At 32.7% G+C, this 72,089-nt stretch overlaps 5 protein-coding genes across 5 annotated transcripts; all 5 read left to right on the top strand.

The window, feature by feature from the left end:
• The first annotated feature begins 23,444 nt into the window (after positions 1-23,444).
• Positions 23,445-25,350, top strand: LOC131614373 (uncharacterized). Its single transcript, XM_058885966.1, has 3 exons — positions 23,445-24,357; positions 24,500-24,840; positions 24,967-25,350. The coding sequence occupies exons 1-3, from the start codon at positions 23,445-23,447 to the stop codon at positions 25,348-25,350; spliced, it is 1,638 nt and encodes a 545-aa protein (XP_058741949.1).
• Positions 25,351-45,706: 20,356 nt separating this feature from the next.
• On the top strand, positions 45,707-48,046 carry LOC131612110 (F-box/kelch-repeat protein At3g23880-like). Its single transcript, XM_058883929.1, has 2 exons — positions 45,707-46,962; positions 47,615-48,046. The coding sequence occupies exons 1-2, from the start codon at positions 45,716-45,718 to the stop codon at positions 47,637-47,639; spliced, it is 1,272 nt and encodes a 423-aa protein (XP_058739912.1). The 5' UTR covers positions 45,707-45,715; the 3' UTR covers positions 47,640-48,046.
• A 1,895-nt stretch (positions 48,047-49,941) lies between these two features.
• LOC131614371 (F-box/kelch-repeat protein At3g23880-like) lies at positions 49,942-58,002 on the top strand. The gene is made up of 3 exons (XM_058885965.1): positions 49,942-50,167; positions 56,122-57,370; positions 57,789-58,002. Exons 1-2 carry the CDS (start codon positions 49,942-49,944, stop codon positions 57,366-57,368), a joined length of 1,473 nt encoding a protein of 490 aa, XP_058741948.1. The 3' UTR covers positions 57,369-57,370; positions 57,789-58,002.
• Positions 58,003-61,813: 3,811 nt separating this feature from the next.
• LOC131609639 (F-box/kelch-repeat protein At3g23880-like) lies at positions 61,814-70,312 on the top strand. Its single transcript, XM_058881397.1, has 2 exons — positions 61,814-63,128; positions 70,087-70,312. Exons 1-2 carry the CDS (start codon positions 61,815-61,817, stop codon positions 70,090-70,092), a joined length of 1,320 nt encoding a protein of 439 aa, XP_058737380.1. The 5' UTR covers position 61,814; the 3' UTR covers positions 70,093-70,312.
• On the top strand, positions 63,999-65,190 carry LOC131609640 (protochlorophyllide-dependent translocon component 52, chloroplastic-like). Its single transcript, XM_058881398.1, has 2 exons — positions 63,999-64,656; positions 65,032-65,190. The coding sequence occupies exons 1-2, from the start codon at positions 64,135-64,137 to the stop codon at positions 65,173-65,175; spliced, it is 666 nt and encodes a 221-aa protein (XP_058737381.1). The 5' UTR covers positions 63,999-64,134; the 3' UTR covers positions 65,176-65,190.
• Positions 70,313-72,089: the final 1,777 nt, after the last annotated feature.

The following is a 72,089-nucleotide window of genomic DNA, read 5'->3' as shown; positions in this document are numbered from 1 at the left end:
GTTAAAACAAAATGAGTATATATATCTAAAGTATTTAAGAAAACACTTAAAAACATACTATTTTAAACCTAATAAAAATGCATGAAATAAATGATATTTTTTATGATTTTTTTTATTATTCACAAAATAGATATATTAAATAATAAGTGTGTGAAAAATGAAGTGAAAATAACTTAATTTGATAGGTGAATTAATTGTGTGAAGTTTGTGAGAAAAATGAAAGAAAATGAGTGTTAAAAAAATAGTTTGGCCCTTGGAGGATTTGAACCCACGCCCTCTAGGTCACACACTCAAAACAAACACCACTGAGCCAACGCGCGTGTGGTGATAGTAAGCTGGTTTCAATGCAATTCATATAGTGTTCAAGTGTATAGAAGCAAAAAAAGAAAATAAAATCAAAAGGTCTGGGGCGAGGGGGATTCGAACCTCAGACCTTGGGCATGAGGAGACTAAGAGCGCATGTGTGACCACTGGGGCAAGTTATTCATTCGTTTATGAAACACATATCATTAAATATAAAATAAACTCTGTTCAGAGATTTGAAAAATGGCGCCACCCTCCATCTTCGTCTTCAACCTCAAGCTCCAACATTTTTTGAAATTCTGATTCTCTCAAATCTCAACCAATGGCCCAGGTGTAAACATGAAACTTGTTCTAAACTCACTCACGACTCTAAATATGTAACTAACACAAATTTATATTAACTACATCTAACTAATTTACTAAAAAACGTGAAGAACCCTAAAATTTGAAAATCAAATTAAATGACTATACTGAAAGATAAATGAATGATGATAGAGGGTTTTCAATCCTCTGATGATGCTGAACAAGATAGAATCGAGCTTTATTACAAAGAGTGCTTAAATTAAAGAGATGGAGTTCAGAAACTTACCTCTGAAAATGGAGGTCGTGAGGATGATAGAGAGCACCTGGGCTTGTATGAATGATCCCAAAAGCTTCCTTGGGACTCAGTGATGCTAACTGGATGCTTGTTGTGTCCTCAAACCTTCTGAATTGCTCTACTCGACTCCTTCGATTCGAGCTTCAAGTGAACATGGAGGATGATGAATCTGGAGTTACAGATGAGCTGCAGCCATCTGAACAGCTTCACTATGATCTGAGGAACGTGCCTGGATGCCTAACCTTGCTTGGAACCTCCTGAATTGTTCTATGGTCCTCCAACTGCAAGTGCTCCAAATGAGAGGTGAAGATGATGATTCTCCACGCCCAGAAGTGTTCCAGAGGTTTGGATCAACTCTAAATGCCTCCCTCAATGTGTTTGAATACTTATTTTCAAAGAGAGAGCTTTGGTTTGAAGAATCCGAGTCTTCTTGCCAAAGGACCTTTGAAAAAACTAAGTATGAAGAAAGAAAAGAGAAAGCAAGAATTCTGTTGCTTTGGTGTGTTTTTCTACTGAGGTATGCTCTCCTATTTATAGGAAAATGGTTCAGTATAGTTGCAGAGGAGTGAGCTTGCTTAGTGAGGTTGATTTGGTTTTCTTGGCCATGAAGGAAGTTTGCAAATATCTCTTATGCAATGACGAGAATTTTGATTCCATTTGATCAATCCCCTATCCCTCAATTTTGCTTGATCTTAGGGGACAATTCTGAGACAGAAATGAGCTCTAATTGGTTGGTGAGAAGATTCCTTGGGTGATTCATCAATTTGCCATAAATTCCCAAATGTAATCATTACATAATCACATGTTCTTGTTTTGGGAATCTTCCTCAATTCTTATGCTATGGTGAAAATGAATGCATGGCATGTTTTCAGATGTGGTATGGGTCGTGTAGCATCCATAAATGAGGTCATGTGCACAAAATTTCAAAGTTCAAAAATGAGGCATGACCTATAATTTCACTTCATGAGGCCAACTTTGAACAAGCATAACTCTTAGCTCAAAATGAATTTGGAGAAGGTTGAACACAATTTGGAAAGCCCTAAACATCTACTTCAAATCATTAGTTTATGGTTCCTTCATAATCATTTGGGAAATTTGTGAAAAATGAGCCCAAAGTTGGATGAAAACTAGGTTAAAAACACTTAGAAAAATTTCTAAGTTTTTATAACCTAAAGCTTCAAAATTCCAAAACTCTTAAATGGTTGATCTTTTGAAAAAAGTTCCTATGTAAGATGTTGTTTTATTTTGCAAGATATACAACTTTCATGTTGGAAGTTTTTTGAGTTGTGTAGGTGAAATTTTGAGTTCCCACAATGCCCTCAAAAACCCTAATTCCCGACTTTTTGCTCCTTGGTGAATCTCTTTGAATTTCTTTGGTCAAATGACTTTAATATCCATATATTGATGATATTGATCTTTGAAAGTCATGGTTTGACCAAAAATCTTAAAAGTCAAAGGTGAACCCTTACAGTTGACTTTTTCCTGATAAAGTGAAAATTTGGACTTTTGTGTAGAATCAAGATCTTCTCCTCAAATGAGTGATGTAAATGGGTTATATTGAGGTAGTAGAGGTTCTTGAATCATGTCTTGAGTTTTGGATCCATGCCTCTGATTAAAAGTCAACTATCCTGGTGAATTAGGTCAAAAACCCTAATTGTCGACCATATGAAAATAATGAGTGTAGACTTTGAATTGAGGTGTGATGTCCAGTGGATCTTGTCATATGAGCTATTTGAAGATGATTGATGTCTTTGAATGATCCCCTGGGGCTTTTTAGGGTTTCCCAAAGGTGATCCCTGATTTTAGTCCTTGATAGGCTCAAAAACCCTAGTCTGGTGACCTGAGTAAATCTGTACTCAGAGGACTGGGTGTCTAATCAATCATAGGTGAAAAAAAAATGAAGCTCTTGAGTCCTATGATTATGTTAGAGACTAATCCTTCTACTGATTGATCCTTTGCCTGAGTTTTCTTGTCTTTGAACATCCTCGATTAAATGCCAGATGAAGAAGTGACTGCTCTGGGTACTTGCTTTGACCTGATGAAAATCCTGAAGATATGTCATCTCAGGGGGGTCAAAAATTAGGGTATGACACTATGATTTTATCAAGCTTCTGATAAATTTCTATTGAATTTAAATCCGAGTACATCCTTCATCCACCATCGATCTTCATTACTAACTTTGATAACATACTTGACAAGTTTCAAGATGGTTATCTTTAACATCTAACAATTGACTTTAATTTCCGCACTTTATTATATTGCTCTTTATATTTCTCGCTTTATCGCTTTATTTTATCATTTCATCATATTTACATTCCGCTATTTTCTCTTTGTCCCTTTGGACACTATGTTTATGTTTCCGCCATTTTCTTTTATCCACTTGGACCATAGCTCTCCAACAGAGTTTACATCTTCAACACGGCCGACTCCCCGACACTTCGCTCTTCTCCAACATGGTTTATTAATATCTTTATCCCCAATCAGGGTACATCAAGTTATTGATCATTCCCAAACAGAAACCATAAGTCCCCAGCTGAGCATCTTTAAGACAAGATCAGACAACAAAATTACAGGGACATGGAGATTTAGTTTCTCAATCAAGATAACATAAATCATATTCATACATCATAAATCATAAACATATTCATACATCGCATACCTACTGAACTCACGCATAACATACAAAGCTTCTCATTTATTTTGAGGGACTCATTACATAACACATACATCATGACATTTGCATAAAATATATTTCTATTGCAGAATACAGGTACAGACAAATGAACGAAATCTCCAACTTTCCAGGATCTAATTCAGCCACTACGAACGGTACTGACACGGTCAAAGATCTAATTCCATCATCACGAACGGTGTGGACACGATCAATTACCCCCTAAAGTCTAATTCAGTTACTACGAACGGTGCTGACACGACAAGAGATCTAATTCTATCACCACAAACAGTATAGACACGGTCATCTTCTCGAGATCTAATTCAGGTATTACGAACGGTACTGACACGATCAAATCTCAAAGATCTAATTCCATCATCACGAACGGTATGGACACGATCAACTACTTCCAAAGTCTAATTCAGTTACTACGAACGGTGCTGACACGACAAGAGATCTAATTCTATCATCACGAACGATGTTAGACACGATTATCTCCCCAAGATCTAATTCATTTACCACGAACGGTAATGACACGGTCGTTTTCAAAGATCTAATTCAGTTACTACGAACGGTACTGACACGGTCAACTCTCAGAGATCTAATTCTATCATCACAAACGGTGTAGACACGATCACTAACCTTCCCAGTCTAATTCAGTTACTACGAACAGTGCTGACACGACAAGAGAATCTAATTCTATCATCACGAACGATGTAGACACGATCATCTCTCCGAGATCTAATTCAGGTATTACAAACGGTACTGACACGATCAAATCTCAGAGATCTAATTCCATCATCACGAACGGTGTGGACACGATCAATTGCTTCTAAAAGTCTAATTCGGTTACTACGAACGGTGATGACACGACAAGATTTCTAATTCTATCATCACGAACGATGTAGACACGATCATCTTTCTGAGATCTAATTCAAGTATTACGAATGGTACTGACACGATCAACTCTCAAAGATCTAATTCATTTACTACGAACAGTAATGACCCGATCAACACTCAAACAACTACTTCTCAAACACTCCAAACATGATCGAATGCATGATTTACTGGATGGCATCTTCAATCCCATCCCCGTCATACACCTGGATGGCATCTTCAAGCCCATCTCCGACAAAGGTCCCTACTTCAGCAAAGGCATATTTCTTGATATTCTAGTGTTCAATCATCTTCCACCTTCAGATACCGACTGGCATACAAACCACTCTACATATTCAAGTTTAAGGTAATTGAACAGGGGCAGCTGTCATACCCCAAAATTTTCCCATACAATTTCTCTTATACAAATTCAAATCAATACACAAAGCTCCAAGACACACTCTCTTATGCAAAGCTCAGAAAGTAGGGTTTGGTTTACCCAAAGGAAAATCAGTGAATCAATGGCCCCAAGGCATCTCATATGGCTCAATATATCTCATATCATCCCTATGACAAGTATCAAGTCTCAGTTCAAAGGATTGGTCACTCAATTGTTCAGAAAGTCAACAGTCGACTAAGTTAACCTAAAAAGTCGACTGTGGTCAAAGTAAAGTCAAAACCCTTGATTTTTTGTCAAGATCCTCATATTGAAGTATCATTCACTATTTGATCAAGAATTGATCATGGTTCATCAAGGAAAGATCAAAAATCTACAAATCAAAAAGTTTCTAAATTAGGGTTTTGTATAGGAAAAGTCAACTGAACTTTGACCAGCCATAACTTTCACATGGAACATCCAAAATTTTCCATCCAAAGCTCATCTTCAAGAAAATTTGAGTCTCTACAAATTTGTGTCTCACATGTCAAGTCTAAAAATGCACCATTTGAGAGATATGGACCAAAACATTACAGGTCCTTTTCAAAAGTCAACGAAAAGTCATTTTTTTCAAAAGGATACACAAAGAGCATGAAAATTAATTTTGATATGAGACCAAAGACACTGGTTAAAGGACTCTCTAAGGTTTCCAAAAAGTCCATAAGCTTGAAAAAATATTGAGATATGAAGAAATGGCATGGTGTACAAGTTCATCTATTTTCCAAGGGTATACAAGAGAAAAAAGGCCTAAAACTCAAAATATTCCTAAATGGGCTTATATTCTTTTTGTTCTACCCTCATTATAGGCCCACCCACGTGATAAAAACAAAGAACTTTTTATTTTTATAATTTTTATGAATTATTTATGATTTTAATTTATTTAAATCATGATTTAATTATATAAAATATGAAAATAATGAAAGATTAGATTTTCCTTCAATTTCAATCATCATTAATCATCAAAATATCCCCTTATTCATTACAAATTCGTGCAAGCCAAGTTAGTGAAGAAAAAGATTGAATTTGGGCAAATATAGAAAGCTTTCATGAGAAATTTCAATCAAATCTCCATAACATACAAATCAAAGATTAAAGAGGATTTGATTCAGTTTTGTTGCCCTAAACATTCCTCTATAAGTACATGACTGATTCAGAGTGCAAGGGTTCACGAATTAGCAGCCATAGAGTCCAAAACCCGAGTTCAAAATTCACAAAAACTCAAACTCCAATTTTGGTGTTACAAGGAAATTCAAGGTGCGCAATCGATCCCAACACGTTCCTGGGGAATCACTAGAACTAACTGAATCATTCTCCTCAAGCGAAGGCCTCAGAATCATCACCAATGAGCTTCGGTTTGTAGCTTTCTAATTTTGTTCGATCTTGCCAATTTATGCATCCATATTCATATCCAATTGCATAATTATGTTTGCCTTGATGTGATGACTGTTTCTGGACAATTAATTGCGTTTCTATGCATGTTTGCTACCGATTGCAATTGTTAGGGTTTTTTAGTTTGGATTAGGGCTTTTGCATACAGGTGAAATTAGGTCAAATAAAGGCCGTGGTTGAACTCGTGAGACCTGGACGAAGCTATCTATGGTCTCGCGAAGAATTTTTGTTCGTGTTTGCCTGTATTCGTAACTTGCAGGTTGTAGCAACGGATTTTGTCCGTAGGTAGAAGTCGAACCAGACCTAAGGCGACAGAAGAGAGGAAGAAGACGATGACGCGTCAGCCCCTGGTTGGTCATTCGTGCGCGCGCGTTTTTTGAATCTTCCCCCAGATCTGGTGCGTTACGGAACATGCGCTATCATGCTCCCTCGTCATCCCTGCCGTTCATCTATTTCTTCAATCAATCCAACGGATCTCAGCCTGCAGGCGTATGGTGGACTGCACACGCGTGCCACACTGGATCACCCAGTTAAGTTTTCAATTTTTTTTATTTTCAATTATATAATTCTTTTATTTATTCCTTTTCATTAATATATATATGTATTTGGTTTTATTTGGTTTTTTCTTTTACTAATATAATTAGTTTTCTAAAATCTTTTTTTATATATAATTAATAATACTTATTATATTTACTATATTTATTTTATTTACTAATATTTATTTATTTACTCACATTTATCTTATTTTATTTATATTTATTTATCCTATTTATTTTATTTATAGACTTATTGTATTAATATTATTTATTTTATCTTTTTTTTATTTTATTATTAATTATTATAATAAATTATTTTATTTATTTAAATATCTTTAATAAAATCATATTAATTTTATTTGACGCCCGAATCAGGGTTTGCAAGAACACCGCCCTACACTAAAATATTATTTCTTTATGTATTTCCTTTTCAGGGTTGGCTTTTCAGGTGCCTTCCGACTACGCGCCACACCCTTGACAAAGCTAAGTATTTAATTTATTTATTTTTAAAAGTCTATTTTGTTTCCTTTTAATTAGGATTTACCCTTTTAACCTTTTTTGAACTGTGCATACATTCACCTATTATCTGCCTTTGCCATTTTTAGGGTTACCTCCGAGGCTTCCTCCGACTGCCAACCATACCAGATCAAATTCGAAGCTAAGTACTCGTTTACCTATCTTATTATTTTTAATTTCTTTTTACCTTCTTATTTTAGGGTTAACTATGATTGCCTCCGAACCATAAGGCACTCACCCATCTTTTGTTTGCTGTTTTTCCCGCCTTTTCAGGGTTTGTCAATTGCCAAAGCGTCGAGTATCAGTAACCCTAAACCCTAAATCTCGATTATATTATTACTTGTTTCAAACCCATTTGTGTTATCCCGCTGGTTTCAATTCCCCTCTCCTCCGCTGGTTTCAATTTCCCTTCCCCATTATTACTGTTTATATTAAACTGCGTGGTTAGTAATCCTACGGAGTGCAAGCCTCTAATGAATTTAGATAATTAATTGTAAGATAATTTTCTGAATATAATCACATGATTGGTGCACACACGCACACTTTTGGGTAAACCTCTCTGTTGCCTGTTGCCTGTTGCCTGTTGTCATACCCCAATTTTTGACCCTAAGATCACACATCATTTGCATACCAATCATCAATCAAGAAGTTTTAACTTAGAACCCTACTTGTGATGTTATGCTCAATTCATCTGCAAGGGAATCATCAAGCACCCATGTTTAGTCTTGTATATATTGTTTTACTAACCAAAATACCAAAAATATTGCCTTGTGCTTTTGTGTGTTTGTGTTTTGTAGGTACCAATTCATAACATCCATCAAAAGGAGCATTTTTCAACATTTTCACTATGCAAATCGATTTGCATAAGGTGTAAATCGATTTACACAACTGTTTCTGCACCAGATTTGCTTCTGCCATCAGTGAAAATCGATTTCCATAAGACAACAATCAATTTGCATAACTGTTTTTGCCCTAGATTTTGCCTTTCTCAGCTATGTAAATAGATTTTCATAAGGTGCAAATCGATTGCACCAGTGCGAATTTGGAAAAATGAAGGCAAATTTCAGCTTTTGAAAGTGTTGACATCATTTTCAAGACCATTGGATCTCTTTTTTGGCTCCAAAACCTTTTCCCAAGCCTAATTCTATTTTCCAATCCTAACTCCAAGCCACAAAATTTCCCAAGCCTAAGTGCTATAAATTGAGGCATTCCCCTCCTCATTTTTCAAGCTTTGATAGCCAAGAAAACTCTTGCTCTTTCTCTCCTCACCTCTTCCCCTCACTCAAAGCTCTTTTCTTCTTCCATAAAATTAGTGAGTCACATCTTGAACCTCACTAATTTAGAGCTAAACCTCAACATAAACACTACTTTTTCTTCATCAATTGTGAGAGATCAAGGCTTGTGGTTGTGTGTTCTTGAAGAAGATTCAAAGTTTGTGAAAGATTTGGTAAAATTCTAGATCCATTCCATAATTCAAGATGTGATCCATTGTTGTTTATGTTTGATGCACCTTTGGTGCTACATTGATAAGTTTTGCTTGCTTACTTGATACATTTTCGTGCACAAATTGATCCAAGATCACAAGGTGTTTGGTTTTATGTTTAAACAAGTTTTCTTCTCTTGATTTGCTGTTTTTTTGAAAACTGTGTTGTGCAAATCGATTTACACGACTGAAAAACTGCGCAGATTTGAAAACAGAGTTATGCAAATCGATTTACACTCTGTGCAAATCGATTTACATCTGGGCAGAATGCTTGTTTTTGTGGTTTTTGACTTGTTTTTGGTTCTAACTCATCTTCTACTCCTTTCTTTTGATATTTTCTTTGAATCACAAGTTAGAGGCCTAATTTCTCTCTAATTTCAATGGACTTAGGGCGTCGATAGGATGAGAATCCAAATCCGCAATATTAAGTGATTGAAATTATGGATGAAAGGAGCTTTTAATGTGGTTCCATCTTTTGTTTCTCTTTATTTTGATCGATGAAAGTCTTAATACCTTGAAAATTCTTATGGATTCTTGGTAAAGACGAGATCACTCCCTATTTTTCTTTTCGTGCGGTATTGCTTTCGGAAAGCGATCTACATATCGTTCTTCTCGCATGCATTAGCACATAAAGTTTTGACCGGCCTCGTTGTAGGGTGATTTCTGCATAAATCACTTGGCGATCTGCTTAACATAGCGCAATATTTCGTGTCCCGAATCAAAAAGATCAAATATGAAAGAGAATTGTATGCGGTTGATTTAAGACTTATGGAGGTTTATCGTGTAGTCGCTATGATTTTATCAAGCTTCTGATAAATTTCTATTGAATTTAAATCCGAGTACATCCTTCACTCACCATCGATCTTCATTACTAACTTTGATAACATACTTGACAAGTTTCAAGATGGTTATCTTTAACATCTAACAATTGACTTTAATTTCCGCACTTTATTATATTGCTCTTTATATTTCTCGCTTTATCGCTTTATTTTATCATTTCATCATATTTACATTCCGCTATTTTCTCTTTGTCCATTTGGACGCTATGTTTATACTTCCGCTATTTTTGTTTTGTCCACTTGGACCATACTTTAATTTTATGCTAAAACACTAATAAATAACAAAATCTAAAAAAAACACCTAAGGCTCTCTTTTGGACTATTGGTTACTATCCCTAGCATTTTGGAGATTCGGACTTATGGATTTAGTGCCTCTGGACCCTTATTCTGTTGTTACTCTGCTGTTATTCTGTCTGTCTGGCATTGGATTGTTGTTTGTTTGTATGTGCAGGTATTTCCTTGAAAGCCCTTGATGGTTAATTCCAAGGCATTGATATAAGGATTTTACCCGAAAACAGCCGTTACTCTGCCCGATTTTCGTGAGAATTTTAATGTGCTTAATGCGAAATGGTGCTAAGATAATAAATTCATCTGGATCCCCAAGTGGTAATGTGATGGTTTAGTATTGATATTCCAAAAGATGGGAAATCTACCTTGACTCATAATGTCAAGTGTTGGCTTCTTATTTCGGTTAGACCGTTTCTTTCCTTAGCTTTTATTTTACGCAATAGGATAGCCTCTTCATCTCCTCCCATTCTTAAATTTTCAAAATCTTCTCCCTTTTTCCAAAATATTCTTATGTTTGCAATCTTTTTAAAAACATTTTCTTTAAAAATATCTTTTGCCCTTAGTGGCTTTTTCTTCAAAAGTTTAGACACTGTTAATTGTCGGAACGAGTGGTTATACCCCACGATTTTGAAATTGATTGATATAATGAGATCTTTTCCGCGTGAGAGAGCTAGTGGCATACTCGTCGATTTTATCCGAGTTGGAGCCCTTCTTTCATTTGCGAAGCAAAGAACTCGTTTGTTCTCATGCTCAAGATCAATGGCTGAGTATTTCTCTCCGACGATGATAAAGTGTTTATTCGTTTTAAAAATGTTTTCCCTTTTAAGTGGAACTACATTAGCTCTGACTTCTCCATTGCACCGATGAGGTATGTAGGCACAAGGCTTAATGTCTTGCCGAGCTTATTTTAAAAATAAAACAAACCCCTTTTTAGCACACACGACACAGATTTTCAAAAAGGTTCCTGTGGAGTACCACAGATATGAGGGGTGCTTTAAACCTTCCCCTCATATAATCAACACCCGTACCTGAGATCTCTTTCTTGTTTTAAAAACAAAACTTTGGGTTTTACATTCTTTTCCCTTTTCCTTTGAAAAAATAAAGCGCGGTGGTGATTTCAAACGAAATATTGATTCAAGTCAATCCTATGGCTTCGATATCAGATTTTCCCTGCTACACCTGTTGCCTTGTTGCCTTATGTTTTTTTTGGAGAATAGCCAGTCCCTCGAATACGAGGATACCTCAGCCATGTTGCCTCGATTAAGATCATGGTCCCTAATGATGTTGCCTTCGATATACATGATCTCGACCCTCGGAAGTTTCCTACGAAAAGGCTGAGGTATCCTCTGGTTGCCTACGAAAAAGGCTATTCTGATCCTTCCCCTTAGACTACCTACCTCTCTATGGCATGGGTCAGTCTTATGGTGAACGATAATGCGATGACCCGTTTACATCCAAACGAAAGGCTTCCTGCCCTCTCATGGCATGGATAAACCCTTTCATCCTGAAAGGCTAAAAGAAACCTATCATCTTAGCTTAAGGTAATTGCCCCTAATTGCTTTGCCTTGCTCTAAAATTTTTATATTCTTTCTCATAATCCTTCAAAAGGGCTACGCTCATTTACGAGCTAAAGTCCCTATTCTTTTTCTTCTACATTTCTTTTCAACCAAAGAGCAAAGCAATTAAGAGCCCATGGAAAACCATGGATGCAAAGGGTGCCTTACACCTTCCCTTTGCATAATTACCCCCCGAACCCTATTTTATTTAAAAGGTTTTTCCTGTTTCTTTTAGCCTTTCTAACTTGTTTGGATAAAATAAAAGTCGGTGGCGACTCTTGCTATCCGCGACATTTCGATAAAGTCAGTTCACCGTATTACAGATACCTTAGACGGTTCCTTAATGATCTACCTCAGATCTAAGTCGATACCTTAGACGGTTCCTTAATGATCTACTTCAGATCTAAGTCGATACCTTAGACGGTTCCTTAATGATCTACCTCAGATCTAAGTCGATACCTTAGACGGTTCCTTAATGATCTACCTCAGATCTAAGTCGATACCTTAGACGGTTCCTTAATGATCTACCTCAGATCTAAGTCGATACCTTAGACGGTTCCTTAATGATCTACCTCAGATTTAATTTGATACCTTAGACGGTTCCTTAATGATCTACCTCAGATTTAAGTCGATACCTTAGACGGTTCCTTAATGATCTACCTCAGATTTAAGTCGATACCTCAGACGGTTCCTTAAATAATCAACCTTCAAATTTAAGTCGATACCTCAAACGGTTCCTTAAATAATCAACGTTCAAAATGAAGTCGATACCTCAGACGGTTCCTTAAATAATCAACATTCAAAATGAAGTCGATACCTCAGACGGTTCCTTAAATAATCAACGTCCAAAGTCTAAAAGCGGAAACCTCAGACGGTTCCGTAACAATCAACACTCCAACAACTACTGGATGGCATCTTCAAGCCCACCTCCGACAAAAGTCCCTACTTCAGCTAGGGCAAATTTCTTGGTATTCTAGTGTTCAATCACCTTCCACCTTCAGATACCGACTGGCATACAAACCACTCTACATCTTCATGTTTAAGATAATTGAACAGGGGCAGTTGTGATACCCCAAAATTTGCCCATACTATTTCTCTTATACAAATTCAAATCAATACCTAAAGCTCCTAGACACAGTTTCCTATACCAGGCTCTGAAACTAGGGTGTGGCTTATTCAAAGGAAAATCAGTGAATCAATGGCTCCAAGGCATCCCATATGGCTCAATACATCTCACATCATCTCCATGACAAATATCAAGTCTCATCTCAAAAGATTGGTCACTTAATTGTTCAGAAAGACAACAGTCGACTAGGTTAACCTAAAAGTCAACTGTGGTCAAAGTAAAGTCAAAACTCCTGATTTTTTGTCAAGATCCTCATATTGAAGTATCATTCACCATTTGATCAAGAATTGATCATGGTTCATCAAGGAAAGATAAAAAATCAACAAATCAAAAAAGTTTCTAAATTAGGGTTTTGTATAGGAAAAGTCAACTAAACTTTGACCAGCCATAACTTTCACATGGAAAATCCAAAATTTTCCATCCAAAGCTCATCTTGAAGGAAATTTGATTCTCTACAACTTTGTCTCTCACATGCCAAGACTAAAAATGCTTCATTTGAGAGATATGGACCAAAACATTACAGGTCCTTTTCAAAAGTCAACAAAAAGTCACTTTTTTCAAAAGGACACACAAGGAGCATGGAAAATAATTTTGATATGATACCAAAGACACTGGTTAGAGGACTCTCTAAGGTTTCTAAAAAGTCTTAGAACACTTCCATACCTCAAAAAATGAGAGAGATAGGCCATGTCAAAGTTGGACTATTTTGGAGGGAAAAATGTGAAAGAATTTGGATTTTTTGCAAATGGGCCCAAGATCTCTTGATTCAATCTTGATCCACAAGTTATCCAAGACCTAGAAACCAATCCCCACGAAAATAGTTGATTTATTTAATTTATTATGATTTTTTATTCAATTAAAAAAGAATTAAAATCAAATAAGTTAAAACAAAATCAAATATTTGATTTAAAAATATATGGGACTCAATTCCAATCTCCATTTAAACCATATATTCATCATAATTTCGTGCAAGAGAGATTGATTGAAGAAAAATCAAATATTGGTCAATTTTAGAAAGCATACAAAATCAAATTTCCAAAAATTGCAATCAAAGATTTAAGAAGATTTGATCAAGTTTTATTGCCCTAATTTCACCTCTATAAGTATGTGAACAAGGCCAGACACAAGTTTTCACGAATTCTGCAGCCAAGAACTATAAACCCGAGTTTTAAAATTCAAGAAAAACTCAAGTTTCAATTCTGGACTACAAGGCTATTCAGGGGCATTCATCGATTGCAGTACATTCCTGGACCTCCAAGGAAGCTTTTCCAATCGATAGCAAGGCTTAGGACCTCAAGAACACGCACGTACACCCAACGGTTTGTCAATTTCTATTTTATATCCATTTGCATCGTACAAGCATCAATACTCAAAATTAATGGCATATTCATGTTTAGAATGTTATAATTGTTGTTTCTGGAAAATTTGGTGTGTTGTGATGCATTTATGAACATAATACCATTATTAGGGTTTCGGCTTCGAATTAGGGTTCTCCGTTCCAGGTAAAATTAGGTCACGAGTTGGTCATGGTTGAGTTCGCATGAACCAGACGATCGTGTTGGTACGGGTGCTTTGTGTTTTGGTCGTGTTCGTTGTTTTGTACAGGTGTAAAAAACAAGCTTTTTACAACGCTCCTGCAAAAGGCGGTGTAAAAGAACTTGTTGCAGGTTTTGGTGGAGAAGACGACGACGTGTCGTCGCGTGAGTGGCCAGTTTGAAACGATTTTGGCGCGCTCCCCTCTTTCCACAAAATTGGTTCCGGTGCTTTAAGACGCACCCACTACCATGCGCCTTCGTTTCCCAGCCGTCTGATCATTATCCAGACAGATCCAACGATTCTGGAATTTGCAGGCACACCATAGACACGCGCGCGCTGCCACATGCGATCATAGCTAAGTTTTTTTATTTTTTTTTTACTTTTAATTACACAGACTCATTTTTTATTTTATTTATATATATATATATACATATTTATTTCTTTTATAATAAAACCTTCTCTCTTTTTTTTTACATAATATATTTATATTAATTAATATTTATATTTATTTATATTAATTTATTTTCTTAATTAGATATTATATATTATATATTCATATATTTATTTAATTATATTTATTTTCTTTTTCTTATTCTAATTTATATTTAATTATGCATATTGTTTCAAAAATTCATATTTATTTTATTTTAATTCCAAAAAATTCCTAAAAATTATTTTTACACTCGATTTAATCTTTTTGTCCCGATTTAATTAATTAGGTCGCGAGACCAATAATTAATTAAATCAACTTACCATTATATTCAATTTGAGTCCTAATTACGATTTGCGAGAATTAACCTTACACTGAATATCCGTTTTTTCTGTACCTTTTCAGGGTTACTTTTCAAATACATTCCGACTCCGCGCCACGTCAAATACGAAGTTAAGTATTCAATTTTATTTTAAAATCTATTTTGTTTCCTTTTATTTTAAGGTTTGCCTTCTGAACTCTGCATACCCTCACATCTATTTTTCTGTCTTTGCCTTGCCACTTTTCAGGGTTAACCTTGAGGCTTCCTTCGACCGCCAATCACATCAGATCAAATTAAAAGTTAAGTATTCTTTCCTTTCTTTTTAGTTATTTATGTAATGTTATTTTTATTAAATTAGGGTTAGCCGTGTTTGCCTCCGAATCAATTATGCACTCACCCTGTTTTTTTTTGTTTGCCATTTTTCCCGCCTTGCAGGGTTTGCCAAACACCAAAGCTTTGCATAGTCGGTAACCCTAAACCCTAATTATTACTTATGTTAGACTTATTTGTTTATTATTCCGTTGGTTTCAATTCCCCTCTCCCTCCGCTGGTTTCAATTTCCCTCTCCCGTTATTGCTTTGATTATTAATTGTTGTGGTTAGTAATTTTAGGGAGTGATAACTTTGAATTGAATCTAGAATCACTTAACTATAAGATAAATATCTGAAACTGATCACGTGATTGGTGCACACACGCACACTTCTGGGGTAACCTCTATGTTGCTTGTTGCCTGTTGCCTTGTTTTTTGCAGAATAGCCAGTCCCTCGAATACGAGGATACCTCAGCCATGTTGCCTCGATTAAAGATCATGGTCCCTAATGATGCTGCCTTCGGTACACATGATCTCGACCCTCGAAAGTTGCCTACGAAAAGGCTGAGGTATCCTCTGGCTGCCTACGAAAAGGCTATTCTGGTTCTTCCCTTAGACTACCTGCCTCCCTATGGCATGGGACAGTCTTATGGCGAACGAACTCTCGATGACCCTTCAACCTCCAAATGAAAGGCTTCCTGCCCCATTATGGCAAGGATAGACCCTTTCACCCTGAAAGGCTAAAAGAACTCCTTTTTCAAACTATAAGGTAATTGCCCTTAATTACTTTGCCTTGCTCTAAAAATATTTTTCATATTCTTCTTAATAAATCTTCAAAAGGGCTACGCTCATTTACGAGCTAAAGTCCCTATTCTTTTTCTTCTACATTTCTGAAAACAAAGAGCAAAGCAATTAAGAGCCCATGGAAAACCATGGATGCAAAGGGTGCCTTACACCTTCCCTTTGCATAATTACCCCCCGAACCCTATTTTATTTAAAAGGTTTTCCCTGTTCTTTTAGCCTTTCTAATTAATTTGGATAAAATAAAAGTCGGTGGCGACTCATGCTATCCGCGACATTTCGATATAAAAGTCAGTTCACCGTATTACAATTAGCATTTACTCACTTTCACTATTTTTTCATTTTAGAGCATAACTTGTAGAATTCCTTAATGAATTTACAACAACTATCTCTAATACGGTGAACCTAACAGGTTACTTGCAAGGGTAACACTCCAACGCCCAAATCGGTTTAGGGTACAAATAGATGATAATAAAAGTGAAGATTCGAGATTGTATACTTTAAAACCCTTTGCGAAAGTATTTATAACTTGGACTTGACGGAGTAGACAAGGTATTTATATAGCCTATTTTTATTTGACATTATATATTTATTATCTACATATATAGTTTTCTAACAACTGATATATCTTACACAAACCCAAACAAACATATATTTGAACAATCACAAAAATCTAATAAAAAAATAATCTAACAACTATCACAATACAAATATTATTGAAAAAAATTTAATAAATTTGTTCCTTAAGAAAATGGATAACAAAAATGAAATACCAAAGAAATTTGCTTTAAATCATGTTTTAATCTTTGAACTTGAAAAAATTGTGTGCTAGATGATTTTTGTATGGAATATTTAGTGAAATTTTGAGTTAAAATGGAGAGAATTAAAGGGGGAGCGTATGAGACAGTTGGGAGGGTGAGGAGAGAAATTTTGCAAAGATGAAGGTGAGGAGAAAGAAGAAGCGGTTGGAATTATATAGAGTATGCGATGTGGAAATCACCTCGCAACGTGATATTATTGTTGTGCCTTGCGGGATATTGTTAACCTCACAACACTGTGTAAGACATTAATCAGCACATGTGTATTGCTAGGTATTTTTCACTTCGCAACGCAAAAGGTAACAAAAGTTCACTAACGCTTTGCACTCTTAAGGCATCAAGTTTTACTGACCTTGGCTTTGGAAATTTGCAGCAGTAAACTCGACCAGAGGTGGTGAATCAACATAAGAGCCTGTTAAAAGATAGTAAAGTCAGCCACAAATAGCGAATTCGACCCCTTTACTAACAGTATCGCGCCAAATAAGAATTGAAAGCACAACAGAGCTTATAGAGCCTGATAATGCCGACGACACCCCACCCTATTTATATATCAGAAAAACCGACATGTTGGGTCGAACGAAACGAAAGCCTTCTGATGAAATGCTTCTCGTTCTCTCAAGAAATCACAGCAACTTGCAGAATTCATCAGCCGCAATAATCTAAAACATCATTTGACATCTGCAAGACATAAGAACGATAACATTAAAATTGACAATTATAGAATTATGTAATGCCTTGGTAACCCCCATGGACTCTATCTACCCACATCCTCATTAAAAGTTGACAAACCTAGGAATCAAACTTGTGACTTCCGTAAATTTTAATAAAGCCTTACCACTAGACCACTTAATATTTTTTGATATATTCCATATTTAAACATATATACATATAATAAAGAAATAAAAATTTCTAAATAAGAATTAGAAAATTTAGACGGTCACTAAATTTTAGTCGCTAAATGACTGATTTATTTTAGTAACCTCTTAAATTTGACTCATGAGTATTAAATTTTGGTGGCTATTTTGGTCACTAAAAACAAATTTTCTAGTAGTGACCATAACATTGGGAAAAATAAATGTTCATTCAGGAATGGAAATTCATTATTTTTTTTAAAGTAGAAGAGGCCTTTAGCCATATATTAGAAATGAAAATAGGTACAAAATTGAGGGGACTAAGCCAAAACCTCGGAAATTAAAGACCCTAAAGTTGGGGAGGCCAATGTAGTTTCTACCGAAATCCTTATAAACATTTGAGTGAATAACTTCTCACCCAGTATAAGTCCTAGATGTTAATCCTTAAGTTAGCAAGTGTGTCTATACATTTGTCACCTTCTCTATAAATGTGAGTAGCCAAAAAATTGATAGACTTAGTGCCAAGGATGCAATTATCTCATATATTTCATAATTTCCAAAGAACAAGGGAAGAGTTAGTGAAAGCTTTAATCACCATGGTCAAAATGGAATTCGACTCCAACCAAAAATTCTGCCAAGAACTAGAAAGCATACTCCATAGTCTTGATAGCTGCCATGATCTCAGCAAAGAGAGCATTATCCAGGCCAAGAAAGTATGAGAAGTTGCCAATGTGATTAGCGTTGTGATCCCTGAAAATACCTTCAAGCAACTAAAGCAGGGATGCCAACTGAGGCACCATAAATGTTACCTTTATACCAGTGGAGGTGTCCAGAGAACCTCCTTGACCCGAAGAACAACATCGGTGAGAATCTAAATCTAAAAGGCTTTGAGAATAAGAAAATCATCAAGAGATAAGGTATGAACAGTCTTGAGCATCATACCTGAGAGAGACCTGAAAAATCGTTGTACTGCTCGAAATCCAATTGACCGACTTATCATTAAATCTAACCTAATTTCTAACCTTCCAAACTTCATTTATGAAATTAATGACAACAGATTGTAACAAAGTTTTGACTATTTTAGCATTAGTATTGAATACTGAATTGCAATTACCTTTTGAAGTTGTCTAAAATTTATATTATTATCCTTATAAGTTACTATTCAATAATACTAAAACTAATTATTTTCGTCATTCTTTAAAAAAATTCAGAGTCTACTATGATTACTTTTAAAATGAATATACTATTTGTTCTTGTTTCCCACTACATAATAAGAGAGGATTATAAAAACATTAATGAAAACTAAATTGCAGTTGATTTGTGATTGTTTATAAATTAATTTGACAAATAAAAAACACATTAGAGAACTAAATATTAACTAAAAACTTATTCGACAATCAAAGTAACTATTAAAACAATATTGTCTGTTTCACACATTAGAGACCAAAATTATTTGTTCCCTAAGTAGTAGAATGAAAGTTAATCCGACAAGAACAAGAACTGCATAAGGATTTTGCGCAGAGTGAAATCTATTATCGTCTTTAGTGCAAAGTTAAAATACCTCACATTAGATATATGCATATTAGTCTTCTGCAAGGGAACCTATATTCAAGAATTTTGTATGCTTATCTAATGTTGAAGCATTCTAACTCTACACTAACAACGATGTTATGTTTCCATAAAAGAAATCAAAAACCTTTGATGATCTCTCGGTGAAACAAATGGTGGGAGGGTTATAGAATTTGATGTTGGAGGGTAAGATGATTAATAGGTTTTATATTTTCTCCATTCATCTATATCTATATATACTTGTATAGTAAATTACAGTTTGTCTTATGTGTCAATCACTTAAGCACTATTGATTTTTTCTTCCCAAAATTTCTCATGCTTCGTATCTTTCTCCTAATTCCATAAATTAGTGTGTTTATCTGTCAATCTCTTAAGCACCGCTTACTTTTTCTTCCTAAACATTCTCATGCATCATAACTTATTTCATTTTCTACAAATTAGTTTTGGTATTAATGACTTTAACGAGAAACCCCATTAATATGTAGCCAATTTAAGGCTTTGTTTGGATTGATGGAATCGGATGGAGCGGAATGGAATGAAATAAAATGATATTTCGTTGTTTGGATAATTTAAAAACGGATGGAGCGGAGCGGAAAGGAGTGGTATGGATTCCAAACAATAAATAATTAGTCTTATTCCGTTCTAAAATTTCCAAACAATGGAATGGTACATTCGTTCCGCTCCGTTCCACTCCGCTCCATCCCACTCCGCTCCATTCCATTCCGCTCCGTTCATTTCGCGATATCCAAACATACCCTAAAGAAGAAAAAAAAGTTAAATCTAACTTCCTCCACATTCCACATTTATTTTTGGTATTCATGATTTGCATGACATACAACCTTCTCAATTATAGGGGTGACAATCGGACATGTGGGTCATGTTTAGATCTGTTCTGCAAAAAAACGGGGCGGACATAATTAAAGGTGCGGGCCTAAAATGTTGTATCGTCCTGTAAAAAAATGAGGCCAGGGCGGGCTAAGCCTGCGGACATTACACCTTTTAAGTCTAAAAATGCCAAAATTTATATTAATTTACGTGCCTGCAAAAACCTGTATAAAAAACGGTGCAGGACAGTCATATTAAAGGCAGGGCCGTCTCGAATAATTCAGAGGCCCTGTTCTAAAAAAATTATACTTATATTCAAAAAATATAAAAAAAATATTTTAAAAATTTTATTTATCTAAATTGTAAATAATACAAAAATTTAACTATTATTCTTTCTTTTTTAATTTATAACTTTATAAATAATTGGCTAAATTACACTTTTGGTCCCCCTGTTTTAGGTTTTTCACGATTTTGGTCCCCCTATTTTCTTTTTAAACAGTTTTGGTCCCCCATCCTAATTTTGTCCATGAACAGTGCATGAACAGTACATGTCCGTACATGAACAGTACATGTCCGTACATGAACAGTGCATGAACAGTTGCATCAAAATTGGAATGGGGGAGCAAAACTGTTTAAAAAGAAAATAGGGGGACCAAAATCGTAGAAAACCCAAAACAGAGGGACCAAAACTGTAATTTAGCCTAAATAATTTTATAATTTCCGTGTATATAGAATTTGTTAAATAATTATATAGTAAAAACATGGTATAATATAAAATTAGGGGAGTATTTCATAACTCTTATTATATTATTTTTAATGAAATATTATATCATTTATTAACTTATATAATTGAATTTTTCGATTTATGTATATTTAACTTATTATTAGTGTTAAAGACAAACATAATGTTATTTAAAGTAAAACATCTAAATTCAACATATTCAAAAACAATAATTAATAGTAGAATAATATATAAAAGTAATTTTTTTTTAAGATAATGCACAGTAATAAAACAATAGACTAATATTACTTTTTAGTATTCCATTTTCTAATTTTCATTTATGAAAATAATAAATAATAGTAAAATATGGGCCCTTTTAATTAGGAGGCCATGTGCTATTGCACAGTTTGCACTCCTTATTCACCGGCCCTGATTAAAGGGTGAGGACTTAAAACTTTGGTCCGATCCGCCTTAATTTGCGGGCAAAACGAGCATGCCTAACGAGCCGGGCCCATTTTGCCACTCATGGTATTATCATATAGATAAAGCCTACCAAATTTAACATCAATCGAAAATCATTTGACATGTCACCAAGATGCATAAAAACTAACGTCTTAGTAAATTTCATGAAAACCGTTAATTTTTATCATTCTCTTAAACATATCAAATGATTTTTTATTGTTGTCAAATTTTATAGGCGTGATCTATATGATAATATTTTTCAAACCAACGGTTAATTTTGTTATACATACATGGGGTGAAGAGTTATTGAATGTGTCATGTTAATAGGTTTGACACCTTGGATCAAATGACACCAAGGTGTCAAACTTAATAACATAACATCTCATATAACTCTTTACTGCATATTCGTAAAATTCACTGTTGAATTGAAAGTTATTATCATATAGATCATGTATATAAAATTTAACATCAATTAAAAATCATTAAACATGTCAACGAGATGCATGAAAGTTAACGTCTTACAAAACTTCATGAAAATCGTTAATTTTTATCATTCTCTTTAACATATAAAATAATTTTTTATTGATATGTAATTTTATAGGCGTGATCTATATGATAATAATTCTCAATCCAATAGTGGATTTTGTTATACGTACATGGAGTGAAGAGTTATCGAATGTGTCATGTTATTAAGTTTGACACGCTGGTTTCATTTGATCCTATATATATATATATATATATATATATATATATATATATATATATATATATATATATATATATATATATATATATATATATATATATATATATATATAGGATCAAATGACATCAAGGTGTCAAAGTTTAATTTGACACCAAATCTCAACCGTTAATAGTACTCGATCAAACGATCATATAAATAGCTTATTTTTAGGAGAAAATTAGAGTACATATATTTTTTTATTTTATTTAGCATCACCGTTTGATCAATTCTTTTAAGGGATATTCTTACTCCAAGAGTAAGTTTAAAACACTTACTCCAAATCTTAACCCTTGATTTTTATAAATTTAACTGCTTTAATTGATCATTGAATCTAATTATTTTGAAAATATATTTTTATATAAATAATTAATTAAAATTGTTAGATTAATAAAAATCAAGGGTTAAGATTTGGAGTAAATGTTTTAAATTTACTCGTGGAGTAAGAATATCCCTCATATATATATATATATATATATATATATATATATATATATATATATATATATATATATATATATATATATATATATATATATATATATATATATATATATATATATATATATATATATATATATATATATATATATATATATATATATATATATATGAGGGATATTCTTACACCAATAGTAAGTTATCAATATTTACTACACATCTTGACCATTAATTCGTCTCAATCTAATGGCTAAAAATAATAAGTATTAGTTTTCTCTCCATATTTAATTATTTATTAATTTTAGCCATTAGATTGAGAAGGATTAATGGTCAAGATGTGGAGTAAGTGTTGATAACTTACTCTTGGATCAGGATCAGGATCAAATGACACTAAGATGTCAAACTTAGTAACATGACACATCAGATAACTTTTTACCACATATTCGTATAACAAAATTCACCATTGGATTGAAAGCTATTATCATATAGATCATATAAAACTTCATAAAACTATTATCATATAGTTTTCTTATCACTAAGTCTTTGTAATGTAGTGATGAAAATGGTGTCGAAGACAATTGCAAACAGAGTAAAAAGGATTTTACCGGATATCATAGATGAAGAATAAAGTGGTTTTGTTAGTAGCAGATTGATTACGGATAATGCCTTAGTGGCCATGGAATGCTTTTATTGGCTTAAAAAGAAGAATAAAGAAAAGCGAGGGATGATGGCGCTTAAGCTCGACATGTCTAAGGCTTACGATAGACTGGAGTGGTCCTTTGTGATTTAGGTGCTCTCTTCGATGGGTTTTCCCTAAAATATTGTGAATGTGATCAAGAGCTGCATCTCTACTGTGTCATACAAAATTTTCATAAATGGGCAGCCTAGCAAGGGTTTTTTTCTAGAGAGGGGCCTTCAACAAGGAGACCCGCTCTCTCCTTATCTATTCATAATTTGTGCTGATGTGCTTTCAGGTTTGCTAAAGAAGAGGCATGAAAGATGATTCATGGTCTACAGGTGGCGAGACAAGCTCCAGTTATTACTCACTTATTTTTTGCAGATGACAGTCTTTTGTTCGCCAGAGCAACGGGGAAGGAAGCAGACAGAATTATGGCAACTTTGAAAACTTATGAGTTAGCTTCTGGGCAAGTGGTCAATCTTGACAAATCGGAGGTTTCTTTCATTCAAAATGTGCGTGAAGAAGACAAATCTATGATCCGAGACAGGATGGGAGTAAAGATTGTGTCAAACCATTCAAAGTACCTTGGATTGCCTATGATATTTGGTAGATCAAAGAAAGAGATTTTTGCAATGGTTGTGGAGAGAGTTTGGAAGAAAATAAAAGGATGGAAAGAGAAATTTCTGTCCAGGACAGGTAAAGAAGTTCTTATCAAAGATGTTACGCAGGCAATCCCAACATATATAATGAGTTGTTATAAACTGCCAGAGACCATATGCCATGAGATTGAAGCTATGCTAGCCAAGTTCTGGTGGGGATCCAAGAATGGGGAGAGGAAAGTGCATTGGTTGAGTTGGGAGTGTCTGGCTCGATCAAAAAGCATAGGTGGTATGGGCTTCTGGGGGATTAGTGAATTTAACAAAAGGCTTCTAGGAAAGCAGTATTGGCGTTTGATGAATAACGAAAACTCCCTAGTTGGTAAGGTGTTCAAAAGAAGATATTTTCCTAGGGTCTCAATTGACAAAAGCAATAGAGGTTTTGCTCCAAGCTATGTGTGGCGTAGTATCTTAGGCTCAAGGGAACTCATACAGCTTGGATCACGCTGGAGGATTGGTAATGGACATACAATGGAGATTTTCAATGACATATGGTTGCCTCTGAATTCTGGTTTTAAAGTCAAAAGTCAGTCCAGGAATCTTGATGTGGAAAGCAAGTTCGTTGAACTTATCGATGGTGAGCTGGGCATATGGAAGCGGGAATTTATCTTCTCCTCTTTTGATCATGATGAAGCGAAACTTGCATGACAAATGGATTTGGCATTTTGAGAAGAGTGGTGTTTATTCTGTTAGATCGGCTTATCATCTTTGTATGCAAGAGAGAGCCTCAAAACTTCCAGGACCCTTAAGACCTCCTTGCAAAAGACTTTGGCAGAAAATTTGGAGTTGTCCAGTCAACAATCGGATTAGAAACTTTTTGTGGAGGACTGCCGGAAACATTTTGCCTACAAAGACAAACCTCCTTTGTATTTGCTACTATAAAGCCCCTGAAACTGTGAACCATCTATTGCTGGATTGTGAGTTTGCGAGACAAACCTTCTTTTCTTCTATGTTAAGCTATCGGATTCCTAGTGGCTTGGATTTTAAGGATTGGCTGTTAAAGACTCTTACTTGTGGTGATGTGTTCAGCACTCAAATGCTTAGTACCTTGGCCTATAAGGTTTGGTTAGCTAGGAATGCAAAGTTGTATCAATCAAAAGACTAATTGGCGGTGAGGATTGCGGAGGAAGCATGTGATTCTGTAGTGGAATTTAATAAATGGCACACTGTTAAAGGTTTGGATCAGGTTGACACTGGAAAGGATGTCCCGAGCTTTCGTGATGTTCATTTTCTACAGGTCGACGCTAGTGTTTTGGAGGGAGGGATCACAATCCTGGGATGCGTTTTTAAGGATCATAACCAGGTGGTCATTTATGCTGCGTGCAGGAAGGAGATTGTTTCTCTGGATGTTGTTGATGCAGAAATAATGGCTATCCGTTGGGGATTAATGCTAGCTAAAGAACTAAAGATTGAGAGGATTGTGGTTCAGTCGGATGCCAAGACAGTGGTGGACTGTGTTAACCTGAACCGATACTTTGCAGTGTTGGAACCAATTGTTGTTGATGTTAGATTTCTGCTTAGTAGTTTTAATTTTCTTCTCTTTTGTTTCTCAGCAGAACCTGTAATTTAGATGCTCGTAATTTAGCTAGGCTAGCTTGTTCTGTGAGATCTAGGTCTTGGATAGATGGTTCTCCAAGCTTGGAGGCTCCTATTGAATAAAATTATGTTTCTAAAAAAAAATGTAATTTTTAATAGACAATCTCGATATTAAGATAAATGGTATTGATAAATCTGTCATCTGCTGTTGTGCAGGTTATTTTAAATTGTCCTATCTCTCACTACACATTCCTAAATCTTTGTTATTGCGGAGATTAAATTCACTTTTGTTCTACTGATTTTCTTGTAACACACACATAATTCAAATATGAGAAGTGCTAGCAACACTCTCTTTTCAACACTCTCTCCAACACTCACTTTCTTATTGGTTAAAACATGTGTGGGTCCCTCAATTTGGAAATGGATCCCACATAAAGTGGTAGGACCCACATATGTTCCAACCAATAAGAAAGCGAATGCTAGAGAGAGTGTTGAAAAGAGAGTGTTCCTAGCATTTCTCTTCAAATATTTGTACTACTATAATGTAATACTACCATTTCAGTTGGGTATTTGTACTTCTGTGGAGTATTCAATGTCATTTCTATTAGAGAAATATATAGTAATTTCAATATGAGGTTACTACTGGTCAAAATCATATATTCTTTATATTCGCTTGTTTAAATTTATCTAGCATCCTATTTTGTTAAAGAATGATATACACTTGATAATTACGTATGGATTTTTATTAGTATTTGTTCAATTTTATGATTTTTTTTACATAGAATTACTACCTCCTTTCTTTTTTTATAAGAGACAAGTTATTTTTTAGATTCATTTAATAACTAATATAATTGGTTTGTTTATAGACTAGATACATTGATTATTCAATGAATTTAAAAAGTGACTTGTCTCTTATAAAAATGAACGGAGGTAGTATATTTTTTAGACTTAATGAAAACAGTGGGAGTTAATTTCATGTGCGGGATTACAAAATTAGAAGGACTTTCAAGAACTATACAGTGTGGAAATTAAGAGCTTAGAAGAAGAGCAACTAAGGCAGTGTCTTGGGAGGATGAATTCAGTGGAACATGGTTTGAATTAGTTTGGATTTTAGAATGAAATTTGGACATGGTTTTTTCATGTACTTTGTTAATTTTTTTTGACAGAATGTACTTTGTTAATTTCATTTGTGAGAAAAGTGCATACTGTTTTATTGACTTGTACCTGTTGTAGAAGGAATTCTACCTTTTTAGTTATTATGTGTTAATTATTGTGTTTGATATCCACATCATAGTTGGCATTTTCATCTATTCTTGTTAGTATTTCTAATTCACTTATGTTCCCTTGGCTCGATCGAGTAAATCTGTTAGCAATATGGCTCTAAAAGGACTACCTACGAATGTCTTAGATGGAAAAGGGGACTTCTTTCATCTATCTATATTGTGTTGATACCATAATCAGAAGTTCAAACTTAATGCCAATGTATGTTTGAGATTATCTTTTCTCTATACTTGCTTGTGTAAAGCCTTATTGTAGGAAATTAATATTCTGAATGATATTTAGATGATATGGTTTTTCATACACTTGAGGGAGATAGGTTTAATACATTCAATTTCTTTATTTAGAAGAATACTGATATGGTGTTGTATGCTATACCATTAGTTCAAGCAAGTAAATTTAAGGTGGACAAAAGAATGACAAAATCACAGTTACTTAGAAGAGAAGTTAAAAATCCAAATCTTAATTCATTTTCTATGCTTCTTCTTCAAATGGTGAGATATACTTGTAAGGCCACTCTAATGTAAAAGTGAGATAAGGTGTGAGTAGTAAATAAATAAAGTGAATTGAATGATGATATTTACGGGAAAAGATAAATAAATAAAGTGAATTGAATTGAATATACTACTACACCGTATAAATATTCATAAAATATACTACTTTCATTTTTTTTATTAATTTATATTATCTTGTTTTTGTGCAAAACAACAATTTGCTTTGTTGGTAGCTACGGTGTATGAAAAGGGACATTTTAAGAATAGCATAGCTCCATATTTATCCACTGAATCCTTTATTTATAGAATGACTAAACTAGCTCTATAGAGACTATACTATTGGAGGTGTTTTATATGATTATTTTATAATTATATGGAACTAAAAGTGCTTTCTATGTAATAAATAAATGGATAATTCTGAAACCATATTATAATTAGAGTTTGAGTTAAGTAATTCATGTAAAATTAACTTGTAAAATGAGAGTATCATTTTATATAAAAAAAATTCAAATTCTATTTATGTTGTTCTTGCTAAAACATTAAAAAATTAGCTTCCCTGTTATAGGTAAGGGAGAGCCGCAAATGTATAATGCAGAGGGATATTTGAGAGGTGGCAGCCATTGTTGTTATCTCTCCGTCCAGGTCGCCCTTCTCCTTGGTCCCCAGACCCTTTTATAGCTATTAGTTCCATGGTTTTATGATTAACAATATTTTTGTTAAAACATGGTTCATTGACAGATGTTGAGTAAGATGTCATGACATCTTGACCAATTGTACAGCAGGTGCTTCTGTTATTTTCTTGACAGAGTTGATTTGGTTTTGTGAGATACCTTATGGATATATCTCACCTATTTGCACATGTCAAGAAGTTTTCAAGTCCTAACATGTTAGTCAGACTTCACTGAAGACAGATGTTGTGACATGTTATACCAGAACTTCATTACAGTTCAGGTTTCTAAATCCTTGAAGATTTATTTTTAAAATATGAGATTCTAGATTATTCTAGTTCTCATATGATCGCAGCTGAGCAAGGATTTTATTAGGAACAGTGCATATTTGATTGTGTTTCATAAAAAGGATCTTTGAGACTTTTTATGAAACTTTGAAGATTTGTTCCTATTTTTGTGGAGAAGATTCTGCAGGTGATTTACAACTGGAAGATTTTGATTGAAGACTCCAAACTCATACTGCAAGAGTATATATAAATGGACTTACTAAACCTAAAAAACACATGAATTATCATTGAAGAAATCGTGTGTTTAAAATAAGGGTTTAGGGTTTGAGAGTTCTTTTAGTGTGTTATGTTTTTGTATGTCACTCATGTATCTTTTGATACATTGAGGTAGACTGATTGTTACTTGATTGTATATCAAGTTATTGTTCTCACTCATAAGCTTTTAAGCAAAGAATTGAGTATTGTTTTTGAAGTGTAATATTCTATTTGTTGCTTTTGGTTATTGTCATTGGTTTTATCACTGAGGTGATTGTGGGAAGTGAGGGGTGCATCTCATATCTAAAAGGTTTCTAGGTAAAATTGCATAAGGTAGTGATCAGGTGATAATTTGTAAACAGAGATTGTTTAGGCTTTGACCTAATACTATTATAGTGGATTTTCTTCATGGTTTGGTAGCCCCCAGATGTAGGTGAGTTGCACTGAACTGAGTTAACAATTTATTGTGTTCTTTTACCTTCTGCAATTTATTTTGTATTGTTTCTATTTTGGTAAAAGTTTTCTATCAGCATATGATGTTATAACATTTGTCATGACATTGTGTTCTGGTGTTGAGACATCAGTATTGACATTTGTATTGTAGTGCCAAAATTTCAATTGTCATCAGAGCAGTCACCCTGTTCGATTTATTGGGTGACCTCCGGGAAGAATAATTTATGTTACTATTAACAAGGAAGGGGGATACAATAACATACCACCTTTATTAGATGGTTCAAATTATGACTGATGGAAGGTTTAAAGAGTGGCTTTTCGGAAATTTATAAAACTGAGTTTTTTAACATGTTATAGAGTTTATTTAAAAAAAAGAAAAAAATATGAAAGGAGAATGATTAAATAATGAAATTCGTAAAAAAATTGACAATCATGATTTTTTAATAAAAAAAATTAGGTTATATTTTTTATAAAATTTCTCTATAGTAAATCTGTCTTTAAATAATTTGGTTATATTTTTTTATATTTCTTTTTTTGTTTTCACCATTGATATAATTTGTTCCGAGATTAGTTATGATATCAAGTAGTTTCAACTCTCTCCCGTTAATAATTAGTAGTTGCATATCGAAGTATAGTTCTCCATATCAAATCAAAGTCAATCTCAATTATATCAATTAACAATTGATTTTTAAAAATTTCTTATCAATGTTTTTGAGAGGACACCGTTTACAATTAATACTTTACCTTTTTTTATATAAAATGTTATAAAATTCTATAGCGTACACTATTTACCATTTTTATTTTCATTTTTAAAATATCATAAAATTTTTGAAGATATTATTTATCATTTTTAAGACTTTTACTTTTTTTTTAATTAAAATACTATAAAATTCTTGACGGACACTATTTATCATTTTTAAAACTTACTTTTTTTTTTAAAGACCATAAAATCCTTGACCAAATACTATCTATTACTTTTAGAGAAAACGAGTTGTACATTGATGTGTAAATTAATTTTACACTGTCAATCAATGACAATTATATATTCCGTCAAGTAAGTATGTAAAATCTAACTTACTTATACATTTTGTTATTTTAAAATAATCTGATTGGATGTTTGTGTAATACTTCTTTAAACTGGTAGTACAGTACCATTAAACTCTTATTTTTAATACTTTTACTTTCTTTTTTTTTGTTAAACTAGTAACAAACCCGTGCGTCTGCACGGGTTCTGGTACGGGACGCGCATTTGTTTTAGATTTTTACTTTTTAATAGAAAAATATCTGATACCCGTTAAAAAATAATAATTGAATATATAGAAAAATGTTTGGTACATGTGAAAAAATAATAATTAAATGTATAGAAAAATGTCTGGTCACGTAAAAAAATAATAATTGAATGTATAAAAAAATATCTGATACCCGTGAAAAAATAATAATTAAATATTTTAATTAATCAATAACTTTATGTTCTCATTAATGTTCAATATTCTGATTAGTAATTTGACAGTCCCGTTAATATTCAATATTTTGAACAGTCACTTCACGTTCCCGTTGTAATTATTTTAATTTGATATTATAATAAAAAATTAAAATTATCATTTTAGTAAAATACTATTTTCAACATCGAAATCATCATTTTTAAATATATGTAATTATAGGTAAATAAATTATTATTTCATATTTCCTTCATGATAATAAATTTTGTCAAAAATCTCATTTTTGTTTATCAAAAAATAAATATAGACAAACAACTATTAAGTATTTAGTAACACTATTAAGTATGAAAAAAGCTTTATAGGTTTTGGAAGATATCTCAAATGATGATAAAGTCTAATAAATTTCAACAAAATGCAAGATATATAATTCATTAATAAAGACGTATAGTATATTTTTGATGTAATTCAAATGATTATAGTAAATCTTCATAATACATATTTGACTTTTGGATACAAAGTCATTGTGTATAAAGTCATAATTTTTGTTTCCAACCACAACCAAAATAAATCAAATAACCATGTATATCATTAATCAGTATAGACCATTTATACACGTTGTTGTCCACTACACTCGTTTACATCTAATAATCTACAATCCTGATGGTCGTAACCTGGTTCAGCTTCAGTTATTGCAGTTGCAGGCCAAATGTTTCTTATTATAGGATTCACTCACATATGTCTGATGGTTACCAAAGTGCAGGATTCAAGGACCTAAGGCAAGTAAATGTAAAATTTTATATTAAGCGTAATTTCAAAAAATAATGACAAAAAGAAGCATAAATTCTAACATTTGCAAACATTGTTGCAGATTCTCGGTGCTCCTCAGTAAGACCAACAGATAATATATCATCCACTCTCTTCTGCAAGATTTATAAGTACATACTGTAAAAAGATTGAGGGAATGAGCAGTTGGGAGAAGCAAACATGTCTGAATAACTTGTTTGCTACATTGACACTTTGAAACATTAAGCAACCTATAATATACACAGTTAAACATTGGTTCGTTCGACGATATTACTGACTCGTGTATATCCAATATAATTGAAGATGCTCTCATACTTATTTGTAAATATTTGAATTTTTGATAATGCTCCCAACTTTAGTAATTCAATAGTACCGTGTAGTAACGCTTTTGAAATAAACCGGCATCCATGAGAGGAGAACTAAGTAACCCTGCAACATTTCTTTTTGTTCTGCTTTACATAAGTTAAACTTAACAAAAGAAATTATCATGGTTAGCTATAGAAAAATAAAATGCTGCAAGTAAGTAATTACAAGTGTTTTAATAATGTCATAGTCTGAAGATAATCATGCAGCTTTCCACTGATGTTGTAGTCCCAAGATCCTGTAAGAACTTTACCAATATTATAGAACCGGTTGGTTTTAGTTTCCAATCCTTAATAGAACCAGTTGGTTTTGGTTTCCACTCCTTAGTAGAACCAACTCGTGATCATTAATGGTCAGCATGAAAAAATTACTGCAGACACACTTAATAACATATCTGGACAAATTTATACAAAATCTTAAAATTCAGAACAATATTATAATAAGTGAAAGGCACATAAATACATTCAATATAGATGTTTATGAAAAAGCCTTATTGATCAATTAATAACTAACATAATAGATACATACTAAGCATGATGCCAAGTGCTACTAAGATCCTTTCTTTACAAAACTATCTACAATTCTCTCAAATTTTCCATATTTTCTGCACCCGTTAAGAATCATTTATTCATGTTATCAAGCTAAATTACAAAAAATAAGAAAGCTGGGAAGATAGAAAAATATTTTCAAAACACTTTTCCATTAACTCACAAGGTATCCATAAAACTCATTCTTCATTCACCGTGCATTGATATCCATTTTTCCAAGAATTGTGGCAACAACACCAGAGTGACCTACAAGTAATTAATTTTATGTATGTTAAATTTCTTTCTCATCACAATTTCAAGATAGGACTACATTCATGTTTGATAGAGTTGGAAAACTCAATGTAACAAATTGATGCTCAAACTTACCTGATTCATTGCAACATATTGAATCAAGTAGCACCATCCAATACATGTAGTGCCAACCCTGGAAAGAATAGGTCCATTACAAAGAATGGTTTGTTAAAATCAACAACAACAATCATTAAAAAATAGTTAATAACTAAACCAATAATCAAAGCACATGAATGGTTAATAACAAAACCTAAAAGTTCAAAATCTACACACGAAATAATCACATAAAGCAGTTTGAGCCTCAGGAGATAGGATATTATAGAGAATAAACATTACTTACATCAATAGGAACCAAATTTTGTTGTACCTTGAAGAATCAAGATCTACTCACTCAATACCTATCTGGTCTTCCCATAGCTACACAGTCATTTTTTTCACCAAAGCAATTCCGATCCGGTTCAATTTTATGAGTTTCAACTTGTAGTGTCAAAAGGTTACCATCAGTTTCCGACTTCCTTTTTAGGTCACGAAGGCGCCGCACGTGCCATCGGAAATCGCACCGCCATCGAATCTTCCCATCCCGCGTGAGCCCACATCACCAAACCTAAAACAACAAATACTAAATCAAAAACAAAATCGAAGTCATTCGAAACTCAATATCGAACATGAACGGCAAACATGAGTAAAAAAGAAAGAAAAAAAAATCAGGAGAAGTTTCGTGAGAGAGAAAAGAGGAAAATAGTTTAGAGATTTTTGACAGGAGAGAGGGGAAAGAATAGTTCACAAAGTGGATATGGAATTAGAAATGAGAAACCCTAAAAGTTAAAGCAGTCAGATTCTAAATTTGAAATCCCAAAAATTAGAAATGAGAAACGAAAAGTAGAAGAAGACGTGGAGGTATGTCACAGAATCAAAATGAAAGGAAGTTGTTGAAGCTATCCACGTGGAGCATTATTAAGGCAGCAGGGCATTTTGGTATTTTCCAGAGCATTAAATTTTCTTATATTGTAGATAGCATAAAATTCTTAAAAGACACTAATTATCAATTTTCAATACTTTAACCTTTTTTTTTTTTAAATAACATAAATTTTTGACCGGACACTATTTACCAGTGTTTTAAAAATCGGACCGGACCGGTTGAACCGGGAACCGGCCTGGTAACCGGTCTGGTTCAATAGTCAGATCGGGTATGCCAACAAACCGGTGGGAACCGGTAAAAACCGGGAAAACCGGAAAAACCGGGAAAACCGGAAAACCGGCGGTTTAATTGTTTTTTTTTTGTTTTTTTTTTAAAACTTTTTTTAAACTTTTTTTTTAATTTTTCTTTTAACATTTCTTTTAAACTTTTTTTTAACTTTTTTTAATATATTTAGTAGTGTATTACTTAAATAGCATTCTCACATAGTTTTTTTCGTTAGTGACGAATTAAAAACTTTAATGTCTATTTGTTATCTTAATAAATTTTGTTAAATAGCATAAACATATTGAATTTTATTTGATTTTCTTTTTAGGAGGATCCTATTTTGAATTAAATTTGGTACACATTAGAGTTATTTTGTTATAAACTATTCAATTAGATTATGTTGTAATTAGACTGTGTTTGCAATTAGACTTTGTAATTTTTTACTATTTTATTATGTGTTATACCTTTGTTTAAAATTTGAATTTAAGTTATGAAATTTGAATTTAAGTTATGAAATTTGAATTTATGATATGATATTTTTAAAAAATTTAAAAGCTAGTTATATTTTTTTAGAGACTGAATCATCCGGTTCGACCGGTTTTATACCTATATAATGACAGGTCTATTCAACCGAGTTATCCGATTTAATCCGGTTTGGTCGTGCGGTTGGACCAGTGACCCAGTGGTTCAACCGATAAACCAGTGACCCAGTACCCTCACCGGTTCGATGACCGGTCCGATTTTTAAAACACTGCTATTTACCATTTTTAATACTTTTTATTTTTTTTAAATACCATAAAATTTACATAATTACAAGCTTCTGTATACTACGGTATAACATTCTGATAAAAATAATTTATATTATTACAAAATTGAAGAGGCTAGTAGAATATACAATTATGTCTTCATCTCTGACAATTTGATTGCTGAGGTGTTATTTGTTCTTAATCTGAAATTTGTTATTCGATTCAGATGTGTTAACAAGCATTGGGATCGTCTAGTAGTGACTCCTTTAGGGTTGCACAACTAGTTTTTGTTTGCTTCCTTACGTCTTCAATCATTGTCGCACATTGAAATTTTGTAATATGTTAAAGAACTTCTTGAGGAAGTGTGTGTGATGATGATATTGTCTAACTAGTTAGAGACGTATATTGTCGCTCAAGTGTATTATTTGTGGTATAATATTTTTTGAACGAAACGAAAAATGTGAAGTAAAGAAGTTTGACCAAATTACATATATAAAATGAAAATTAACCATTTAAAAAACAGTTTTACTAATAAGATATTAGTAGTATGAAAGTTAGGTTCTAAATTAAAATAATGATCCATAAAAAGGTTTAAGTGTATTAAATAATCTTACTGAAGTAAAAAATATTTAAAAATAAGAATTTTGTCTCTCAAATTAAGATAATTATTAATTAAATTAAAATAAATATTATGTTGATAGTGACCCGTGAAATAAATAAATTATTTAAACTAAAAACAATGATGTTTTTGACTTTTTTACAAGGCTAATAACAATTTACAGCTTTAGCAATGCAAAAGACATGATAGGTTATACATATAAAGTGATATAAATATGCTTTTTTTCAAATATTAGCTAAATAGTAGTACATTGACTAATTTAGTTAGAACTACATCAAATTGTGACAATATATAGGCTCTGTTTGGTAAGCCATATTTTCGAGCTTATAACTTATGTCTTATGTCTTATAAGCTCATATGATAATTTAGACTCGTTTGATAACTTTTCATCACGAGCTTATAGCTTATTTTACTAGCTTATAGCTTATTTTCCAGACGCTATTTCAAATAGCGTTTTAGCTTATGTCTTATAGCTTATCATTTTTTCTCCTTTTTTATCCTTATTATTTTAATTAAAATTCATTTTTAACCCTTATAATTTATTTTAATTTAAAATAAAATAAATATATATTAAATATCTTTTATGTCATTTTACATTTATAAGTTAATTGAACCGCTAATTTTACCAAACACTTCAATTAGCTTATAAGCTACCAGTCTCAACCATTCGCTATAAGTTATAAGTCATCAGTCATCAACCATCAGTCATAAGCTATAAGCTATCAGCTAGCTTATCAGTCAACCGCTATTTTTACCAAACAGACCCATACTCTTTACTAATCGACCGTTAAAAAGTTAATTATATAAGCCAACATTTGTAAATTAATATTCTTTTAATTCCTACGGGTTTTATCTATAAGTGGATTAAAGTGTAGCTTATTGTCCAACCCAGACTTAAATGTTAGCATATATTCAACACCCATTGTCAAATTCTTAAAAAAATAGGGTGTTTGTTTGGTATTTGTTTTATGTTTTAAATAATTTAATACCTTTTATTTGCAAGAAATAATTTGAAAACAAAATCAGAAACTAAAAAATAAAAAATATTCATTACAACTACATTCTTTTGGAAAACAATCTCAAATTGTGGTAATAAATTTGGTACCTTGTCACATACAAATAAACATTCAGCTCTATCACACACAAACCTATTGAATTCACTACTCAGAAAAATGAAAGATATGACAAATGACTCAAGCAACCGGTTACGTTTCATGCAGAAAAAATCAGACTACTAAAGAACATCAAATTGAAGTTGAAATTAACACAAGCTAATATAGATGGTTAAGCACACAAGACCTTCAAGAAATATATGAATAAGCAATACTCCGAAAAAGCTCAAGCTTTTACTTTTAAGGATAATGAATGATTTCATAGCATTTAACAGCAACGCCAACTGCAGAAGTTTATTAAAGGATAACTTACTCTGTTGCTTAATGACCGTACCTGATCAGAAGAATCGTCACAGACTGCTCGGAACTGGGTCTTCGAGGAGTGAGAGGGGGGGTGTACCTGCAAGGTACTCCGATGCCAAAGTAAGGAAACGAGCAAAGGAGTGCAAGTACAAGCTAAAGGTTAGAAAGAAGTGAATACCTGACCCTCTAGTGAAAGAGGGTATTTATAGCCCCCAGCGCTGGGCCATGATCTCGCTATTTGGGTTGGATGCCCAGGCCCAATTAGGAGACTGCCAGGTTTCTTAGGCGGAAATATCGGAGGTGCGTGAGTGCTCTTTGTCCTGGTTAACCGCTCCGAAGTTTACAGAAGACGTGGTCTTTTAGGGACCACGTGGAATCTGCATTGTTCGGGGGGGTGAATATAAAGGAGCCCTACGAGGAGCAGGGTCCTCGGCAGAGAGGATGCTCGCGGGGAGCATCTTTGCCGGGCGTCAGACAGTTCACGAGGAGCATTACGCCGGGCACAGTGGAAACACTTTATCCATGTCGGGCATAGTAGAGACGAGCATTCCAAGCCCAATTATGGAGCGCAGAGTGGTTTGGGCCTCTAAGGCTAAGTGGACCGAAAGTAGATTGGGCCTAATCTTGGCCCAGTCCAGAACACTTAATATAATTCAGCCACACTATGCAATATATAAAGTGACCATGTTGCAGAAAATGTGATATATCAATATGAATTGCAAATTACTCTTTAATGATACATAGCAGACTTAGTTAAAACAAACAATCAAAGCAATACTTTATCTTCAAAATTCACCAAAAACAAAACAAATCACGATGCAAACTTTATTAACAGTACACATAAGCTAGCATCCATATCTAAGAGAGTTCGAAAGCCAAACACATATCTAAAACATACACTACAGCACAAAACAAAAACTACAGTATTCTCTAAAATAACCAATCTAAACACTTCTAGCTTACAAATGAAAATTCCATCATATAAAAAAATTATGGAAGGGAAAAACAAAAGAGTATCACCTTCAGAGCGAGCAAAATCAGAAGCATCTCGACGAAATAAAACCATTTACCAACAAAATAGGTTTCAATTGATTCAAAATTGAAACACCAACCCTAAAATCAACTATTGATTATTACAGTGTGCCCTGGATAAATTGATTCTTATTATTAACCTAAGATATTATATATAAAAAAATTGAAATAGAAAAAGTGACTAACAGTGGCAAGAGCGTCGACCCTTTGCACATTGCTTTCTTTGACATGGATTTCAATGGCTTTGAGGCAGAGCGCTTTCACTTCAGATTATTTCAGAGGCTTCACTTCAAATTCAAATAGAATAAATGAATAAATAGGTTTCAATTTATTTTGATAGCTAGTTAAAGATGAAAACTGAACAATGTAGAGAAAAGCCAAATGGATCAAGATACCTTGTATAAATAGACATGAGAAAGGCAAAAAAATGGAGATGATTTAGATGGTGAACAATGTTGAGTGAAGAGAAGGACGGAGCAGAAAATTTTAGGGATTGAGAAGAGTGGAGAGAGAGAGAGAGGGGAAAGTCTCAGAAATGGAAAAGAGGAAAGTTTGAGAAATGAAAAAGAGACCAATCACATTGGAACAATTGTCGCTTGAAATGAGAAAAGTAGTTCTTTTGGAACACTTATTTTGTTAATTACGTTTTTGTCCATCGAGCAGTGCAAATGAAAATGAAGGGAATGACATTTTGGAATGTTTAATCAATTGATTAGTAAAGGCTTGATAGTAGATAGCAGAAGTTCTTATCAGTTTGCTTAACTGATTTCCAACAATAGTCCAGTGAGATGTAGACATTTTGGCACATGCATAATGCAAACACACCTTATTTGCTGCATAGGCAATATATCTTAGTTATGAAAGCATAAGATTTGTTACTATTCACTAGGCCATTGTAGACAGAAAAAATAATCATGGCGCAATGGTGACGCTCCTTATTGTCGCTATGTTACTGTCATTATCAAATAGTGCAAGCAATTTGTTAGACCTTTAGGCTTTGTTTGCGAGTTTGGAGACAAAGAGAGGGGAGGGCTCTGAAAAGTAAAAAGGATTTGATGAAAAGAATATAAATATTTTGGCTGAGAGAGTTTGGAGGGTCTGTGTTTCTTCGTAACGCTCCTTATTGTCGCTATGTTACTGTCATTATCAAATAGTGCAAGCAATTTGTTAGACCTTTAGGCTTTGTTTGCGAGTTTGGAGAGAAAGAGATGGGAGGGCTCTGAAAAGTAAAAAGGATTTGATGAAAAGAATATAAATATTTTGGCTGAGAGAGTTTGGAGGGTCTGTGTTTCTTCGTAACACCAAAACTCCCCTAATTTGGGAGAAATTAAAATTTGTATTGATGAAGGATTTTGGAGGACTTACATAAATTTTCCAAATATCTTTTACGTTGTTATAGTATTATGAAAATTAAAAATACATGAATAATAAGCATTATTTTGTAGTTTTATACAAAATCATTTTTTAAAAAAGAGCTTAATGGTAGGGCGCTGTCAGTGTAAAATATTTTAACATCAAAACCCTTTAAAAGGAATACTACTTTATATGTAATTTTAAAATAAAAAAATCAAACTTCTATAAAAATTAACGGTTATGATTTCAATGACAGTGTAAAAATGATTTATATTGTCTGTGTATATCCATTAAATTCTTTAAAAATATATCAAATATTCTTCTCTATTTTTCTAGAGATAGTTATTATATTATTAGGAGCAGTTATGTTAATTAATCGTGACATTTATGAAAGATTTTTTTTAATAACCAAGTTTTTCAAAAAAATTATAAAACAAACTAATATTTCAAAAGAATTACCCTACTAACCATGTTTGGGGGTGGTTTAAACGTAGGCGCCAACCCACATGACGCCTCCTTTTTTTTTTTAAAGATTTCCAATTACTTGTGAATTTACCTGCGAATTTACCTATGAATTTACCTGCAGATCAAACATTAAATATTTTCACAAGTAAATCCGCAGGTAACTGGGAAAATTTTACGTGGAAAACATCCCAAACATGACTAGTGGGGTAGTTTTTTTTTTGAAATATATGTTTGTTTTGTATTTTTTTTTAAAAGAACTTGGTTATTAAAAAAATATTACATTTATGCTTTACTAGGTGTATGCATCTAACTCTATAAATAGTAGTTTGTTATTTGAGTTAAGGGTGAAATATAATAGTAGTATGTAACTCTCAATTTCCTGTCGCTGTATCTTGTCAGTTAATATCTTTATTCCTCCAAACAAGTTTAGAAAACCAAGGGAACGCTGAAACAACATGAGATGTTAGAACTTATAATTGTTTGGGCGAAGAACCAATTTAAAAAAGCTTGATGTTGGTAGTATGACTTATTTTTCTGTTGGTAGTAAGGACTCTATAGTTTAGAATGTTTGATTTCTCGGTATTTGTTTAGTGGAATAAGATGGTATAAGGAGAAAGTTAAACAAATATGTTGAAAAATAAGATGATAAAAAGAAGAAAGAAAATGCTCAATCCAACCAACAAAATAAGTACAACAAAAACAAACCATGTTGATGATAACACTAAAAAACAGTTCATTTTGACTCGATTTCCATATGTTTTAGGGTTATTTTATCATATTTTGTAGTGTTATGCTAGTAGTTACAGAAGGAAGAAAAGAAAAGGTGATTTACAGTTTGATCAAGGAATCATTCTCGAGAGAACCACCATGAATGATTACACTTCTGAGTCGTCGAGCTACCGACATTAAAAGAAGTGTGGTGTGGGAGGCAAGTCACGACTTTATTTTTCTTTTTTTCCCCTAATAAAACAAAAGTGGTAAATATTGATTATTACTAACTTAACTTATGTTTGTAAGAACGAGATTTGGTTCTGCATATGGCATTTAGTTTTGATGATAACATTACATGATATCTTAGAGAAAAATTTAGTACTCTAACGGTTTCTGTTTAGTATGTAGTTTTTACTAAATAGGTTCTGACTCTGAAGATAAGGCGTGTGACTTCATCAGGTTCTAAACACAACACACCCTAGAAGAAACCATCAGTGTTTTCATCGTTCAAGTCAAGCTCCATAGTGCTTCTATAAAGATAGTTCTGATGAACGTTAGTAATGGAGCTTCTAAGAAAGACTTCGCGAGAAGAGCTTCTGAAGACTTCATAAGCTATGAGGTTCTGATTGTCTTAGTTCTAAAGATTCTGAAGATAAGTTTCTAATGAACGAGTTCTGAAGATTCTGAAGACAAAACTTTTGAAGACCAAGTGCTGAAGAATCTCATGACAAGGTTTTGGATGTACAAGTTCTGAAGAATCTGATGACTTAGATTCTGAAGATTCAAAGACCAAGTTCTTTTGTTAATATTCCTTTAGTACCCTTCTCATAAAAATTTGTTTGATTAGCCTTAGATTTACATAGCATCAATAGATAATGATAAGTTTGGTTATTGGTCGTTGTGGGTTCAATATCTTTTAAAACTACAGCAGATTTCGTCAATATCGTAACTCTATTGTTGCACCGTATAGACTAAGGCTCTCTTGTTTCAATTAGTATAATCCTTGGTGGATGGATCACCCAAATTTTCTCTACAAATACCACTCCTAGTATTTTGAGGAACCATAAGATTCCCATAAATCCAACCTCGAAATGTTATTAGAGAATTCCGTTGAGACACAAACTCTCTCTAGGCTATAATCTATGATGGAGAGATTTGTGGCAACACAAAATCTCGTGAATAAAGAATCTAGAAAGCAAAATCTCAATAACAATAAAACTCATAGGCAGCTGAACATTATGCTCAAGTCCCACAAGACTAGAAATAATGCAATAGAAACTCAAATCTCCGTGCTTGCACAGACACTTCTATACCCCTTCCCTAAGAGACATGCGGATGTTGTAGCGGCCAGTATAGAAAAACAAATCGAAAATCCTAAGGAGAGTGATAATGAGGTTGAGGAGAGTTCTTGTGAGAAAAGAGTAGGGATTGAGAAAAATCCACCGACACCACCCGAAAGGGAGGTTATCAAAGACGTGGAGAAGGACGCACCTTATGTTGTTCCACCTCCCTAAAATCCACTAATTCCTTCCCCGTAAATATTTGTGAAAGATAAGGTAGACTCCTAATCCAAAAAAAAATATAGAGGTATTGAAAAATATCCATACAAATGCACCTTTGTCTGAGATCCTGCAAAAAAGGAGAAAATTAGAGGACCATGGAACCAGTGAAATCATTCGTATTAAGAGGGGAAGGCTAGTCTTTGAGATGGTGGATTAAAGAATCAAACCAAAACTTAAAAAGTTGATACTCAAACTAGAGCCAGAACCACCCCCATAAGTTTAGAAGAATGAACGACCCAATAGAAGGAAGAAAAGAAAAGGTGAGGGATATGAGAGATGGCTCGAGGGCAGTTGGCCATGTGTCCTTAGAGGGGAACGGGGGTGAGAAGCTCTACAACAGATATGGAAGTTTGGGCCACTTCGTTGGGCTTTCCCCGTAGTAGCATCGGACTGGGCCCTGCCCGATGGTTAGCCAGCCACAGGCCCAGTCCAAAACAGGAGCCCCTAAATTCGTTGCTCCTAGTGGAAGGAGCTATGACTTAAAAGTCAGCTCATGTTTCATGGTGGAAGGACTTTGCATGTGGCCGACTATCATCGGTCGTGCAGTCACGTGAACGTGCTTTGCCCGAGTTCAATTTAAATTTCCTTGGGTGTATGCTCGTAGGAAATTCGCGTCGAGGCAGTGATATTTGTCCAACAATCGGACAAGGTACTACATGTCATTCCTTCCCGACGCGGTTAATTTTCCACCAACCCCTCGAGACTGTGCTCGCCGGAGAGGTTACCTGAGTTTTTACGAGTGTGATCGACGACAGGGAGCTGTTGTAACCTGTCGCTTATGCACGACAGTGGGTACACGTAATTTTGGAGTCTCTGGGTTTATGTCCGCGCTGGAATGCAGGAATTCAACGCGTGAGCTCGACATGGGGATATGAAACAATGTCTCAGGAGTGTGAAAGTTAAATCCTTTAGTGTGACATGCGTGACGGCTAATAAATGCATCATTATGGCCTATGGTAGCCTAGGGGTCTATGCAATGATGATCTACCGCGCGTTTCCCCGTGTGGTGGGGTTGGATATAAAAAAGAGTGAGGAGGCTCATTTGAATTTGTTGTTGCTCCACTTTGCTCTCTTGTCGCTCTTCTTTCGCTCGCGTTCTCTGCGCTGATCTTCTGCCTCTCCCATCGCCTCTAGTTCTCGTATGGTTGCAGCTGAGCAAGGATTTTTTTAGGAACAATGCAGCTTTTATTGTGCTTCATAAAAAGGATCTTTGAAACTTTTTAGGAAACTTTGAAGATTTCTTCCTATTTTTTTGGAGAAGATTCTGTAGGTGATTTACAACTATAAGATTGGATTTAATTTATGAGTCTAAGCCCATATTGCAAGAGTCCAAGCCCATACTGCAAGAGTCTATATAAACGGAGTTACTAAACCTAAAAAGCATTTGAATTATAATTGAAGAAATTGTGTGTTTAAAATAAGGGTTTAGGGTTTGAGAGTTCTTTTAGTGTGTTGTATTAATTTTGCATGTCACTCATGTATCTTCTAATACATTGAGGCAAAATGATTGTTACTTGATTGTATATCAAGTTATTGTTCTCATTCATGAGCTTTTAAGCAAAGAGTTGAGTATTGTATTTGAAGTGTAATCTTCTATTCGCTGCTTTTGGTTAATATCATGATTTGTGACTGGTTTTTATCACTGAGGTGATTGTGGGAAGTGAGAGGGGCATCTCATATCTAGAAAGTTTTTAGGTAGAAATTGCATAGGGTAATGATTAGGTGATAATTTGTAAACTGTGATTGTTTAGGCTTTGAACTAATATTATTATAGTGGATTTCCTTCCTGGATTGGTAGCCCCCATATGTAGGTTAGTTGCACCGAACTGGGTTAACAATTTATTGTGTTATTTTACCTTTTGCAATTTATTTCTGTATTGTTTCTATTTTGGAAAAGTTTCTGTCAGCAGATGATGTTATAACATTTGTCCTGACATTGTATTCTAGTGTTGAGACATCAGTATTGACATCTATATTGCAGTGCCAAAATTTTAATTTGCATCAGAGTAGGCACCATGTTCTATTTATTGGGTGAGAGCCAAGGAAAATGATTTTTGGTACTATGAACACTGAAGGAGGATACTAACATACCACATTTGTTAGATGATTCAAATTATGACTGGTGGAATGTTAGAATGGTGACTTTTCTGAAATCTAGAAGACTAAGTTTTTTAACATGTTATAAAGTTTATTTTTAAAATAAAAAAAAACAAGAAAAAAAATGAAAAGAGAATGATTAAATATTGAAATTCTTAAAATAAAATGACAATTATGATTTTTTTATTTTAAAAATTAGGTTATTTTTTTATAAAATTTCTCTATAGTAAATCTGTCTTTGAACGATTTGGTTATATTTTTTTATATTTTTTGTTTTCACCATTAATATAGGTCGTTCGAAAATTATTTATAATATCAAGTAGTTTCAACCCCCTCCTATTAGTAATTAGTAGTTGCATATAATGGAATTGTAGTTCTCTTTATCAAATCAATCACAATTGTATCAAGTAACGATTGATTTTTAATTTGTTTTTATCAATTTTCTTGAGAGGACACCGGACACCATTTACTAGGAGAATTATTAGGTAGGCACGAGCATAAGAAATTCTTTTATACACAACAATCCCAAAATTCTAATTAACTAAAAAATAAATAAATTTTTTTTCTTCTTCATAATCTTAACCACACCATAAATCTAATTTAAAATAAATTAAAAATTTTCTCTATTTTTATTGATTGTTGTTAAGAATATAAACTTAGGGTTGTTTTCATGCAAAAATTTGTCCCGTTTACCTTTAATACTTTACCTTTTTTTTCATAAAATTCTAGAGTCGTACACTATTTACCATTTTTATTTTTGTAAAATATCATAGAATTTTTGAAAAATTATTTACCATTTTTAAGACTTTTACTTTTTTAAAATTAAAATACTATAAAATTCTTGACTCGACACTGTTTACCATTTTTAGAACTTTTACTTTTTTTTTTTAAAATACCATAAAATTCTTGACCAAACACTATCTATTATTTTTAGTACTTTTACTTTTTATTTTTTTAAATAACATAAAATTCTTGTAAAGACACTATTTATCAATTTTTAATACTTTAATTTTTTTTTTGTTATTAAAAAAAAACTTTTTAATACTTTTGACTAGGGGTGTAATCGGATCGGTTTGGACCGGTTTTTGATCAAAAAAAGGTCCGAACCAATAATATCTTCATCGGTTTGGTTTGGTTTGGTTTTTAACATTTTTCAAAAATGGAACCGAACCAAACTAATCGGTTTGGTTCGGTTTGGATTAGTTCGGTTGATCGGTTTTTAATATTTTTTTCAAACATTATATTCATCAATGTATTTTCCAATATTGTATTTTTCGGTATATTTTATGCTATTATTTTTTAAAATAATACATTTCATGTCATTTATTTCGTACTCTAATTTTTCAAACAACTTACAAGTTGTGCTTAAATTCATATATGAAACAATGACATACTTTCATTGAATAATGAAATAAATTTACTATAAAAGTTGAATCTTGACATCAGAGTGTTGGAAATAGATTTGAAAGTTTAACAAATAGAACACAAAAAAACACACATTAATTAACATGTTTCCGCCTTAAATACACAAAAAAAAAACTATTGTGTAACAAGACTAGAAGGAGTTTTGTTGAAGAAGAAATTAGAAAGGTAAAAACAAATATGAAAATTAACGAAGAGAATTTGAACTCGAAGAAGGATACCATAACATATCATAGTGGCGATAGTGAGAGCAACATTTGAGATAGACAACTAGAGAAGTAGTTTAGTGAAAGTAAGTTTTTGTGACTTATGATTTTTACTTTATATGTTTTGGAGTTTAGTTCTAAATGCGTGTTTTGCTTAAAGGAAGAAAGTAAAAACAAAGATGGAGAATGGTTGGAAAGGTACAAAATTTGAGCTTAATGAAGGGTGGAATAAAGAATTTAGAGCGTAATTATTTCTATTGGTTCGGTTAATCGGTTTGGCGGTTCCTAAAAACTAAAACCGAGAACCGAACCAAACCACATCGGTTTTTATTGGTTCGATTTGGTTTTTGAACCAAACCATAAACAATCGGTTTTATTTCAGTTTGGTTTGGTTTGGATTGTCGGTTTAATTGGTTTTTTCTGATCCGCTTACACCCCTACTTTTGACCGGATACTATTTACCATTTTTAATACTTAAATTTTTATTTTTTTTGTTATTAAAAAAAACACTTTTTAATACTTTTGACCGGATACTATTTACCATTTTTAACACTTTTTCGTTTTTTTTAATATCATAAAAATTTACATACTCAGAAGTCACAAGCTTGTATATATTACCGTATAAAATTGTATAAAAATAATTTACACTGACCCATTTTCTCAATTTATATTATCACAAAATTGAAGAGGATAGTAGAATATACAGTTATGTCTTCATCATCTCCCCTGTTCATCTCTAACGATCTGATTGCTGAGGTATTATCTCTTCTTAAAGTGAAATCTGTTGTTCGATTCAGATGTGTTAGCAAGAATTGGGATACTCTCATTTCCGATCCCAGTTTTGTGAAATTGCATCTCAAGAAATCAGCAAAACTAAATCCTCACTTCTTACTCATCACTGAACATAGAACATTTATCCCAGGTGAGTCCCCCTATGAATGTGAGTATGAATGCTGTGTCATTCCCTACTCTATAAGCAGCCTACTCGAGAATCCCTCGTTCGACCTTTCCGTCGACTCTTACGACATGGTGCAACACAAAGAGTGCTCTAAAACGATTGGTTCCTGCAATGGGTTGGTCTGTTTAATTGGTGAATCTAACATCCGTGAGTATAAAGAGTACTGGTTCCGGTTATGGAACCCAGCCACCAGGACGACATCGCCAAAATTTGGATTCTTACGCTACCCTGCTAATGACCATTTCGATTTTACCTTTGGTTATGACAAATCTACAGGCAATTATAAGATATTTGCCTCACCCTCACGTTACGTTTTTCGTAAAAGGAGAAGCGAGGTCAAAATTCTATGTTTGGGTGATGATGTTTGGAGAGATATTCAAACTTTCCCTGTTGAGCCCTTGTACTATTCTCACACTGGGGTGTCTTTCAAAGGCACTTTTAACTGGTTGGCCATTCGTAATACAACTTTCTATAACTGTAATAGTTATAAGGATCTTACTGTTGATCAATTTTTGATTGTTTCGCTTGAATTGAGGACAGAGACATACAATCAGTACTTATTACCTCCTGAATTCGATGAAGTTCCACCTAGACCTCCAGTTATTTGTGTGTTGGGGGACTGTCTTTCTTTTTCTTATTGTTCTAAAGAAACCCATTTTATTATATGGCAGATGAAGAAATTTGGGGTTCAAGATTCTTGGTCTCAATTTCTTAAAATTGGTTATCACAATCTTCAAATTGAATATGACTATAGTGACGAATATTTAAAGTTTTATTTTGAATTGGTTCCATTGTTTCTTTCTAAGGATGGTGATACACTTGTACTTACAGAAAGTCCACAATACAAAGAATTTCTCTATAATTGGAGGAATGATCAAGTAGTGCGAACAAAAATTACTGCAAGTAAAACAACTACTACTACTACCGGTGAAACTTCGAATTTGGTCTTATGCTCAGCCAATGGCTATTTTGAAAGCTTAGTTTCAGTTTTTGGAGTGTAAGTTCCACTTCCATGATTTACATGTTGGTATTAATGTTCAGTTGTAGTTGTTGTTTTCACAATTATAGATTGAGTGAATGATCTTTTTATGACTTTTTAGATTGATTGTATTTATTTGATATTAACATATCTAAATATTTGAAGTCACACCTGTAGTCTGAACATCAGGAAAAATAGATACAAGAAAAAGAATAGATCTTATATTATTTTTAGTTAGTAGATGCACTTCTGGTTTATTATAAGTTCTAGTAACAGAGATGATGAGCTTTGTCATATGGGCTTTGTTTATTATAATTGAAGTAAATATAATGTAATAATACTACCATATCAATTGGGTATTTGTACTTTGGAAGTATTCATTCTCATTTCCATTATATCAAGGTTAAGGAATTTCAATATGAGGTTACTACCAGTCAAAATCAATAGCAGCAGAAGACGCTATTTCACATCTATTCTTACTAGCTAAATAGTGTGCAAGAAAAAACATATTTGTTTAGTATCCTATTTTTGTGAAAGAATGATATACACTTGATTATTATCGTACGGATTTTTATTAATATTTGTTGTTCAATTTTCTAGTTTTTTATATGGAATTATATTTTCTGACTTGATGAAAACACTGGGAGTTAATTTGAGTGTGGGATTGCAGAATTAGGAGAATCGCCAAGACCTAATACAATGTGGAAACTAAGAGCTTAGAAGAACAGCAGTGTCTAGTGAGGATGAATTCAGAGGAACATGGTTTGAATTAGTTTGGATTTTAGAATGAAATTTGTCCAGGTGTTTTGGAACATGATTTTTTCATGTACTTAGTTATAAACCTCTTTTATTTTTAACTATGTTGATTTGGATAGGGAAATTACATTCATTTGTTATGTATTTGTTGGATTTTCATCTTGCTTTTTATATTCAAAAATTTCAGTTAAGGGCTGAAGCTGTTAGGTGAATTCGGTTGTTTATGTTTGAATTAGTTGGGAGAGACTACATAATGTTGGCTTTTCTATTTCAGCAACAATTTGTCTTTCTTGTAACCAACTTTGAAGGCATTTATTCTTAGAGAATTGTGATAATAAGTGTAACACACATTAGAAGAGATGCAGGCGGTAGTAGTAATCCATCAGTGCTATTATAGTTGAAAGCTACTGAGTTGTTGGTTGGTTTTAATTCATTGTCATGGAAAATCTCAATGGTTTCTAGTCTAACTTGCAGGCATATAAAGGTTGGGTGAGTGATTGCTGTCATGCTATTAAAAGTTTCAGATTTCATGAATTTAATGATGTTTGTTTAACTATATATTTACCCAAAGTATGTTTATGTGTTGGTTGATTTATAAGTGTTTAATCTTGTATTCCTTAATGTTTAACCTCGTATTCTTTCATTTTGATCTCTTAGAGTGTGTTTAATGATTCCTTAATTTTGATGTAATTTTCTGTGACACTTGAAGATGCTGTGCCAATTTAAGGTATCAAAACATAGGAGACACCAGGTTAGCAGTTGAACTCGTTGTCAATATGATCTTTAGTAGGAAACTTGATGCTTAGAGCATAAGCAAAGTATATGTATAAAATAGTTGAATTATATTCTTGTGAATCTTGTAGTCACATAGATAATTCGTTAATTTTATTGAGCCTACGACTTTAGGTTTGATTTTGATACCTCGGGTGTCTGTTCTGTTTTAAATATAGGTGAATAGGTTGGTTAACAGTTGTCGATTTCGATTGGCTGCCGATTATAAGAATATTGTTGTAGTGACTCCTTTAGCGTTGCACAACTAGTTTTTGTTTGCTTCCTGAGATTACTGACATAAATACGTCTTTCAATCATTGTTGCACATTGAAATTTGGTAATATATTAATTTCTTCAATTTTAGGTTGAAGACAGACATCTCTTTCCCTTTTGAAGTATTCATAATTCTAATATTCCTTCATTTTGAAACCTTATTTTACTACGATTATGTTCTGTTTTAAAATGACGATAGTAACCAAATGCTTTGAGGGTCTGACATCCAAGGGAATGTGGTTATTAGGCAGTCTTCTAGATTTCTGAATGTTTACTAATTTTCATTATAATTTTGTAGAACAATATAGGGATCAACATCAAATTATAGGTAGCAAAGATATTAAAAAATTGTACCCAAATAAATTGGGTTCTGTTGGATTGAACCTTGTAAACATATTTAGGGTCGCCATTATTTGTCAGCCTTTATAATTTTATTAGGTTCTAAACGCAACACATTGTAACTCTAGACGAAACCATCAATGTTTTCATCGTTCAAGTCAAGCTCCAGAGTGCTTCTATAACGATGGTTCTGATGAACGTTAGTAATAGAGCTTCTAAGAAAGACTCCGCGAGAAGAGCTTCTGAAGACTTCATAAGCTCTGAGGTTCTGATTGTCTTAGTTCTAAAGATTCTGAAGATAATGTTCTTATGAACGAGTTCTGAAGATTCTGAAGACCAAGTTCTGAAGAATCTGATGACAAGGTTCTGAACAAGTTCTGAAGACTCTGATGACTTAGATTCTGAAGATTCAAAGACCAAGTGCTTTTATTAATATTCCTTTAAACCATTTTGGTTTAATTCCCGATTTTAGTTCCCTTCTCATAAAAATTTGTTTGATTAGCCTTAGATTTATATATCATCAATAGATAACGATAAGTTTTGTTATTGGTCGCTGTGGGTTCAATATCTTTTAAAACTACAGCTGATTTCGTGCACTTGTTGAATAACTTTCATCAAGTTTTTGGCGTCGTTGTCGGGGACCAATTTAGTCAATATTGTAACTCTGTTGTTGCACCGTATAGACTAAGGCTTTCTTGTTTCAATAACTATAATCCTTGGTGGATGGATCACCTAAATTTTCTCCACAAATACCACTCCGAGTATTTTGAGGAACCATAAGATTCCCGTAGATCCAACCTCGAAATGTTATTAGAGAATTTCATTGAGACGCAAACTCTCTCTAGGCTATAATCTATGATGGAGAGATTTGTGGCAACACAAAATCTCGTGAATGAAGAATTTAGAAAGCAAAATCTCAATAACAATAAAACTCACATTGTGGTCAAGTCCCTCAAGACTAGAAACAAGGGAATGGAAACTCAAATCTCTCTGCTTGCACAGACACCTCTATGCCCCTTCCCTGAGAGACATGCGGATGTTGTAACGGCCAGCAGAGAAAAACAAATCGAAAATCCTAAGGAGAGTGATAATGATGTTGATCCTCTTTGGACTTGAAATTTGGATGGTAATGCTATGTTTGGCTATTGATTATGGTATGTTGGTCATTGCACTCTGTTGAGAAGGAGTGGTACATACAAACGTCTCTAACAATCAAATTAGTGCTTGTCGAATACGGGAGGTATTAGTTTAAGATGATTCATATATGATCTAAATTATGAGTTATGCTTTTATACAAGGAGTATTAGGGCTCTATGGTACTTAGAAACATTATGCTTGGACAACTGTCATTGGGACAGGTGTAAGCAGATGGTAATTAGTGGAATTTGGCAGTTCGCATGTCCCAAAAAGAGAGTGATCAGATGCAACATTTAGGGTAGGTGCACGGTATGGTCTATGCATCGTAAATATGTTTGGGCGACCCGATTTCATTTACGGATGAGCCATGACCCATTCAATATTAAATTATAATTATTGTCCAAGTTATTTGTAAGGAGGATGTTAAGAATATGACAATTTCTTCTCCCACCCTATCACCTTCCACCAGATCTATTGCGATATTTCTAAAATGTCTTCAATTTTCGAAGTTACATCTCCAAACGTATCATTTCTTTATTTTATCTAAAGATTAATTTGTAGATGTATCTCTGAATTTTTCTGAAATTAATTCGAATATCTATCTTCGAAAATACAGTGATAGCAAAACAATTTGATTGTTTTAAATAATTTATTTTAATAATTTTTATTTAATTTTAGTTTTTAGAATTTATCATGAATTATTAGTTCGGACCAAGATCCTCTGCAGCATTTTCTCTGCTGCACTTTGTCCCGCCTTAATACTAACCATTGGATTATACTCTGTGTATACTAGTCATCTAAAATATTATTGTATATTTCCTATCAACTCATCAGACAATTCATTCACGATTAGTTTAAGGGTTAATGAACTTTTTGGTCCCTCTAAGTATTGCATATTTTGTTTTTAGTCCCTCCAAAAATTTTCTTTAAGAAATCGTCCCTTCAAAATTTTTTGTCTAAACTATTGGTCCCTAACGTCAAATTTGCTAGAGATTAGCTACGACTTTAGCCACCGATTAGCTACGAAATTTGACGTTAGGGACCAATAGTTCGAAAGAAAAATTTTGAAGGGACGATTTCTTGAAGGAAAATTTTGGAGGGACTGAAAACGAAATCTGCAACATTTAGAGGGACCAAAAAGTTCATTAACCCTTAGTTTAAAAACAAAAAAAACCATATTTTTAACGTTAATGAAAGTATTAGAGTAAAGATGTTTTGGATCAAAATCCAAGGTGTTACAACATCAAAATCCACTATAATTTTGACAATTTCTTTATAAAATATTTATGCGATTAAATTATAAAATTAATTATTATTTTTAAATTATAAAATTAATTTGTCACAATATTAAGCGGTTAAATATTTAATTAATTATATATCTTGATAAAAATGATATATATTTAATTATATATTTTGATTAAAATGGTATATATTTAATTATATATTTTGATTAATACAATTAACTATACTACTGATACAATTGATTCACATTGATTTTAATTTTTTAATAAATATTGAGTTTTTTTCGGATATGCATATCCGAAAAATTCTAAAACTAAAAATTGGGTTATTTCGGATGTGCATCTCCGAAGACACATTTTTTAATTAAAAAATGTGTTTTCAAAAGTATACATCCGAAATCACTTTTTTAAGAAAAAGTGTCTCCGGAAATACACATCTGAAATATAGGGCTATTTTAGAAATTTTACTGCGGGTTTATGATACGTCCGCAAGTGCACGGAAATATCGAAGTAATATAAAAGATTGTCGAACCACAGAGACCAATGTCAACTTACTGTAATCTATCGTCGCTTTGTAAAGCTAAAGCTAATGAATAATTAATTAAGGAGAAACTAAAGGGAAATCTAAACTAAACTAGAAAATAATATTAAAAGGAGACCAGGGTATGATTTCCGCGTTTCCGAAGGACTTATAGAAAATAGGTACTAATTACGACAATAACTTAGTTCCGTAGAATATACCAACTTAAAGACTCCGCCTCACGCTCTCGCGGTATTAACTAAAGTCATACTTCCTAATCCCAAGATTTTGCTCTCGCTCGCCCGGTAACTAAGAAATATATTTTGAAAGTCAATCATATCCTAAACGCATCTAAAGCGCTCTCGCTGTATTTAGATTTGTTGCCTAATTTCCACTATCTGGTTCGATCCCCATGCTCTCGCAGTGCCGACTCTAACCTTAATCGATTTCTCACTCTCGTGACAAAATCGTGTTAAATAACCTCTCACTTTCGTGACAAAGCTATTTAAATTAAAATGGGAATTAAAACCAAAACGGAATTTTAATAATAAATTTGCACCTATTATTTTCTACTGAGTCTCGTCGGTAACGACGATCCTCATACACCAGACTCTAAACTATTTAGTTGGACATAGTGACAGAAACAGATAAACAATTTTGGGGTTTTAAATTAGACGAAAACATAGTAAACGATTTAAAATGATTTAAAATAAGGCTAGATATAATTAGGAAATTAATTGAAGACAGTAAAATAAACAATAAAATAGAACCTGTAATTAAATGGGTACTGGAAATAAATGCTGAACTGAACCGTCAGGCTTTGAATCAAAATACAGAAGAAAAAAAATGGCAGAAGTAAATCCTAAAACTAGTTTAAGAATAGTCCCCCAATGTGGAGAACTATCCATATTTACATAATGGAAACTGCTTGCTCTGAAGTGTAAAAACTTCTGACCCTCAAAACATTGTTTCTGCTTCTTTTTATATGTGAGATTCGTAAGCGCACTTGAGAAAATTTAGGAAGAGTGGACATGGTTCCTGAAGAATCGAACTTGCGGAAAATTTGGAGAGGAGAAGTTGAGTCGTTGGTGAAGCTGGACGTGTGGAGAAAATATAGGAATTTGAAGTAAAACGCTTGTGGCGGGGGCCACAAGCTTAGGGATGCATGTCCCTCATTTTAAGTTGGCATTTAGAGGCGGGGGCCACAAAAGGAGAGGTGGGCGCCCCACCCCACTTTTTTTTCTTTCTTCACGTGGGCTTGGCTGGCACTTGAGGTGGGGCCCCTTGAGCAAGGTGGGCGCCCCACCTTTTTTTTCTTTCCTTTTGATTTTTTTCCTCTCTTTTTCTCTCCTTCTTCTTTCTTTCTTCCTTCTTTCTTCTCATTTTCTTTTGCAGCTATTTTAATAATCGAATACCTGAAACACAACAAAATACCGGCATAATAAAAAATAAACAAATAAAAATTAAATAAAACTCATGCGAATCAAATTAAATATACGATATAATTCTGAGTTATCAGTTTATAAAAAGACATATGAGTGTAAAAAAAATTATCATAATTTTTGAAGATTTATCATAATGATATTCACTAATTTACGATCAATTTTATGTTCCTCGCCAAAATAATTAATAATAAAAATTATATTCATTTAATTGATCTAGTAGACTAAATATGTTTTTATTCTACAATATCAAAATAGTTAATAATAAAATTTATATTCATTTAATTGATCTAGTAGACTAAATATGTTTTTATTCAATATTGTAGAGTCTACTTTCTTTCCTTTTTTTTTTTTACAAATTGGCATCTAAAACAACTTTTTAGACTTTTCTATTTTGTAAAATAAAAATTATTGGAATAAAAATAAAAATTATTGGAATAATGTAAAAATTAAGTTGTTGACATATTTTCACCTCCATTTATCAAAAAAACAAAAAAGAGTAAATAATTTTGAGAAAAATGAGAATTTTAATAAAAGGCAATCACGATGTTTAATATTTTTAGGCAATTTTTTGCAATTTTTTGATTAAAAAAATACTTTTATAAATGAGAATAAGTTACAAATATTTTTATAAGCAAATTTTGTTTACGATTGATACAATTATTTTTACAAATGAGAATGAATCACAAGTAATTTTATAAAACGGAAAAGTCTAATATTAATATAATTATATTTATAAATGAGAATAAGTTACAAATATTTTTATAAACAGGAATAAATTACCAATATTTTTATAAACAAGAATAATCTACTAATTATTTTTATAAACATGAATAAGTTAAAAAAAAATATTTTTATAAACAAAAAAGTCGACACAATTATTTTTATAAACCCACACACACGTTCTAAGTGCTTATATTAGATCAAATAAATGTATTGTTGCTACAAATATTTAAAAATATTACTTTTATATATATATATATATATATATATATATATATATATATATATATATATATATATATATATATATATATATATATATATATATATATATATATATATATATATATATATATATATATATATATATAAGAAAAGGGGTGATGCACTGACAGTGTAAAATATTTTTACACTGTCAACCAATCACCACCCATGTATCCAATTAAACCATTTTTTTATTAAAAAAAAACTTAATAACATGGCACATTTATGATTTTCTATTGGATGACAGTGTAAAATTATTTTACACTATCAGTGCACTACCTTTTAACTCTATATATATATATATATATATATATATATTTGTGATTATGTGAATGTTTGTGATCCGTAAAATAAATTTTAAAATTGACAAATGAGATATCGCAACATGTAATATAAATCAAACGGAATTTATGTGATAGCACGAGTATGAGTATCTTACCGATATATTTTTAAAAATCTTGTTTGCAACACTTTATTTTAATTTTTTTATTAAAAAAATACTTTTTAATTAAAAAGTAATAATTAAAACATTTCATAAAAATAATTTATATATATAGATAGAAGAGTTTAATGGTAATGCACGGTTAGTTAGTGTAAACAAATATTACAGATACATTCAATGAGATTATTTTAAAATGCTAAATTATTCCAATATTTTAAAATTTACAGGCTGATTTTGTAAGATACATAATTGTCATTGTTGATGGTGTAAAAATAATTTACACAGTGCACATCTCCTTTTCTCTAGATAGAAACTTCTAGAGTCCTTATGCAATCATGTCTCCATCTCCGCCGTTTTTCCCAGACGATCTCATTTTGGAAGTGTTATCTAGGGGTGCTCAAAACCAAACCAACCCAATAGAAAACCGCAAACCAAACCAAACCAAACCGAAACCGCAAAAAACCGCATTTGGTTCGGATTAGTTTGGGTCATCTTTTAACAAAACCGCATGGTTTGGTTTGGTTTGCGGTTTGTATTATGTAAACTGAACCAAACCGAATCAAACCGCATTATGTTACAACCTAAATTTTACTTAACTCACATCCAACCCAAACTTAAACCTATTATACATTAACCTTATGATTACCAACAATTTTCTCATCCTTACACATATAATTTCAGTCCCGATATTCTCAAATCTCTAATAACATTATCGCACCTTCTTTGCCGCATATATCTTCCTTCTTCTTCTATAATCTCTACTCTTTTATATTCTTTCTCTTTCACCTTCTCATTTTTATGTAAATGTTATGTATTTCAGTTTCGTTTTTATCGCACATCTTCTTCTCTAATCTCTCAACACTTTTTTTCTTTTTTACATTCACTAATATCTTGTCTCTTATATTTTTTCTTCATTATAATAATTTTTATATTGTTTTATGCTATTATTTTATGTTTAATATTCCACTTTTGTCTAATTTAATTTTTACATATTAAATGAAAAATTGTTGTCAAAATATGACGAGTTTTGTTGTTATTTGATAGTGTACAAATGTTTAAATACAAAATTATGTTGTCATCTATATGGCTAAATAAAATATTTATAAAAAACCGAACCAACCGAACCGAACCAAACCGCATTGGTTTGGTTTGGTTCGGATTTTTTTTAAAATCCAACCGAACCAAACCAAACCGCACGATTTTTTTCTCTTGCGGTTCGGATGATTTTTTTCGTCAAAACCGCCCAAACCGCACCGCGAGCACCCCTAGTGTTATCCCTTCTCAATGTAAAACCTATTCTTCGATTCAGATGTGTTAACAAGTATTGGGATACTCTCATTACCGATCCCATCTTTGTGAATTTGCATCTCAAGAAATCAGCAAAACGAAATACTCACTTCTTACTCATCACCCAACATGTAACTGATATCCCTTGTGTGTCATCCAATGGCAGTGATGATAGATATGTGCGTGACTATGGTGTCATTCCCTACTCCGTAAGCACTTTACTCGACAATCCGTCTTTCACCCTTTCTGTCGATGAGAAATACCTGGTGCAACCCAAAGGATGCTCTAATATTGTTGGTTCCTGCAACGGATTGATCTGTTTGGTTGCTAGACCCGTCACCCGTCAGTATTATGAGTACTCTTTCCGACTATGGAATCCAGCCACCAGGATGACATCTCCTAAATTTGGGTTCTTACGCTTATTTCATAATACTTCTGTCTTCCCTTCCTCCTATGACGGCCATTACAATTTCCTCTTTGGTTATGATAATTCAACCGACACTTATAAGGTTGTGGCCTCGCGTTACAATACACGTGAACGGAGCAGTGATGTCAGAATTCTAAGTATGGGTGATAAAGTTTGGAGAGATATTGAAAGTTTCCCGGTTGTTCCTTTGCATTTTGGAGCTGGTTCAGAACTCTCTGTTAATAATTGTGGTGTGTATTTCAAGAGCAGTATTAACTGGCTGGCTATTCAAAATAAACTATGGTATCATCGTATGGATATTAAGAATATTACAGTAAAGCAGTTTGTTATTGTTTCACTTGATTTGGGAACGGAGACATATCGTCTATACCTACCGCCTAGTGGCTTTGATCAAGTGCCGCCTTATGAACCAAATGTTGGTGTCTTGGGGGACTGTCTTTCTTTTTCTTATTGCCATAACGAAACCCATCTTATTATATGGCAGATGAAGAAATTTGGGATTCAAGATTCTTGGACTCAATTTCTTAAAATTAGTTATCACAATCTTCAAATTCGTTATGACTATAGTGACGAATATATGAAGTATCATTTTAATATTGTTCCGTCGTTTCTATCTAAAAACGATGATACACTGATACTTCATTGCAATCAGGAGATATCCCAAGCTATTCTCTATAATTGGAGAAATAACACAGTGGTGCGAGCAAAAATTACTGCAAGAAAAACAATCACGGATGATAGTAGTCTCAATGATGCGTTGTGCGCCGCCGACTATTTTGAAAGCTTAGTTTCAGTTTTTTGAAAGTAAGTTCCTCTTTAATTGTTTAGATGTTAGAATATATGTTAATTTGTAGATATTGTTTTCATAATTATCAGTTGTGTTTGAATAATCTGTTTTATGATTGGTTAGATTGATTTTATTTTCAAGATGATTTCAAAACAGCATTATCATAAGCAGTAACAGATCCGATTTACATTGTCATATTGAATTCTCTGAATAGGAATAATTTTATGGAATGCATTGCAACTGGAAGTCAGAATTACAGAATGGTTTTTCCTTAATATTTGTCTTTCAATTTTATAATTTTGTAGATGGAACTATGAGTGAAATTATATTCTTTGATTTAATAAAAACACTGAGAGTACTTTCAATGTGTATTCCTTCTTTTACATCCATTTGTTATTAACATATACATTGATATTTACATGCGTGCGATTGCAGAATTAGGATGACCACCAAGAGCTAATATAGAGTGGGAATTAAGAGCTCAGAGGAATGGCAGCTAAGACTGTGTCGGAAGAGGAAGCATTTAGAGGAACATTGTTTGAATTAGTTAGGATTTTAGAATGGAAATTGTCCAGATACTTAGGGACATGATTTTTTTATGTATTGTACTTTGTTATAAACCTCTCTTTTTCAAATAAAACTATGTTAATTACTTATATGTTGGCTTTTCATCTTTGGATTGCATATTCAAAATCTTCTTTTAAAGGCAGAGGCATATCATAATTACTGCATTGCAATTATCTGTTGTAGAAGGAATTCTAAGTAGTTTGGGGGACATCGTCACCCAAGAGTCAGATGACAATGTCTCAAAGAAAGCCCGATAATACACGTAGGCGTGTGAGAGCGGATCTTTAATTATAAATAGTAGGTAGAAAATAAGTAGAAACTGAATCTTCACCTGCAGGAAGGGTCTGAGTAAAGCATCGTAAAGTGCAGTCGGCAAGACATTGAAACATTAGCAATTGGGAACATGGGAGTAACTTGTGTATTAAGTCTGACATCAAATAGTATGAGATGTTTTTGGAGTATTTTTGTATGATTTTGTGCTTGAACTACATGAGGACCCGACGTTCACCATTTCCATCAATCCTTACTATTTTATGAACGACAAAAAGGCTCCCATATAGTTGGTATTTGGAATAGATTGATCTCTTTGTTGGGTTAGTCTTTCACTAGTGAATAGATTGATCTGTTTGTTGGCTTTGTTTATAGATCCTAGCCACAAGTAGAAGTCCAAAATCGGGTATTTTTGTGATTTTCGCAGCTCTCAATGGCACTTTCACATTAATGTTCGATTTGAACAATTCAATAGACACTTACAAGGTGGTGGCCTCCCATTACAATCCATATCAACAAAGAAAAAATGCAGGAATTCTCTGTTATTTGGATAGAAAAAACGGCTTAAAACTCCAACCTTTATAGAAATCAAATTTGTTTGTTAAATCCGGCAGTGGTTACTATCAGTTTTTCAAGAAATTATGGAAATAACATCACCTAACTAATCAAACCTACAAGAAATAACATCACCTAACTACTCAAACCTACAAGAAATAACATCACCTAATTACTCAAACCTACAAGAATTTATGATGTAATTTTCTTTAATTTTGAGGATGCAGCCAATTTAATATATTAAAACGAAGGAGTCACCAGGTTAGCAATATGATTTTTAGTTGCAAACTTGATGCTTAGAGGATAAGAAACGGAATACATCTATAAAGTAGTTGCAAGAAATTACAAGGGGCTTTACATATTTAAGCTAAATTACAGATCCTCCTATTTTGGCTAGATCACGAAATTAGTCCTCCTATTTATTTTTTAAACAGTTTTACTCTCTCATGTTCATTTTTCGTCCAAAAATGTTAATTTTTCAGTTTTTTGTATTCGTGATATACTTTATGAACGAGAGAGAACGTAGAGAGCATTTTTTGAAAAATGAAAGAGATGAACGAGCATTTTTTTAAAAATGAAAGAGATGAACGAACAAGTTCGGAGAAAAAAACGACAATTAGAGAAGAAGATTAAAGGAAGAAAGCGTCGTCAATAATTAATAGTTCTTATTCCAAGTCAATAAAAGTATGATACGTATATAAAGTACACAACAATGTTTTTTTGAATGTAAAATAGATACAGGGGACTGATTTCATGAGTTGACCAAAATAAGGGAACCAAAACTATAATTTAGCCTTAATTTTTAATGCAAGTTAATAAATATTTTTCTAAGTAATTTTCGTTTATTTTTTGATAAATTATTTTTTATAATACAATGCTTAAATATTTTAATTAGATTATTAGTAAAATATAGAAATCTATATTTATATAACTTTTTCTTAATCGTATTTTTTGGCAAATAAACATTTACCTTTTAAAATTTGATGTCCTTATATGAGCTGTTTTTAGGGGTGTACGTGGGTTGGGTTGGACTGGGTTTGGCCTAACCCGTTACCCAATCCATTCAAATTTCAATGGGTTGGGTTTGTCGTCCAACCCACAATTTCATTATCAAAACCAACCCAAACCGACCCATTCATTTATGAATTGGGTTGGGTTGGGTTCGTGGGTTGTGTTTCAAATTTAAAAAATAATAATTTTTTTCAATTTAAAAATATTGTAACACAATTCAATACATTTATACTCATTTCTAACGCACAAAATGATGAAGCACATCATATAATATCTAATTATATTCATAGACATGACATAACACTACATAATAGTATAAAATTCCACAAGTCACATTATTTTTATAAAATACGTAAGTTGGAAATGATACAAAAGAAAATAAGAAACAACATTTAGTCTTAGAATTACGTAAATTTATTGATTTAGTAGTATTATTGGCGGAGAATAAAGGTTTTTTGAAAAAATTATGGTTAAACTGTGATAATAATTTATATTTCTATTTAAAATAATAAAAAAAAATTAGTAATGTAACATCAATGGGTTGGGTCAACGGGTCTACGGGTTGCAAAGCTCAAACCCGATACCCGAACCAAAACTATATGGGTTGTTGCGGGTTGGGTTGGATATACCCGTAAATGAATGGGTCGACCCACACCCATGAACACCCCTAGCTGTTTTAACTAGAGTTTTTTTTAAGAATGGGTGGTTAGAATTTATGTTGGCTTCACACGGTCAAAGGTCGGTGCAAGGACCATCATAATCAATTTGTAGTTTTTGGAGGGGTTAAAGAAAAGTCGTTTTTCATATATTTTTGAGAAAAATACTTATATGAGTATAACCAGAACACTTGAATTTACACCCAATCAATCACAAATTTTTTATTAATTAAAAAATTGAAATAAAATTGTCTATCTCTTCCATTAAACCAACCACCTCCATGATAGCAATTTAAAATAAAATTAAATTTTTAATAAATTTTAATTTTCTCACTCTTTATTGGTTGTTTCTAAAAGTATGGATTTAAGTTCGTATCCATGCAAATATTTTTTCATGTTTGGATAACTGCAATGTGGGTTATTTAGAAGGCGTAGAATCAGAGGATTTTTCAAATTTTGAGTTTGTCGTGTCAGCAATTTGTGAAAAGATAAAACTTCAATCTTATTGTTGGTTCAAAGGTCATTTTGTGGATTTCAGGGAAGAGTACCAATTGTGAGGAGTAATCCGATAAATTATGGGCATGTTTGTTTCAGTTTTAAAAATATGGATTTTTTTTTTGTATTTTTGAAATTAAATTTTCAAAATATTAAGTTTTTTTATATTCGTTTTTTCAAAAATGAAACATTAATTTTGACATTCTATAACATAAATATACATTATTGAAGACTAAAACTTAGTTAAAATCGTAATTTTTTGAAAAAGTTGTATTTCAAAAACATTTTATTATAAAAATCTATTTGAAATAGCTTCAAAATTAAATGATTTTTTGAAATTTTGATATTCATTTTTTTTATAAATAAATAAAATACTTAAAATCACATTTTAAGAATAATCATTCAAACAAAATTTTTATAAAAAAAATTTTATAAATTTTTTTTTTACAAAATTACATAACACTATAAATTTGTTTTAAAAAATAGAAAACTAAAACAAACTGGACCTTACAGATTTGTACTGTGCTTTGTTTTCTGGTTTTTGGTGTGTTAGCATGTTTTGGACAAGATTGGTGTAGTTTCTCAAGTACATGTTTGATGGACTCTTTTTGGATGTAATATATTATTTTAACTTCTTCAAAATATTTGATTTTAAATTTTATAAAAAAAAGTAAGTAAAATAAAATAGGATACAATCTATAAAAAGAGTTTAGAGGTAGTGTCTTGTTGTAAAGTATCTTTATATCTTTTTCTCTTATAAATTTTTTTTTAGAAATCCTTATAATATTATCGTCAAATAAAAAAATATCTATTTATATTAATAAAATTATTTTAAAATATTTTTATAATTTGGTGGGATACATGTGATTCGTGGTGTATTATGTCTCTTATTTTTTCTTATAAGCATATGATTCGAGAATCCTTAATCCTTATAGAATATAGAGTCATGTTTCCATCACCGCCGCCACCGTTCTTAACCGACGATCTCATCGCCGAGGTATTATCCTTTCACGATGTGAAATCTATTATGCGATTGAGATGTGTTTGTAAGTTTTGGAACACTATCATTTTCGATCCCACTTTTGTGAATTTGCATCTCAAGAAATCAGCAAAGCAAAATCCTCACGTCTTACTCATCACCAATCATAGGAAGTATTATGAAAGAGATGTCGAGCATGGTGTAATTCCCTACTCTATAAGCAGCTTACTCGAGAATCCTTCGTCCGCACTTTCTGTCGACTCTTACTACTTGTTGCAAGACAAAGAATGCTCCGATATAGTTGGTTCCTGCAATGGATTGATCTGTTTGAGTGGTGAAACTGTCACAACGGACTATTATGATTACTGGTTCCGATTATGGAACCCAGCCACCAGGATAATATCTCCAAAATTTGGATTCTTACGCTTATTTTACAATCGTCCCGACTGCACATCCTCTGCTGATGATGGCTATTACAGATTCAATTTTGGTTGTGATAATTCTACATCCACTTATAAGTTAGTGGCCTCACGTTACAACAAACGTGAACTGAGAAGCGATGCCAGAATTCTAAGTTTGGGTGATGATGTTTGGAGAGATATAGAAAGTTTCCCGGCTGATCCTTTGTATTTGGACTCATCTTATGAAGCTTGTGGTGAAGTTGGTGTGTATTTCAAAAGCACTATTAACTGGATGGCTTATCAAAATAATTTTTTGTATGATGATTGTGACAATATTAAGGATATTAGTGTTGAACAATTTGTTGTTGTTTCGCTTCATTTGAGGACCGAGACATACAATCAATACTTATTGCCTCCCGATTTTGATGAAGTTCCATATGTGGCTCCAGTTATTGGTGTGTTGGGAGACTGTCTTTCTTTTTCTTATTGTTATAAAGAAACCTACTTTATTATATGGCAGATGAAGAAATTTGGGGTTCAAGATTCCTGGACTCAATTTCTTAAAATTGGTTATCTCAATCTTCAAATTGAATATGACTATAGTAACGAAGATATAAAGTATTATTTTAAATTGGTTCCGTTGTTTCTTTCTAAGGATGGTGATACACTTGTACTTAAAAGTTTTCCAGAATATCAAGAAATCCTCTTTAATTGGAGGAATGATGAAGTAGAGCGAACAAAAATTATTGCAAGAAAAGCGGTTACTGATGATCAAACTGTTGATTCTGTCTCATGCTCGGGCGGTAGCTATTTTGAAAGCTTAGTTTCAGTGTTTTGGAATGTAAGTTCCCCTTTAATTTCATGGTTTAAATGTTGGTATTAACGTTAAGTTGTATTTGTTGTTTTTGCAATTATAGATTGTGTGAATGGTCTTTTTATGATTGTTTAGGTTGATTGTATTTTTTTGAATGAATATCTTATAGCTATCAACAAATGATATTAACAGATATAAATATTTGAAGTGACACCTGAAGTCTCTGACTTTAGAAAAAATAGATACAAGAAAAAGAGTAGATCTTATATTATTTTTAGTCAGTAGATGCACCTCTTTGTTTATTACAAGTAGTAACAGAGATGACGAGCTTTGTCATGTGGGCTTAGCTCAATATGACTTAATTTTATGGCATGAAATGCAACAACTTGAAGTAATCTTTTAATATTCTCTAGGTCCTGATATCGCGTCTCTAATTCAGCATTTTTCTTTCAAGACTTACAAATAAACATTATACTAATGTCATTTTTAATAGACAATCTCGATATTAAGATAAACGGTATTGATAAATCTGTCATCTGCTGTTGTGCAGATTACTTTAAATTGTTCTATCTCTCACTACACGTTCCTAAATCTTTGTTGCTAATTTTCTTATTGCGGAGATTAAAGTTTAGAATTATGGTGGTCCGGTTATAAATTTCTGATTTTTAAATTTAAATGTAATTCTTTACATTATAATTCTCCTTTATCTAAAATCAATTTATTTAAAAATAATTTTCACATAAAAAATAATAAATTTATACACACAAAAAAGTCTAATTTAAAGTATATAAAGTAAGTAATATTAATTAATAATCGATCCAACAGATGCAAAATTAATAATGAATCTATTAAAATATCAAAACATGGATTTTTCCTCGACAATTGTGTTGATGAAACTGAGCCTCGTGTTTCATTTCATAGTAAAAACGACCACACTAAACGTGAGCCTCTAGTTTCATCATCTCTTAAACCAAATCATATAGTAGCATTCATGTGTTACCACTTTCTTCCTTAATCTTCGCACAACACAACAATGGAAGCTATGTTAGCTTTCTCTGTCACTTCACTTCACATCCCAACACCTCTAGAAACTCCAACCCCATTCAAAAAATCCATCTTCCTCAACTCACAATCCCATTCAACACTTCCATTGTTTACTAGAAACACTTCAAAATTCAAGCTTTTCACTGCCTTATCACCTTCTCCATTAACCGATACTAGCACTAACCTTCCAGTGGATGATGAGCTAGAAGATGAAACAGGTTCGGAGAAATTCGATTGGTACTCACAGTGGTACCCTTTGATGCCAATTTGTGATCTTGACAAAAGGGCACCTCATGGGAAGAAGGTTATGGGGATTGACGTGGTTATATGGTGGGATAGGAATGAAGATGCATGGCAAGTGTTTGATGATGCTTGTCCTCATAGATTGGCACCTTTGTCTGAAGGGAGGATTGATCAATGGGGTAGGTTGCAGTGTGTGTATCATGGTTGGTGTTTTAATGGATCAGGTGATTGTAAGTTCATTCCTCAGGCACCTTCTGATGGACCTCCGGTAACTGTTACTCTATCTCCTTCATCATCATTATGATTAGTAGTGCATGTTTGGTTCCAATTTAATTGATTTTGAGTTTAAAGTGATTTTTAGACGAAATGAGTGTGATTGATTTTGAGCGACTAATATTGATTTTGTGAAGTTGATTTTAGTTAAAGTGAGTTGAATAAAATGATTTATGTTTGGATGCATATCTGAAAAAGTAAGTTGAACAAACTTGACTACTACTATCAAGAACATTGAACAAAAGTGGTTTAGAGTTTTGCAATCAACCAGAACTATGGAATATAGATGTTTTGCAGGAAATTTATTCTTCCATTGTTTGTTTTTGTTATCTTGCCATCCTCATTTTCATTTGCATAAACAAAATTGCAGATTCATACATCCAAAAAAGCGTGTGTTGCTGCGTACCCAAGCATTGTGCAGAATGATATCTTGTGGTTTTGGCCAAATACTGATCCTCAATATAAAGATATTATTACAAGAAAAAAACTACACGTTCCTAAATTGAATAATTAGTGTAGAATTATGGTGGTCCTGTTATAAATTTCAATAGTTGTGGCCCTTTGACCATAAAAACAGCAGGCTATGGACAAATGGACCAGAGAGACATAAATGTAAATCAAAACATAGAAATTAAAGATAGCACGTGGGTATGTATATACATGGATTCTAAAATAATTGAGACAAATCGAGACCTTCCCTTGATGACTACAACTGAAGTTGTTTTCCAAACATCAATTAACATGTATAGAAAAAATATTTTCATATATTTCAAAGTTATAATTTACGATAGGAGAATATACTGTTTAAATATAGGCTTTACTTAATGAGCATAAATATAGGCCCTTTACCATGTTATTTTCTTGCAAGCAGGAAATATGTCTACCGAAGGCGATGAACCCGTAATTCAAATTGAGGACTCAGTTGACAGTTCAGTCCCTAGTTCGAAAAGAGCAAAAACTTCTACGGCTTGGGAATGTTTTGAAAAGTTTGTTGATGATGAAGGACTCCCAAAGGCCAAATGCAAAAATTGTAATAAAATTTACATGGCTAGAGATGGTGGTGGCACTTCGAATTTGAAAAAACATGCGGCGATTTGTGTTGGAAGAGGAAATGGATCATCTTATCCGCCACTGAATCAAGAAATGTATAGGGAAAGAATTTCTGAGGTAATTGTTAGACACAATTATCCTTTTAGTTTTGTTGAACATGAAGGGATAGTTAAGTTACTTAGTTTTTTGCACCCTGATGTTAAGTCCATGACTAGAAATACTGCAAAGTCTGATGTTCTTAAGGTGTTTAGAAAAGAAAAAGAAAACTTAAAATCCTATTTGCAAGCAATTCCGGGAAAGATTTGTTTAACATCTGATCTATGGTCTGCAATAAATACTGATGAATATATGGTTCTGACTGCACATTTTGTTAATAGGAATTGGGAATTAGAGAAAAAAGTTTTATCCTTCATTCATTGTCCACCACCTCATAGCGGTTTTAATTTGGCTGAAAAGTTAATAAGTTTGTTAAAGGAGTGGGGTATAGAGAAAAAAGTATTCACGATTACTTTAGATAATGCATCTAACAATGATGCTATGGTGAATATATTGAAAAAACATTTATCATCAGGATTAGGATTGATAGCCGAGGGAGCATATTTTCATGTTAGATGTGGAGCACACATTTTGAACTTAATAGTTCACGATGGTTTAAAGGTGATAGATGAATCTTTAGACAAGATTAGGTTGTGTGTGAAATATGTAAGGGGCTCAGAAGCTCGAAAGATAAAGTTTGCATCTTGTTTAAAGCAACTTTCAAACGTGACTTCTAAGCAAGTTCGTCAAGATTTACCTACTAGGTGGAATTCCACTTATCTGATGCTTGAGACTGCTATAGGTCAGCGAGAATCCTATACGCTCCTAAGTGATATTGATCCCTATTTTGATTGTTGCTTATCAAACGAGGAGTGGGATGAGGTAAAAACCATAGCTGATTTTTTGAAGCCATTTTACGATATCACAGTGTTATTTTCGGGTAGTTCTTATCCAACCGCCAACCTCTATTTTAGTGGTGTGTGGCGAATTCATATGAAAATCAAGGAAGTTGCATGTGTTGTTCATAGTGAGTTTGAAAAACAAAATCAATTATGTTGCATGGCTAGAAGAATGGGGAAAAAGTTTGATAAATATTGGAATTCTTATAGTGTTATTCTATCATTTGCTGTCATCTTGGATCCTAGATATAAGTTGCAGTTTGTTGAGTGGTGCTATGTGAGGTTGTTAGGTGATGAGGGAGTACAAGTTGCAAAGTTGATCTTTGATAAGTTGAAAGTTTTTTTTCAAGAATATCTCAAGTCCTCAAATGAAGCAAGCACTTCATCTTCACAAAGATCAATTAGAGGTAGTCCAAACATTCCCTCAAATGACTTGCAAGATTTTGGTAGTTACACAAGTAAATTGTGTGAACCGTCAAGAGATGAGTCTGATTTGGAAGCTTATTTGAATGAAAAAAAAATTGATCATGAGCAATATGCTGATTTGGATGTTTTGCAATATTGGAAAGCAAATGAGGGTAAATATCCCAAACTTTCTATATTGGCACGTGACCTTTTGAGCATTCCAATCACTACAGTTGCATCAGAATCAGCATTTAGTATAGGTGGACGTATACTTGATAAGTATCGAAGCGCTCTTAAATCTGATAATGTTGAAGCATTGTTGTGTACACGTGATTGGCTTTGTGAAATTCCAGGTTAGTATCTACAACATTTCCATTTATATTCTTTTCATTTATCTTCTTTTATAGTTAATGTATGTTTAATTATTTTCTACTTTGATTTTCTCTTATAGCTGCATTTGATATTGATGGACCCGATTTTGTTGAGGACCTTTCAACCTTCTTTTCCACAACATAAGGTTACTGGAAGTTGCCATCTATCTTGGGAGAGCATTATACAAATATGGTACGTAAGTTTCTCCCTCTTTTTTTATACAACTTTGAATGAATGTGCCTAATTTCAATTGAACTGGATAAAGAAATTTGAGACTTATGGCTCTGTTTATAATTTCAATTTCATGTGAATACTCTCTTATGCTATTGTTTCTTGTTATTCGATAGAATAGAGCATAAAAGAAGTTGGTACTGTCTGAGATAGTTTACTTTATCTTTAGATTTTGCTTTTCTTTTTCTTTGGGTTTGTTTGAGATAAGAAGTGATACAAGAAGTATAATATAGTGTGTGTAAGGTATAATTTGCATGGTGAAATGGATTGGGTTTGTTTGAGATAAGAATGGAATATGATGAAGAAAAACAATTTTGTAGAGAGAACAGTGGTGTCAGATCTCCATGACACAAAAATAGTGAGAGGACTTGGTACCTTTTGTTTTGTATCAGCAAAATTATTTGATTTTACTTAGGACTTGATACCAACCATTTAGGTAGTATTGTGTGAGTGTGAGATATGTTGTTTCTGTTCTCTCTCTTTTGTGATTAATAAATTTTGTTGGATTACTGAACATAGTGGTTAAGTTTTACATGAGTATGACTGTGGAGTATGTGATAGGCAGTGTTTTGTATGCAATTCAGTTCTCTCTCCTTAATGATAACTCTATCATTTCTTATTTAGAAGTCACCATCTTTTCCAATCATAAATTTCATCATTACTCTTCATTTCAATTTAATGGATTATTTTCATCATTTTACTTTATTGCAGGTTCTTTAACTTGAAGATGAGCAATGATGAGAAAAGTTTTGGCATGCAAAGAAGAGGTGGAAATGTGAAGAAATTGAGTGGCTCCAATCAGTTGGGGACTTTGATTTTATGGAACTTGAATTCAACTTGTTTCAACTTGGGATATGTAGCTATTAGTCTAGTATTGTATGTAATCTTGAATTTGAATCTTGTTTCACTTAGAAATTCTCTTATGTAATTCAAGAACTTGATGTAATTGAAATCGAAAGGTTTGTACTAATTTTATATCACTTTTTCTAAACTTATTAACATTAATTATGTCATTTCAGACTAGTGTATGTCTAGTTTACTTCATAGAACAATGGATTTTTCCATTTACTTAAAAGATTTGTTTATATATATATATATATATATATATATATATATATATATATATATATATATATATATATATATATATATATATATATATATAATTAAGAATATTTAAATTATTTTTTGTGAAATTTAAATTTTTGAAAGAAATTTAAAAATAATGGGTATATTAATTTTTATTTGTGAAATTTAATTTTTTTATGAAATTTAAAAAATAATTAACAATATTTTTTTTTTTGAAATTTATTTATTTTTATGAAATTTAAAAAATAATTAACAATATTTTTTTTGTGAAATTTAATTTTTTTATGAAATTTAAAAAATAATTAACAATATTTTTTATTTGTGAAATTTATTTTTTTTATGAAATTTAAAAAATAATTAAAAATATTTTTTTTTGTGAAATTTATTTTTTTTATGAAATTTAAAAAACAATTAAGAATTTTTTTAATTATTTGTTTGGATGGATGGATATCCATCCATTTGAAATATGTTAATGGATGGATTGGATGGATTTTATTTCTTAATGGATGGATTGGATTTTTATTAAGAGATTTTAGTGGATTGTAATGGATTAATGGATTGGTTTGATCCATCCATTAACAATCCAATCCATATCCATCCAATCCATCCATTTTGCCACCCCTAGATTAAACCCACTTTTCTCTACTGATTTTCTTGTAACACACCCATAATTGAAGTATTTGTACTACTATAATGTAGGCTAAATTATACTTTTACTCCCCCTATATTGGTATTTTCACGATTCAAAACTCTGTAAAAAGAAAATAAGGGGACCAAAATCGTGAAAAATACCAAAACAGGGGGACCAAAACTGTAATTTAGCCTATAATATAAATGTAATACTACCATTTCAGTTGGGTATTTGTACTTTGGAAGTATTCAATGTCATTTATATTAGAGAAATGTATAAAAATTTCAGTATGAGGTTACTATTGGTCAAAATTAATAGCAGGGGAAATTATTTCACATCTATGCTTACTCGATAAATGGTGTGCAAGAAAAATCATATATTCTTTATATTTGTTTGTTTAAATTCTTTAGCATCCTATTTTGTTAAAGAATGACATACACTTGATAATTACCGGATGGATTTTTATTAGTATTTGTTAAATTTTATGATTTTTTAGATAGAATCACTATCTCCATTCATTTTTTCATAAGAAACAAGTCACTTTTTATATTCATTTAATGACCAGTGTATTTGGTTTGTTTATAGGCCACATTATTCAATAAATCTAAAAAGTGACTTGTCACGTATAAGAAAACGGAAGTAATATATTTTTTAGACTTAATGAAAATAGTGGGAATTAATTTCATGTGCGGGATTGCAGAATTAATTGCAGAATTAGAAGCACTTTCAAGAACTAATACAATGTGGAAATTTAGAGCTTAGAAGAAGAGAAGCTAAGGCGGTGTCTTGGAGGATCAGGATGATTTCTGTGGAACATGGTTTGAATTAGTTTGGATTTTAGAATGAAATTTGTCCAGGTGCTTTGGAACATGATTTGTTCATGTACTTTGTTAATTTCATGTATGAGAAAAGTGCATACTGTTTATTGACTTGTACCTGTTGTAGAAGGAATTCTACCTTTTTAGTTATTATGTGTTAATTATTTTTTTTTAATAAGCAATGATATAAGATATCACACTAGGGATGCAACCCTTACAACAAAAACTTTAAATAGAGTTAAAACAGTTTAAAGGTAACTTGTACCAATCATAAAAAATAGTCCTAAAAGTAGAGTCACTATTACACAACCATCTCCAAGAAAAGAACAAAATGTTGGAGATCACCACTTCAAAGCTAAAAGAAGCATTATCAAAAATAATGGCATTTCTCATTATCCAAATGCACCAAATTAGAGCTAACCAAATTGAGTTTAATTTAACTCTAGTGTTGGATTTCCTCACTTTTTCTTGGATGTAACCAAAACTTTTGAACTCCTCCAAGGTAAACTCCAAGTCATCTCCCAACCAAGTGTAGATATTTTCCCATACCGCTTTCGAAACTTGACATTGAAAGAAGAGGTGTTCCGATGATTCCGGATGATTGGAGCAAAATAAACAATCCATAGAGTTGAAGTTAGAGACACCTCTATGGGCCAAAAGGTCTTTTAGAGGAAGTCTATCTATGAAAAATCTCCAACAAAAGATTTTGACCTTTTTCGGAATCTTAGCCTTCCACATAGCTTCCAACAAATTGATGACATTAGTTGACCAAGCCATGTCTTTTGCATTAGCTACCAAGTTAGATACACTTGCAACTGAGAACACGCCATTTGGGTTTAGCTTCCAATGGAAGTCGTCTTCTTCCGTATTGTTCGGAACTATTCCTTCTAGCAACACTTTTAGCTCCCTTACTTGAAGAACAAAATCCGTCGGAGTACCATTTAAGGCGTCATGAGTGAAATCCGGATTCAAGTGAACGAAATCGTCAATTTCGAAGAGACCGTTATTGTTCCAATTAAAGGCACCATCATTCCAAGAGAAGACATCACTAACTTTGGAAAGTTTATTGGTTGAAAGATCGAACAAATGCGGGAAGGAAACGCGAAGAGTTTGATGACCCAACCAACAACTATGCCAAAAAAGAATGTTATTACCTCTTTTGAGTTCACATTTGACCCAATCTTTGAAGCCTTCAACGGAATCCTCCTCTTTAAAATCGTTAAGGATGATGTCTCTCCACCAACTAGAATCATCACAGTTTAAAACTTCCCCGCTAGAAGCTAACACTTTGAATTTCGGATTTTGATATCTCAAGAGAAGAAATCTACTCCAAATGGCTTTGTCCTCCTTCAAAATTCTCCACTTCCATTTGAGAAGGAGGGATCTATTCATATCACCAACATCCCTAATTCCTAACCCACCTTTCTCCTTAGGTTTACAAACATTCCCCCACTTCACCCAATGAATACTTCTTTTATTCACATTCCCTTTCCACAAGAAATTACTAAGGAGGCCTCTAATCTCTTGAATAACTTTTTTCGGAGCTTTAAAAAAAGAAAGAGTGAAGATTGGGATTGCATTAAGCACCGAACCAATAAGAGTGACCCTTCCACCTATGGAGATATTTCTCCCCTTCCACATCGACAATCTTGCTTTGATGTTAGAAATTACCTCCTTCCACGCTCTCCTCTTGTTAGCACCTTCATCCACCCACCCACCCACACACCAATAATTATGTGTTAATTATTGTGTTTGATATCCACATCATAGTTGGCATTTTCATCTATTCTTGTTAGTATTTCTAATTCACTTATGTTCCCTTGGATGGCTCTAAAAGGACTACCTACGGATGTCTTAGATGGAAAAGGGGATTTATTTCATCTATCTATGTTGTGTT

Source organism: Vicia villosa, linkage group LG6, assembly GCF_029867415.1.
Source record: "Vicia villosa cultivar HV-30 ecotype Madison, WI linkage group LG6, Vvil1.0, whole genome shotgun sequence".
In the NCBI taxonomy this organism is placed as follows: Eukaryota; Viridiplantae; Streptophyta; class Magnoliopsida; order Fabales; family Fabaceae; genus Vicia; species Vicia villosa.
Note: the sequence above shows the minus strand (reverse complement) of the source record. Positions and strands in the feature narration are given on the sequence as shown.

Coding starts and splice junctions, on each gene's coding strand:
- LOC131614373 (XM_058885966.1), top strand. CDS start 23,445: ATGATTCATGGTCTACAGGTGGCGAGACAAGCTCCAGTTATTACTCAC. Junction 24,358..24,499: donor GTTCGTTGAACTTATCGATG/GTGAGCTGGGCA, acceptor TTTGTATGCAAG/AGAGAGCCTCAAAACTTCCA. Junction 24,841..24,966: donor TTAGTACCTTGGCCTATAAG/GTTTGGTTAGCT, acceptor GGTTTGGATCAG/GTTGACACTGGAAAGGATGT.
- LOC131612110 (XM_058883929.1), top strand. CDS start 45,716: ATGTCTTCATCATCTCCCCTGTTCATCTCTAACGATCTGATTGCTGAG. Junction 46,963..47,614: donor TTAGTTTCAGTTTTTGGAGT/GTAAGTTCCACT, acceptor GTGGGATTGCAG/AATTAGGAGAATCGCCAAGA.
- LOC131614371 (XM_058885965.1), top strand. CDS start 49,942: ATGGAGAGATTTGTGGCAACACAAAATCTCGTGAATGAAGAATTTAGA. Junction 50,168..56,121: donor AATCGAAAATCCTAAGGAGA/GTGATAATGATG, acceptor GAGCACCCCTAG/TGTTATCCCTTCTCAATGTA.
- LOC131609639 (XM_058881397.1), top strand. CDS start 61,815: ATGATTCGAGAATCCTTAATCCTTATAGAATATAGAGTCATGTTTCCA.
- LOC131609640 (XM_058881398.1), top strand. CDS start 64,135: ATGGAAGCTATGTTAGCTTTCTCTGTCACTTCACTTCACATCCCAACA. Junction 64,657..65,031: donor CACCTTCTGATGGACCTCCG/GTAACTGTTACT, acceptor ACAAAATTGCAG/ATTCATACATCCAAAAAAGC.